The 51087-nt window shown below is 40.6% G+C and overlaps 1 protein-coding gene across 2 annotated transcripts; it reads left to right on the forward strand.

Annotated features, from left to right (window-relative positions):
• The first annotated feature begins 1602 nt into the window (after nucleotides 1-1602).
• Nucleotides 1603-44537, forward strand: tp53i11a (tumor protein p53 inducible protein 11a). 2 transcript variants are annotated; one of them, XM_036587384.1, is made up of 7 exons: nucleotides 1603-1873; nucleotides 25677-25837; nucleotides 38978-39036; nucleotides 39262-39310; nucleotides 40655-40745; nucleotides 43044-43145; nucleotides 43770-44537. In XM_036587384.1, exons 2-7 carry the CDS (start codon nucleotides 25709-25711, stop codon nucleotides 43901-43903), a joined length of 564 nt encoding a protein of 187 aa, XP_036443277.1. In that variant the 5' UTR covers nucleotides 1603-1873; nucleotides 25677-25708; the 3' UTR covers nucleotides 43904-44537. The 2 variants fall into 2 exon arrangements, with proteins under 2 accessions (XP_036443277.1, XP_036443276.1); XM_036587383.1 differs by lacking the exon at nucleotides 1603-1873 and adding an exon at nucleotides 14959-14978.
• The last annotated feature ends 6550 nt before the right edge of the window (nucleotides 44538-51087 follow it).

The following is a 51087-nucleotide window of genomic DNA, read 5'->3' on the forward strand; positions in this document are numbered from 1 at the left end:
TTATAGGAACTAAATAGGCTACATTCAGAACAAGTTGAAGCAATATATCAGGATGACAGTCATATAAAACTGTTTGTTATCATTCATGACTTTCAGATGAACGAAGCCAAACACAGTTGTTGACACTGGTTTGTATTTTGAAATATAATCTCTTAATCAATAGCCGACAGCTCTGCTACAAAATGTAATACTCATTTTTCCAGGGTTTATGTTATAGTCAGAAATCTGACAGCATGACTTTACTTAGAGACAGCTGGGATGATTTGCTTGAGGTCTTTTTCAGCCACATGATCCCAGAGAAAAAAAAAATCAGACTGCTTAAAGCAACTCTCCTCAGGCCTGCCCCTCTGCTGCCCAATGCCTCGGTTCCAACAAACCTCGTCCATCTCAAGATCATCTGGGTGTAAGAGTTAGATGTGTTAGATTAGGGTTGGAGCTAATATGTGCAGAAACCCAACTCTGCTGTACCAGGGTTGGTGCTCCTGCATTAATAGATTGCAGTCTAAACTGGCTTTAACACTGCAATTGTAATAATTAAACATTACAATAAACTTTCCTATTTTACTTCCCAAATAAACACTGCTTTTAACAGGATCATGATGTGTCTCAATGCATACTGTTGTTTGTCATTCATTACGCTTTTTAACTTGCCCAAAATGTTATGTTTCAGGGCATCTCAAGGACAATGGATCCTGCATTGATGAGTCAAGCAGCTATTCTGTTAGTTCCAAGCCATTTACTAACACTGTGCTCACCCAAACTCAGTGACACTGATCAATGGCTTGCCTTGAGCTCCCCAATTAACACCAAATGTCCAACAGACAGCTATAAATTATCATATAGTTCGCAAATAGTAGGCCATTTGCTCCATGTATTCAGGAGGACCACAAATGCTATTAATGTTTGCACCTGCTAAGCAACAGATGCTCAGCATTGATGCATTTGGAAGCAAAGTAACCTCTAATTTGTCTGCCTTTGGTGAGCCCTCATTATTTTCCTATTGGTAATCACTTACTATGAGCTTATTGAAATTTAATGAAGAGCCACAAAGAGGGCATTAGCATGGACCTATCATTTTCTTTGAAGTGATTTTAGTCATTTAATTTTATGAATGAATAAACAAATAATTGATTGGTTCAGTAGGTGTTTGACATGCTAGTTAGGCACTTACAGTGGCCCAAAATGAATATGGACAACTGTGCCATTGGTAGACCTTAATATTTGTTGCAAAGAAAAGTACAGTATTGTCTGTTTGGAGTAAATGCCTCTTGGTTCAATAGACCTAACACAGTTAACTTAATGGGTCATTCTACAGAAACGTCCATTTTTGTGTCCCTATCATTTCACGTATATTTTCTAAAACCCGAATTTGAGTGTGAGCAACAAAAACACAGTCATATAAAATAATACGCCTGAAAACAAAACAGTTTATTATTTCAGACACGTCGGTCGTTGTGTGAACAGCCCGTCGTAGAGATAAGAGATAAGAAGGTGAGGCTGCGACAGGGAGCACTGTTTCCAGAGAGGGCGCGAAACATCTAACCGTTACGGTAGATTTAAATAATGCGCGCGAAATATTCTACTGCATTCATTACGGTAAGCGTCTCGCTCGTGCTGGATTGTCGTTTGCCAAACTGTAGCAGGGCAATGTAAAATATCCCCCCGCAAACAAAGGAGTTCCCCCGAAAAAGTGCGCGGTAAGCAGCTCAGGTGGCTTTACTCTGAGAATAATCACAGTTGGCGGTAGTTTCCCACCGAAACCTCTCGGCGGTCTTCGCTGCTGTCACTGTGACAGTTTTCAAAAGGGGACAAAAAGAGTTCGCGGTATCGCGGCACTTTCATCTGAGGAGGCGGCCGGTCAGCGGTGTCTGAGGTGAGTAGCTGGACAACAGCTGTAAAAACACTGTCCGTCTTTACTGTTTCTGGTGTGACTCGTCCTTACAAGAGTCTTTGTTGCCGAATGGTAACTGAGGAATTCAAACAGAAGACGGTTTGTTTGCGCGAATGGAAAATTCAGAGTGAAAGTATAAAGCTCGTCCTGTCTGTCTGTCTGTCTGTCTGTCTGTCTGTCTGTCACTGCACATTCGTGCAGTTAGTGAGGTATTTAGTGTACAGCTGTACTGGGGATGACTCGAGGATGAAGCCACAGGATGAATAAGCTGGTTTGTTTATGTTGTTTGTGACAGACAGTCATTTTTCTTTGGCTGAAAAAAATTAATTTCAGAGCACATATTTTAAAAAAGATGTTAGAACCATGAGCTCTACATAGAACCATTCATGCTTATAATGCCTAAATGGTTCTTTGCATGGTGCCATATAGAACCATTTTCAAAAAGATTCTATACGGAACCATATACAACACGTTCTCCATCAATGTGAAGAATCATTACACCATTTAAGAACCATTTCATGCTTATAGAACTTGTTGTATATGGTTCTTGGTTTTGGTTTTATGGTTTTTGGTATATGGCACCAAAAAGGGTTCTGCTCTTGTTTCGAGCTTGACATCGTAACAGTAACCCCTTTTGTTGCTGTGTGGAACCATTACAGTTTCCATCAATCTGAAGAACCATTTCACCCTGCTAAGAACTGTTCAAGCTTGAAATGGTTCTACGGAGAACTCATGGATTTAACAGAACCATGAGTTCTACATAGAACCATCTCAAGCTTAAATGGTTCTTCAGAGTGATGGAGACTGTAATGGTTCTGCATAGCAACAAAAGGGGTTACTGTTACGATATCAAGCTTGTAACAACAGCAGAACCCGTTTTTGTGCCGTATCAAAAAGATTCTACATAGAACCGTACACAACACGTTCTCAATCAATGTGAAGAATCATTACACCGTGCAGACACACATCTAAGCATATAAGCACGAAATGGTTCTTAAATGGTTCTTGGCATGGTGTAATGATTCTTCACACTGATGGAGAACATGTTGTATATGGTTCCGTATAGAATCTTTTTGAAAATGGTTCTGTATGGCACCAGAAAGGGTTCTGCTGTTGTTACAAGCTTGACGTCGTAACAGTAACCCATTTTGTTGCTATCCAGAACCATTACACAGTCTCCATCAATCTGAAGAGCGATTTCACTGTACCAAGAACCATTTAGACTTGAAATGGTTCTATATAGAACTTATGGTTCTGCTATATCCGTGAGTTCTACATAGAATCATTCATGCTTATATGCTTAAATGGTTCTTTGCATGGTCTAATGATTCTTCACATTGATGGAGAATGTGTTGTATACGGTTCTATGTAGAATCTTTTTGATATAGCACCAGAAAGGGTTCTGCTGTTGTTTTAAGTTTGACATCGTAACAGTAACCCCTTTTGTTGCTATGTAGAACCATTACAGTCTCCATCAATCTGAAGAACCATTTCACTGTGCCAAGAACCATTACGCTTGAGATGGTTCTATGTAGAACTCATGGTTCTGTTAGATCCATGAGTTCTACAAAGAACCATTTCATGCTTTTATGCTTACATGGTTCTTTGCAAGGTGTAATTATTATTCGCATTGAAGGAGAACGTGTTGTATATGGTTCTATGTAGAATCTTACTGATATGGCACCAGAAAGGGTTCTGCTGTTGTTTCAAACTTGACATTGTAACAGTCACCCCTTTTCTTGCTGTGTAGAACCGTTACAGTCTCCATCAATCTGAAGAAACTTTTAAGCTTGAAAAGGTTCTGTAAAGAACTCATGGTTCTGTTAGATCCATGAGTTCTACATAGAACCATTTCATGCTTTTATGCTTAAATGTTTCTTTGCATGGTGTAATGATTCTTCACATTGATTGAGAACGTGTTGTGTGTGTGGTTCTATGTAGAATCCTTTTGATATGGCACCAAAAAGGGTTCTGCTGTTGTTACAAGCTTGACATAGTAACAGTAACCCCTTTTGTTGCTATGCAGAACCATTACACAGTCTCCATCACTCTGAAGAACCCTTTCAGTGTGCCAAGAAACCTTTAAGCTTGAAATGGTTCTATGTAGAACTCATGGTTCTGCTATATCCATGAGTTCTACATAGAACCATTTCATGCTTTTATGCTTAAATGGTTCTTTGCATGGTCTAATGATTCTTCACATTGACGGAGAACGTGTTGTATATGGTTCTGTATGGCACCAGAAAGGGTTCTGCTGTTCTTACAAGCTTGACATCGTAACAGTAACCCCTTTTGTTCCTATATAGAACCATTACACAGTCTCCATCAATCTGAAGAACCATTTTACTGTGCCAAGAACCACTTAAGCTTAAAATGTTTCTATGTAGAACTCATGGTTCTGTTAAATCCATTGAAGGACCATCCTTTTTAAATGTGTAGGTCACTTTTACCCACTAATAAACTTAAGCCACGTTTCATCACTGACCAGTAGCTGATGCATTTTTTATGTTATGCTTTTGTGATTTATTATGATGTTGTTGTTCTTTTGCAGTCATTATATTTATCCACTGCTAATTAATCACAGCAGGAGGCATAATGTTTTAATCGTTCTCAGCGCGCATGGATGTCAGCGTTATTCTGCAGTCTTTGTTTGCACAGCAGGGCTGTTGTAAGAACACAGCATCCTTGATGATGGTGGGCTGGACTGAAACGGTCCTCACTGGGAGGATTCTTGCGTTCATAGATGTGCCTTGGCTGTTGTGGAGGGAATGTACTTTGTAGTAATTGTAAAATGTGGCACTTGCATTAAGATGAATATTGAATTCTGTCTTAAAATTATTTATCAGTTTAATCCACTTGATTTTTATATGAAATATAGTTATAAACATTTGGAAATCGTTGAAATAGTGACTCACTTTCTTCATAGGGACCATAGCCGCATGGTTTGAGTCTTTTCCAGGATCTCCGTCTCCTGAGATAAGCAGTGAATCGTTCACTCACACTAACTGGCAGCAGTTTTGTGCCAGGACTGGACTCTTTTGGCACTGTTAAGTAGGGCTGTAACGATACATAGTGACACGGTACATCATGATGCAAAAATGTGGCGATGTGCATCGTGGAGATGGACGATAACAAGTATGTTTGTTTTGAACATCAGAAAGCGCAAACGATTTTACCCACACTGGCTCATCATACACCGATCAGACATAACATTATGATTGATCCTTGTTTCTACACTCATTGTCCATTTTATCAGCTCCACTTACTATATAGGTGCACTTTGTAGTTCTACAGTTACAGACTGTAGTCCATCTGTTTCTCTGCATACTTTGTTAGCCCCCTTTCACCCCTGTTCACCCTGTTCAGGACCCCATGGACCCTCACAGAGCAGGTACGATTTGGGTGGTGGATCATTCTCAGCACTGCAGTAACACTGACGTGGTGGTGGTGTGTGAGTGTGTGTTGCGCTGTTCTGAGTGGATCAGACACAGCAGTGCTGCTGGAGTTTTTAAACACCTCAGTGTCACTGCCGGACTGAGAATAGTCCACCAACCAAAAATATCCAGCCAACAGCGTCCTGTGGGCAGCGTCCTGTGACCACTGATGAAGGACTAGAGGATGACCAACACAAACTGTGCAGCAGCAGATGAGCTATCGTCTCTGACTTTACATCTACAAGGTGGACTGACAAGGTAGGAGTGTCTAATAGAGTGGACAGTGAGTGGACATAGTGTTTAAAAACTCCAGCAGCACTGCTATGTCTGATCCACTCGTACCAGCGCAACACACACTAACACACCACCACCACGTCAGTGTTACTGCGGTGCTGAGAATGATCCACCACCCAAATAGTACCTGCTCTGTGAGGGTCCATGGGGGTCCTGACCACTGAAGAACAGGGTAAAAGGGGGCTAACAAAGTATGCAGAGAAACAGATGGACTACAGTCTGTAACTGTAGAACTACAAAGTGCACCTATATAGTAAGTGGAGCTGATAAAATGGACAATGAGTGTAGAAACAAGGAGGTGGTCATAATGTTATGCCTGATCGGTGTATGTACAACTAGAAATATACAAAAATATGCAATAAGGTCTATCCTGAGATAAAAAAGGCAGTGCAACAATGAATGTACAAGGAAGTGCAGGTAACAGCATATAATGACAATACTGAATAATTATGTGCAGATATTGGTACTGAAATAAAGTGTCTAGGTGTGGAGTGTCCAGATGTGCAAGATGTGCGATAAAATTATTATTATTATTATATTAGATATTATCATTTAATGTTTTGACATTGAAAACACAAAACATGCAATCATGAAAACGGCCAGTTTCCAGAAGCCAGCCTTGAAATGTTTTCAATTATTCTTCGGTTAATGTTCTACAGAAATAAACATTGCAGATTTTGAGAATTACTTTCCTGTGCAGTGTCGCTTCGGGTGCTGAGGAGCACAAACCCATTGATTGGCCTCAAGTGTATTTCCTGATTTCTTAGAAGAACAATGGCAGGAAATGGGGCGGTAGTAAGATAGTAATTATGTAGTTATATTTAAAGTGGCCTTGGCTTGATTTGAATTGAAATCCTTCTGCCGTCTGTGCAGAGCAGCCACAGGTAGTAATGCAAGTGGCTTTGTGCTGCACACAATACTGTTGATCACACGTTGCCCATAGAGCGAGGAGGGTGGCACAATAATACGGCAGGTTTCTGCCCTGCTGGTCGTCACTGTGACTTTGAACAGTAAGATAAGTGACCAGGTGAGGATGGCGGAGGAAGCTGTGGTCTCTGCGTGTGTAATTTTAGCATCGTCACTGACTGTGATGCGTTGCAAAAAGAAAAGTTGCTGGTTTTGATGGCTCAGGATGTGTTTGGGGAGAAAAGTGAATGAGTCTGTGTGTGGTGTCTGTGTGAGACATGTTGGAGACATGACAGTTTGCCTTGTATGACACTTGAGTCATTTCTCCCTTGTAAATGTCAAAGACGATGAATCCAACATCAGAGCTTGTTGGAGCCACTGCAGAGTGTCCATGAAGTGTGGGCTCGCTGTAAAATTCAGAGGAGATTTAATCTCTGTTTTTTCCCACTTGTCCCCAGTGAATGTGATGCTCTGATTAGAGAACATAACTGCAGGTAGACAAGCCCTGTCATGTTCCATCTCAAGTTGTTCAGTCTGTCTGGTTTAAGAACAGCAAGCTGTCCAATAACCCATAACAGACTTGAGAGCTTGAAGTAAAGATGTCCCAGTCAGTCGGAGTCGATTAAGCCTTCCACTTTTAATCCATTCTTTGATCCATTGTCTAAGGGTGTTTTCACACTTGCCCCTGAATGCTTGAGTCTGTACCCAGGACTGATTCTGGGCTCGTCTGGGCGGCTCATTATCGGTGGTTTGCTTTCACACACAAGAATTCCATTCAAACCGTGGATTAATTGTGCATTTCCATATGCCAGTTTTCTGTTTGTGGGTTTGTAAAATGATAGGCAGTCACTTCATCCGTTTGATGGTTTTTATTATTTTCTTTGGATCCAAACATTCAGGTGTCAAAGAACATCACTTTCTGTCTACGACAGTCCTTTCCCTTTCATCACAAAACTTGAAAAGGGAAGTCGAAGCCGTCACATTACAAAATGAGGCAATCATGCAATCCTTCGCGCGTCGCCGGGAGCGGATAGCTTTCACACTTGCAGCAGTCCACACCACAGGAAGCGAACCACAAACCACCGATTTTAGGAGGACCAGAGATCGGTTCTTTGGACCACTCCTGGGCTCGAAAACAGCTTTCACACTCATAACGTGAGCGGTCCTGGGTCAGGAAAAAAATCTCTGGTGTGAAAACGCCCCAAATTTCTGCAGTGTGAGAGGAAAATAGAAACAACCCCTGTTTTTCGACTGATCTAGTCAGATATTTGTTGAAACTCTACAAAACTAGCTGCACATTCTGTTTGTTACCTACCTGCTGTGAGCGGCGTCACCAGAAGTACATACAAAGTGTGCTCCTGCCACGTTTTTCCACTTGTGGGTCTTAACTGGTGTAAAAGCAAAACCATCACAAACAAACATTCTGATTAACTGGCCACGCTCAGTTAAAAACCAGTGCAGACATTAAAATTAAATCATTTTACTGGATCATTAATTTGCAGCCTCCCTAGTTGTCCAATTGAGCATGTCTTGGATTAGATTGTCTTGCATTTCTTTTACTAGATTTATTGGATCGCATTTGGTATTGTCTAAGACTCAGTATTAAAAGACTTGGTGGGGGGGGACTAGATCTAGATACCTTGAGGGACTCTCTTAATGATGTTCAGTGAGAATCTTATTAAGTTTTAAGGGGATGAAGGAATGTGTGTGCATGTGTGTAATTTCTCTTTATCAGACAGTCTAACATCACACTCATTTACTCAACAGTGCTAATGTACCATAGAGTTAAATTAAACAAAATACACTGGTGTTTTGTATTTCACTGGAACTTTCCATATACATTTTTCTCATTGTCTACTCCTTGACCATTTTAGGGCCCTATGTAATTGTGCTTTTTCCTAAATTCTATTTTATTTTTCCCCATTTTCTCTAATTTTCTCTGGTTTCTCTGATTTTTTATTTTTGGACTTACATGTTTTTACTGTAAAAAAAAGTCTGTGTAAACTAGTTTCAGATTCGGATTGTGGGTGGGTGAAACCACAGATGCGCTGTGAACACGGGCGTTGGGCATGGGTTTTTTGAATGACTTTCTCAGCCCTCACCCCACAGCGGGGCGAAGTGACTAACATTCGCTGTTGATTACCACCGAAGCTCCGAAGCCCAAAAAAGGGTGTTCAGGTGCCCTGATGTTTTGTTTGAACTAATTTAATTAGACTCTTTTGCATTTCATCCTTGGTTTAAGCAGAAGAATGTGATATCAGCAGATTTATCTGTATTTGATCATTTGCTCCAGTACATATTTTCCCATATTGATTGACTGTGCTGAACGGTCCTAAAGGTGACTTAAGACGTTCAGTCTTTTATAGTGCAAAAGCATTTAGTGTAAAATCGAAAGTTGCGCTTAGGATTAGATGGTCACCTATGTGGTGGATGGAGGAAATGTCTCTCAAAGGCAATGCAATCAAGAGACACTGGACTATATTACATCGAACCCTCTGTGAGGCTTCCTCCATTTGTGGTTTCTTAACTGAAGTCACCAAGGACAGAGCGTGCTGTGCTCCATGATGTGAAGCATTAACAGCTTGGATCAGGGTAATGACTCCTAACACAGGCAGATGACTGAAGCATGAGGGACCGGTGCAGAAATGGGCCAGGAGGCTGAGGCTGCGATCCCCTCACCAGGAGATTTCTCGGGGAGATGAGTTTTTAGGTGCCTGATAAGGAGGATTTTTTTTCCTTCTCTGCCGTCTGATTGTGTAAACACACATAAAATCAGCAAGGAGGCTGGAGGAGCCATCACAGTTTTATTGTTGTTTATACAATTTGGATGATACAGAACAGAAATATCTGCCATGCCTGCAGTGCCCAGCATCGTGAGCAGTGCTGAGGGAGCCGTACGAGGTGGATGTGCCTGAATTTCTGTTTCAGCTACAGAGTTTTTGCAAGTCTCATGGAAACTAGGGAAAAAAAGTTAAATTAATCTCATATATCTTTTTTTTTCAACTGCTTACAATGTGCAATAGCGGAAAGAGGATTACTGTTATCCTTTTAACAAGCAAAAGAAAATGCTAAGGTGGCGAACGAACAAATAAGTAATCATTCCCTTCATAAAATGATAATTAAGGGACTTTATAGCTTTTTGTTGTCATCTTGTCGTGTTACTTTTGTTGAGTATTCATTTAATGAATCCACTCATGAAAATCTGTGGTAAAGCTCAGGATTCTGCAGAAAGCATGCAGTGTGATCCATCAGCTTCCTTTGCACTGAAGTCTTCCTGTTCTGTGCTTTGCTCACATAGTTGGTATGCATCATGAAAGCTGCATTCATCTGCAGGTTTGATAAGCAATGCTTATTATGAACCAGTAATTGAAAATGATGAACCAGTAATTAATGACCATCAAAGCTTGTCTGTAGTTAGCCTAGTTTACTCACTCTCCAAGTAACTGAAGTAGGCATTTTTCAAAGTACAACCCCAATTCCAAAAAAGTTGTGACATGGTGTAAAATGTAAATAAATGTTAATAGAAACTGAATACAATGATTTTCTAAATCTCATAGACCCATATTTTATTCACAATAGAACATAACACATATCAGATCACCATTTTTAATGAAAAACATCAACTCATTTAGAACTTGATGGCAGCAACGCATCTCAAAAAAGTTGCGACAGGGGCAACAAAAGGCTGTAAAAGTAAGTGGTACTAATAAAAACAGTGGGAGGAGCGACTCACGTGGCTGTACATGAAAAGAGCATTTTAGAGAGGCAGAGTCTCTCAGAAGCAAAGATGGGCAGAGGTTCACCAATCTGCGAAAAACTGCCTCTAAAAATTGTGGAACATTTTCAGTCAAAAATGTCCCTGAATGTAAAATTGCAAAGACTTTAGAAATCCCACCATCTACAGTACATAATATCATCAAAAGATTCAGAGAGTCTGGAGAAATCCCTGTACGCAAGGGACAAAGCCGACGGTCAGTATTGGATGCTCGTGATCTTCGGGCCCTCAGGCAGCACTGCACTGAAAACAGGCCTGATTCTGTACTGGAAATCACTGCATGGGCTCAGGATCACTTCCAGAAATCATTGTCTGTGAACACAGTTTGCCGTGCAATCCACAAATGCAAGTTAAAGCTGCAAAGAAGAAGCCGTATGTCAACATGATCCAGAAACGCCGCCAGCTTCTCTGGGCCCAAGCTCATTTAAGATGGACTGAGGTAAAGTGGGAAAGTGTCCTGTGGTCGAATGAATATTTCTTTTTGGAAATAATGGACACTGCATCCTCTGGGCTAAAGACCACTCAGCCTGTTATTAGCACACAGTTCAAAAACCAGCATCCATGATGGTCTGGGGTTGCATTAGTGGACATGGCAAGGTGTCTTGCACATCCGTGAAGATCTGCGTCTTTTTCAGGGAAGGTCTTGCATATTTCAGCAAGATGATGCCAAACCACGCACTGCCTCCATCACAACAGCATGGCTTTGCAGAAGAAGAGCCCAGGTGCTGAACTGACCTGCCTGCAGTCCAGACCTTTCACCAATAGAAAACATTTGGTGCATCACGAAACGAAAACCCAGCAAAGGAGACCCAGGACTGTTGAGCAGCTAGAATCCTACATCAGACAGGAATGGGACAACATTCCTCTCCCAAAACTCCAGCAATTGGTCTCCTCACTTCCCAGACGTTTACACACTGTTGTTAAAGGAAGAGGGGATGCTACACAATGGTAGACACGGCTCTGTCCCAACTTTTTTGAGATACGTTGAGTTCTAAATGAGTAAATGTTTTTCATGAAATGGTAAAATGTTTCACTTTCAACATCTGATCTGTGTTCTATGTTCTACTGTGAATAAAATATGGGTCTATGAGATTTGCATATGATTTGCATTCTGCTTTTATGTACATTTATTTACATTTTACACAGCGTCCCAACTTTTTTTGGAATTGGGGTTGTATAAATTACTATATGGATGCCATAATACTGTTACAGTCAGTAACTGATATTCATAATCAAAGAAAATGCTGGATTCTTAAGAGGAGCTATAGCCTAGTTGTTGCGCAGCTTATTTGTTGTTTATCATATGTACCTGTTCTTGCTGACTGTTTGGTAATATGCTGATAGACGGGTTGATGTTGATATTGCATGTTCTTTTGTCCTATATTCTTGTTTTACTATCAGAGCTGAAAGCCTGTTTAGACTTGAACCTGAACTTAATCATAGCTTTCATCTTTCATCCATCCATTGAATTTCAGTGTTACAGTTGGCTCCACTGGATATACTGGACTGCCTTTTGTGTGGGACGCAGCATGATTAATTTAACAGTGGGGACGGATCCATGTTGCTCAGCCTGGAAATGCTGCTCTCATCTCTAAAACATCCCTTCAGCTCTAGAAGGGAACGGGTCAATATCCCGATCAATAGTGCTGATTAAGGCTGCATCTGCATGACCAGCGGTAGAGTGCATTAGATCCCCACAAATTTCATTTAGTTGAAGAGAGGCGGTAATTACAAAGTGTCCGCTGAACAAGATTTTTGTCAACCAGTCGTCGAGTATAACGTTTCTTGGAAAAGCTAATGAACTCTGCGCATACTGTGAGTTGCTGAATGGATTCCATTATGTTTGGATGGTTGGCCTTCCAGTGGGGATGCACAGCAGTCACATGTGGAATGGAAGCTGCAGAATAGTCAAATCAAGTCAAGTCAAAGTTTATTTATATAGCGCTTTTTACAACAGGTGTTGTCACAAAGCAGCTTTACAGAAAAATCCGGGTCTGAGCCCCCTGTGAGCGTCGGCCATGGCGACAGTGGCAGGGAAAAACTCCCTAAGAACAAGAGGAAGAAACCTTGAGAGGAACCAAGACTCAGAATGGGAACCCGTCCTCCTCTGGTCCACACCGGATAGCAAACAGCATTAGTATAAAATATTAGAATACAAAAATGGGGAAAAACAGGGGGAACGATGGTTAATTAGATAGTTTGAGTTTATGCAGCAGCAGCAGCGTCAGGAGGGTCAGTTCATGCAGGTGAGGTTTGCACAGCGTTGTACAGCCTTGGAATAGTCTGGGAGATGACTAACGAAACTGTTTTCCTCTGACGAGCATTTCTTTACTCAGTCAGACGCAGATGGCTGCACACTGGCAGAGTGAGTTTTTCAGCCTCTAGCCTAATTAGCCCTGGGGGTGCTTGTTGGACACTAACTGTTGAGAAAAGGCAACTCAATAATTTAGGAGCTCCAAAGCCAGAATTATGGCACTGTGTGCTGTGCTGGAGTGACAGTACATTGCACTGTGTCGCACTGAATGCAGTGGGGGGGGGGACCAGTTCTGCACACTGGAAGGCTTTGCTAAACTGCCTTCTTCTTGCATATTAACACAGTGGGGCTGAATCACAGCCAGAGCTTTGATTAATAAAAAGATTTTTTGTCATATTGCACAGAAATGTCTTTGTTACAAATTCAGTAGTCTATGTTCCTATGGTGAACATGCACGCGAGAAAGAGGAAATTCCTCTGAATCGCTTACTTGAACTTCCTTAACTCGTGAATGACAGATCATGTCTATTTTGTTAGATGCTTCATTCCTCTTAATTGAGGAAAGTGGGAGTTCTGCATTTTTCAGCTTGCTTTTGCCAGAGATTTCCCTCAGGCCATCGAGATGCTCACATACAATGTGCAGTAGGTTCTGAAATGTTCGGTCTTACACTGAACCTGCAGTGCACAGTGTCAGATTACAGTAACCCTGACATGAAGACGGATTTTAGTTATAAATTACTTGTTGAAGTTTCTTTTGTTTTGTGCCAAGAGCCGTATTGAAGCCTAAAGTGGTTAAAATTGGGGGAAAAAAGTGGGTAGGAAGGAAAAGTCAGCTTCATGTTGATATTGTTGGACTAGCTGTTTCAAATTAGATCCTGAAACGTCCATTAACCTCTCTTATTTTAAGGCCAGCTGTGGGAAGATGTTCCATATAGATGTGATAGGAAATAATTCAAACATTATGTGGTGGCAATTAGTCCACAGTAGACACAGTAGTGTGAATCGAAGGCTTTGTTCACACAGCAGGTAAAAGAGAGTCATCCAAACCCTCCGTGTTTGAAGAGATTTTTAAAGAAATGCCAAACGCGGCCAAAGGAGAACGAAGCTGCAGTGTCAAAGAACAGTTAAAAGTCTGAAAGCAAAGTTTAAAGAAGAGGACGCGAACCAAAGAAGTGACCACGCCCTTTTTACAGCTCGAACACATTCTGGGTGATGAGCCAAGCTTTCAGTCAGTGAAGCTTCATGATGGCTCCTGTGATGCTGGTGAAGACGAAGCTGAACCTCTGGGAGCGACTGGTGTTCGTTGCCAGTCGTGATTGTTTACCTCTGGATGAGCCGTGAAGCAGCGTGACACTCTGTTCTTTTGCGTATGCGGGTCAGTTTAGGAGCTGATCTGTTCAGACTGATGTCGCATACAGATTACATTTAAAAGAAAATCTGAACATCCAAACTAAAAAATCTGATTTGTTGAGAAAATCAGATTTGGGCCTGCTGTGTAAACATAGCCTTAGTGTACAACGAAGAGTGTATTCTTGTGCTTAAAAAGAAATCTAGTGAATGAGAGAAACTGAATGTTTCATCTTGGCAACTTGATCATGTAGTCTTGCATGATTTTTCTGCAGTATTTATTCGTGTTATTTTCTTGGCTGTATAACGTGTATGATACAGATCACGTTCTTATTTTGCTATTTGAACATTATACACCGATCAGGCATAACATGATGACCACCTCCTTGTTTCTACGCTCATTGTCCATTTTATCAGCTCCACTTACTATATAGGTGCACTTTATAGTTCTACAGTTACAGACTGTAGTCCATCTGTTTCTCTGCATACTTTGTTAGCCCCCTTTTACCCTGTTCTTCAGTGGTCAGGACCCCCATGGACCCTCACAGAGCAGGTACTATTTGGGTGGTGGATCATTCTCAGCACTGCAGTAACACTGATGTGATTGGTTGTGTGTGAGTGTGTGTTGCGCTGGTCTGAGTGGATCAGACACAGCAGTGCTGAGCAGTGCTCCACTGGTAGAAATGAGCTGAACTTCAGATTTGTACATTTAAGCGATGACTGAATTTTCATGCTGCTTTAAGAGGTGGCCTAGCAGTATTGGAGTATATAGTGTTTTTCTTTTTTTTTTCTTCTTTAATGGAAAAGGGAAAGCCATCTAAGTGGTGTGTGGCCCCATGTTGTTATTCGTAGCTTTGCTGCTGTGCCAGTGTGGCATGCTGCTGATGAATCACCTCTGAGGCTGGAATATGGGAATTAAAGTCATCTCTGGTTCCCTTCAGCAGGAGTGCACTCCTCTTGCACATTATTTCCACTGAGACGACTCTGAGCGGACCTCAGTTCAGAGCTCACATACCGTTGATGGGCTTTCACAGAAACCTAAACCATGAGGAGGGATTTTGGAGCATGGAAGGATCGGGTACTTTTTTATACGATGTTCTTTTGCCTAATAACGCATGACATTACATCAAACCATGAATAAGGAAATGTGGAATCAAGCAGTTTGTGAGATTTGAGCGCTAAAAAAGGTTAAATACGATGCAGAATGTACGTCAGAATAATAATTCTGAGCCTGGGGCATGTCCTGTCTCAGTCTGTGGAATTTGAGGTCATTTAAACATCCAAGGAGGAGTTATTTCATGGTAGACAGTTTGCAGCTGGTTGCTGTTTGTCCTGTCAGATCCAGAAGTCGTGAAGCTACACTCAAAACAGCACGACAGGCGTGACGGATCGTCAGCCTTAGAGGTTTTCCAAGATTCTTTCAAAGACTGTTTGAGTTTTCTCTCATGTGATACAGCCTGTTGTGTATTGGAAAACACCACTGTTAACTATGGGAGGCAAATCCGGCCAAAAAAAGAAATTAAAATTAAAACAGTAAAATGTAAATACAAACCTTTTTTTTACCATTTCTTTTTCCAAACATCTGCGCAGATATCCTGCAAAATGGAAAATGAGATGTACCTACATTCACGATTTCATTTTTCACATACACACAAGTCGTTTGTGACAAAAATATAAAAAATAAAAAATAAAAAAAGGCTATTTGTCATTTAATTTCAGTCATTATTCTGGTATTTCATGGCCAAATCTAAAATGAAATAGCTAATAGAGAAAAGAAAATCCAAGCTTACTTTGCCTTTTCTTCATGAAATGCAGAATACGTGTCAAAACTAAAATTAAAATGCAGTGTTTACGTTCTTCTTTCTTTTTCATAGCAACAGGCTGATTTTCTGACAAAATAAAAAATTAAAATGGATAAATCAAACGCAAAGTGACAATTTTTTTCGTTTTCAATTTAACCAACATGTAAATATATTTTAATTAACACTAGGCAGGGCTACACTTGGCAAATCTTACAGTGGCATTTATACCGAGAATACACGATATTTATATGAACCAGTATATGCTTGCAGTATATTGCATTTGATCTAAAACTTTTTTTTTCTGAGGCCGTTTGGTTTGATGTTCAGTTACACCAGATCTGAAACATGACGATGGTTTTTCTCGAGACTCGAAGTGGTTTAGTCCAAGGAAAGATGCCGTTCTGACGCCGTGGTCTGAGTATGTACTAAAACATAACATATATTAACATATATTTACATGTTGGTTAACTTGAAAAACGAAAAAGCAAAGTGGGAAATGAAAAGTAAATCGGCAGTAGGTGGCATCGATGTTCGTTTACGTTTGCCTTTTTATTCTGACACTTAAAGCGCGTCGACGCCGAAAACTGAATCACAAACTGTCACTTTGCTGTTGATTTATACATTTTGCATTTTCATTTTCATTTTGTCAGATATGCAGCCGATTGATATGATAAAGAAATAAGAACGTAAACACTGCATTTTGATTTTAGTTTTGACACGTATTCTGCGTTTCATGAAGAAAAGCCAAAGCCAAAATGAAGCTTGGATTTTCTTTTCTCTATTAGCTTTTCCATTTTAGATACAGCCATGAAATACCAGAATAATCACTAAAATAAAATGACAAATAGTTGTTTTAAATTTATTTTTATTTTTGTCACTAATGACTTGTGCATATGTGAAAAATGAAATTGGAAATGTGGATACTTCATTTCATTTTCAGTTTTAGCAGGATATTTGCGCAGATGTTTGGAAAAAGAAATGGTAAAAAAAGGTTTGCATTTACATTTTACTGTTTTCCATTTTAATTTCTTTTTTGACTGGATTTGCCTCCCATAGTTAACAGCATGTATACAAATGTGTCCCTTTCTTCTTCACATCTTGGTCTTTTAAACTCTTCTGAATGACATGAAACACCGATGCCTTCACCTACGCCTCACACCATCTCAGAACTTCCTGAATGCTCGTCTCAGATGAAAGCAGCCTCAAATATGCACTGTGTGGTGAAATATTTAACCTATCAGATCCCAGTTCATGTAATATGCATGGCCTTAAATCCCATCCAGATCTGCTGTGACCTTTCCCAGTTGGGAAGCATGAGAACATGTTGCCATGGCAAAAGAGTACGAGTGAGAACGCTTGATTAATGTGTGGATGCTAGACGTGTCAGAGATCAGGATGCTCATCTCATCTGCGGCAGTTCTCGCTGGGAGCTTTGTCACATCTTGTCATGCGGAATAGGGCTGTCCACACTCGTGCTTCCCTTTGCTTGCGAAGCCCCGAGCACCTCACTTGACAGCAATGTTTTCCTAAGCAGCAGGAAGTTAATGACTAATTGACTGTAGAGCTGTTTATTTAAGGTCAAGGGGCTTTTGCCACTTACGAGTGACCAAAGTGACGAGCCAAAAAAGGGCATGAACTGTTGTCGTTGCCTGGCGGTATCAGCCTGCCGGCTCTTGGCTGATCTATTTTAAATGTCTGGTTGACGTATGGTTGGTGTGAAGCTCACGTCAGAAGGAAGGCTGTTTATTCTTGGCAGGAAAACGTTGTGTTGAACATTCTGGGTGAGATTTGGGAATGGCTGCTTTTCGGTTTTAAGTCACTTTGACACAAATGCAAGCCATTCTACTCACATAAGCTTGGAGATCAACCAAGTCTTTGGCTTTGCGTAATGCTTGTTCATAAAATCTGCCTGTTTTCATGTGGTTTACATTTTCCTAGCTAAGCTGCTGCAGTGGCATTCTGCCATATTTGGCATTTAATCCTAATATACTGGGCTGGTAATGGACGTATTTGTTTACCTGTCACGTAAGATGATAATTGTTGAGGACAGGGGCCCTTTTTCATGTTAACATGCTCTTAGTAATCTGTTATTCTGCTTACCATGTCCTCTTACAGGGTGATACTTTTAGGCTACGTTCACACAGCAGGTAAAAGTGGCCCAAATCTGATTTTCTCAACAAATCTTTTTTTTTTGTTTGGCTGTTCAGATTATCTTTTAAATGTGATCTGTGTGCGACATCAGTCTGAACAGATCAGCTCCTAAACTGATCCGCATGCACGAAAGAACAACGCGTCACTTGCTTCAGGCGGCTCATCCAGAGGTAAACAATCATAACTGCCAAGAACGCCAGTCGCTCCCAGAGGATTCAGCTTCATCTTCACCAGCATCACAGGAGCCATCATGAAGCTTCACTGACTGACAGCTGGGCTCATCACCCAGAATGTATTCAGCTCGCCGTAAAAAGGGCGCGGTCACTTCTTTGGTTCGCGTCCTCGGATTCTTTAACCTTTGCTTTCAGACTTTTAACTGTTCTTTGACGCTGCAGTTCATTCTCCTACGGCCGCGTTCGGCTGATGAAGCCTTTTCTCATTTTTGTACAGAAACATCAGCCTAAATGTTTTTGAGTCTCAGCAGTGCGAAATTATGACGAATGTCGAGTTGGATTGACGTAAAAGCCGCATGAGTCGCATTGCCGCATGTCGGATACGGTATCAGTTTTCAGTACCACATATGAAAGCCTCTCAAATCAGAATTGGAAATGTCAGATTACATGTGTTTTTGCTGTTCACACAGTGATTTGGGCCACTTTTACCTGCTGTGTGAACACAGCTTTAGTTTTAGCAGATTTATGCTTTGACTTTTGATGTTTGACGTTCTGCTTCCAGTATTATTGTATCTTTCCTGAACATTCAGTGAACATACTGCATACTCATGTCATTAACTGTGTTAAAACTGACACTGTTTGAAAGATTGCACCAGCACACAATACCACATTGTTCAATGCCACATCTGGCCATGATACTGTAATATTTATACCTGCATTTATACCAGGTCAGTGTTTACACTGTAGACATACACCGATCAGGCATAACATTATGACCACCTCCTTGTTTCTACGCTCATTGTCCATTTTATCAGCTCCACTTACTATATAGGTGCACTTTGTAGTTCTACAGTTACAGACTGTAGTCCATCTGTTTCTCTGATACTTTGTTAGGCCCCTTTTACCCTGTTCTTCAGTGGTCAGGACCCCATGGACCCTCACAGAGCAGGTACTGTTTGGGTGGTGGATCATTCTCAGCACTGCAGTAACACTGACGTGGTTGTGGTGTGTTAGTGTGTGTTGTGCTGGTCTGAGTGGATCAGACACAGCAGTGCTGCTGGAGTTTTTAAACACCTCAGTGTCACTGCTGGACTGAGAATAGTCCACCAACCAGAAATATCCAGCCAACAGCGTCCTGTGGGCAGCGTCCTGTGACCACTGATGAAGGACTAGAGGATGACCAACACAAACTGTGTACATCTACAAGGTGGACTGACAAGGTAGGAGTGTCTAATAGAGTGGACAGTGAGTGGACACAGTGTTTAAATACTCCAGCAGCACTGCTGTGTCTGATCCACTCATACCAGCACAACACACACTAACACCACCACCACCACGTCAGTGTTTACACTGTGGACGTGTGTAGGAATGCTGCATTTTAGCGTTATTGTTATTTATCACAGGCATATCATGAAGTAACCATTACAGCATATGCAAGGCTGATTAAAAGTCCATAATAAACCTCATAAAGCTTTAGCCATAAATATTATACTTTTGTTGAGTACAAGTACTTTATTTCCTCTCCTATTCTTTTCATAGGATGTTGGGCAAATATATTAGTTGACTATATCAGAATTAATATCTTTAGACCTTCTTAAAAATATGTTTGCATTTAAAAGGCAGCAGAAAATGGATGCTCAGTTTGCCAATGGGAGAAGTGTATGATTAGCAACAGCCACTGTGATAATTACAGATTTATTACCAGGGAAACATCGTCTCTGAATGGGTTTTTTTGTTTTTGATCATATGAAATGCACAAAGTTCATGCCATTTGAGTTGCCAAGCAACTACAATTTAACATACTGTCGAGATAAAGACAGATTGAAGAACAATAGGATGAGCTGTCATGGATGAAAAACTATAAATAATGACAACAGAACAGATAGTGTAGGTTTGACTTTGCTAGGCAAGCAGAGGAATAATTGCCTTAGTCTGAGAGTGGTTTAGGTGTTGTTCTTGAGGGTTTTCTAATCGAGAAGAGAACCTTAATCTACATGCCTGAAAACTGAAATTAACTTGGATTTACCTTTTGAGACCAGACTTACTTTGCATACTAATATGTTACGTTTGTAGTACCAAAATAAGTGCTTTGTAGGGCTGGGCGGTTAATCGAAATGTAATCGAAACCAACATTTAGAACCTCTAAGCGACATAATCTTGCCCGTGTCGGTTATTTTTATTTTTTTTGGTAAAAGAGGCCCAAATCTGATTTTCTCACCAGATTCAATTTTTTTGTTTGGCTGTTCACATTATCTTGTATGCGACATCAGTCTGAACAGATCAGGTCCTAAACTGACCCACATGTGCAAAAGAGCAATGCGTCACGCTGCTTCACGGCTCATCCAGAGGTAAACAATCATGACTGCCAACGAACGCCAGTTGCTCCCGGAGGATCAGCTTCATCTTCACCAGCATCACAGGAGCCATCATAAAGCTTCACTGACTGACAGCTTGGGCTCATCACCCAGAATGTGTTCGAGCTGTAAAAAGGGCGCGGTCACTTCTTTGGTTCACGTCCTCAGATTCTTTAAACTTTGCTTTCAGACTTTAACCTGTTCTTTGATGCTGCAGCCTCGTTCTCCTACGGCCACGTTCAGACATTTCTTTCAAAATCTCTTCGAACATGAAGGATTTTCGATACGTCTCTTCTAATTTTTGTACAGAAATATCAGCCCAGATGTTGATGAGTCTCAGCAGCACGGAATTATGACGAATGTCGAGTTGGATTGACGTAAAAGCTGCGTGAATTCCAATCTGGCTGTTGAGACGATTTACATTATGATATGCAGAGCATATTTACAGTACAGACCTTGTCAGTGAACTATGAGGGGGAAAAAAACAAAAAACAAAATAATTGTTCATTAATCATAATCGAGGTAAAATATTCAATTAATCGTGATATTGATTTGAGGTCATATCACCCAGCACTAGTGCTTTGTGTTACATAAAGCACGTTTTACCTTACGTGAATCCATTGTATATACTTGGTTTTTAACTGGAGTGAATAACTTTTGCTGCTTTACAATGTTTATGCATCTAAAGCAAACTACCAGGTGGCTGTTTTTAATGTTTTTATTTTATTTTTAGTTGCTGTCCTAAACAGTGGGTCCAAGACCTCTTTAGGGCTGTAGTGATCAGTGCAACACTGCAAATGCGGGGCACATTATCGCCACATATTTCCTGTTTTTTTGCCCAGTACATAGGGCTTGTGTCAAACAGCCTAAAAGCAGGGTATGGAGTATATTGTTATAATATAAAACTACACAACGTGGCCAAAAGTATGCGGACACCTGAACATCACATCTAAATTTTCTTGTTGAACATCTCCGCGACCCATGGGCTTTAATATAGAGTTGGCCCCCCCCTTTGCTGCCAATGACAGCGCATGGCAGCACAACCAAGCGTCTTGGCTTCACTTCACTGCTTTTAATTTGTATGTTTTATCTGTGTCCACATTATAGTATCGGTTTATTATGATACAAATTGTGTACAGGTCAGCCAAAATTAAATTAAGGCCAAAATAGATAGTCGTAAACAAATAAACAGTTGTTGTGGCGTGCCGCAACACGAGTTAACAAGCCACCCTGATTATATAGTTACATAGATTCATTATGTGTTTGCATCGTATGATCATTACTAACATGTTTTTCTCTGTGGCACACTTTGTGTGTTCCAAATTGTAGTGAATTGCTTCCACAAGCAGCCAATAACTGTACAAGTCTGTCCTGCTCAACATTCTCCACCAGTCTGAAGAACCATTTCACCAGGCAAAGGACCATTTAATCACGGTGTAAAAGTCTGCTTTTCTCAGATGATTTAACAGAGAATAAGTTATTATTGTGTGTGAAGCTGCTGGGGAATAGCACCATTTATTCCTGAGTAAATGAGGAATATTTGGTTGCAACAAACAAAATAGCAAAGGAGTGCCAACCAAAAGAAGAGCTGCAACACTTGAGTGCACCAGCAGTTCAATGTGAAGTGTGTGAAATGGTGCTATGTTTTTATTTGGCTGAAGTTTGAAAGTTTTAAATCAATATATTTCATTGGCTTATAATGGTTCCTTGTTCTTGATAGTCAGTGCTGTTCTTACTATGCCATAACATATCCTACTTATCCTCCTCTTTCAGGCAACAGCCCTTTCCTTATACAGAGAGCTGCCTTTATGCATTTAGACTAACAGCTCATACCATTATTCCATAATGCTCTGAACATTACAAAGGGCTCATTTTGTGACCGCAGAAGGAGACGAAAACAAGAGTACTCCGTTTAGATCCTGATATTCATGCAAAAAAGACTATTTAAAAACATTGCACTGCGTTAGGAATTAAGGCTCATTGGGCAGCTAGATGTTTGCATGTTATGCACCAGTAGAGCATTTTTATATCACTGTCATTTTTTTTTCTTGAAGCCAGTTTGTGTGTTTTATTCTAGTTTCAAGATTACCACTCCCCTCTTTCTCCTCATAAACAGCCCTACCACAGACAAGAATGTGCAGTCAACATGGTGTTCCCCCCTTTTGTTGGCCTCCACAGGAAACAGTCATGGCTTTCAGTTGTCTAAGGGGACTAAGTCTGATAATAAACATGGCATAGATCATTAGGTTTTCAGTCACCTTGGACTTTATTTATTTTCTATTTACGTCTGTTTTACAATGAACAGCTAATCTATCAGTACGAGTAGATTGATCTCTCTCAATAAGATGAACAGCCTCTTCTGTGTTCTTTCAGTTTATTAGGCCACATCAGTTAAAGAGCCGAATCCCACATGGGACTTCTGCCTCCCGAATCTCACTCTATTTATTAGCACGAAGTTAATCACTTAGATTGGACAGGCTTCTGGTGCTGTATAGGCTGTCAGTCCGGAGCACCTGAGCAGTGTGTTCTGTCCTCAGCCGATTTCTTGAAATCTTGTTTAGAATCAGGGCTCCATACAGTACAACATGCATATTAATTTATTTGTTCTTCCTTTCACCAAAACCACTATTGCACATATACCCTCAGTGTGTGTTTTACATAAGAGCTTTTGTTTTTAAATAATAGAAAAGCCAATTCCACACTAGTTGGTCTCCTAATGATTTGAATATAGGATTTATCTAAATTGTCTAGTATCAAAACGTTGCTTACTAATACAGGAAGACATACATTGTCCATTTTATTCAGTGGTCAGGACCCCCATGGGCCCTCACAGAGCAGGTGCTATTTGGGTGGTGGATCCTTCTCAGCACTGCAGTAACACTGACGTGGTGGTGGTGTGGTAGTGTGTGTTGTGCTGGTCTGAGTGGATCAGACACAGCAGTGCTGCTGGAGTATTTAAACACTGTGTCCACTCACTGTCCACTCTATTAGACACTCCAACCTTGTCAGCCCACCTTGTAGATGTAAAGTCAGAGACGATAGCTCATCTGCTGCTGCACAGTTTGTGTTGGTCATCCTCTAGTCCTTCATCAGTGGTCACAGAACACTGCCCACAGGACGCTGTTGGCTGGATATTTTTGGTCGGTGGACTATTCTCGGTCCGGCAGTGACACTGAGGTGTTTAAAAACTCCAGCAGCACTGCTGTGTCTGATCCACTCGTACCAGCGCAACACATACTAACACACCACTACCATGTCAGTGTTACTGCAGTGCTGAGAATGATCCACCACCCAAATTGTACCTGCTCTGTGAGGGTCCATGGGGGTCCTGACCACTGAAGAACAGGGTAAAAGGGGGCTAACAAAGTATGCAGAGAAACAGATGGACTACAGTCTGTAACTGTAGAACTACAAAGTGCACCTATATAGTAAGTGGAGCTGATAAAATGGACAATGAGCGTAGAAACAGTCATAATGTTATGCCTGATCGCTGTAGTATAATTCTATAAATAATCATTCATTGTTACAACTTTTTGGAGTAATAAATGCATTGCAAAATGAAATATTTGTAAATGAACACATCAGTTTCCCGTGTTTGGTCTTCTCTGACTTAATTATCTAAATTTTCCTCTTAAGTATGAAGGCTTTTCTTTGAACTCAACCCATTTTCTGCTACCACAGAACACTGTGGCACACATCTGTTGATAGTGGCATGATGTTAATAATTTGATGAATTATTAATACATTTTCAGATTCTGTGTTAAATGCTCGAGTTCACGGTTCCATCTGTGCTCTGCGCATTGTGCAGCAAGTTCTTAGACTGAGATGACTGATTCAGTGCATGAATGTGTCTAGTTGTGTGGTAAGGACAGGAGAGTCATCTGAAAGGTCACATTGTGGAATTTGTGTGTGTTTTCTTTCCCACCTTTGTGTTCGTTGTTACAGGGGTTCTCAACCTTTTCTATCCCAAGGTCCACCTGTTTATAAATACAAAGTGCAGCGGTCCACAGCAGAACTAAAATCAACTTAATATAATTTTCTTTTTCTTTCTTAAGGGCTGAAACTGAAAATCTGAGAATCAGGACCTGAAGATCAGATCGTCCATTTGGCTCAATCACAGGTCCCAAAATTTGCAGAGATGTTAAAAAAAGGGGGGGGAAACAGAAAGAATAGAAATGTACGAGGTGGATGTGGACTGTGATTTATAGCTGCGGTATCACTGAAAATACTCCACTGGCTTTGGTCTCGAGGTTTCTCTTTAGTTTTGAGGGTATTTGAGATGAATTTGAAATAGCCAAACCTCACTCACTCACTGGGCTTTAGGATTAGCGTCATCACAATCAACAACAATATTAAACCTTACTTTATATCTGCTTCTTTGTCACTGGTTTATCAATTTGAGTTTAATCACTCAAGTAGCTGATGCTCAGCCCAAAATACATTCCAATCCATGAGCCAAAATCAAACGTATATCTTCGCTTATCTATTTTATTTTACAGCAGCTTGTGCTGCAGAAACGAGAGCAAACGAGGGTCTGTAAAGAGTGAGATGTTAGAACAGGCAGATTATGCTGACGGTACAAGCGCTAGCGTGCTTCTAGAAGAGGAACGCGAGCTCTGTTGATGAATTCCTTCATTTCATCACAGACTGCTTCCCACCAGCAGCCAGGGTTCGTTTGGAAGCAGCTCAGCTGTCTGTTGCAGATCTAAATACGGGTGGAGTGAGCGAACTAAAGAAAAAGTCCAATAGTTCCACACCAAATGAGGTGCGTGTAAAAGGGCTCTGGGAAACTTTTCCATCTCTGGCTCGCTAACTGCGTTGTCCCAAACTGATGATGTACACTGTTTTTATTTGTACGTGTATCAGGTACAATTTGAAAACGTTCGCCTCTCGATTCTTAATTATTGAGTTTTTTTTTCCACTTATGTTTTCATGACATTAAATGTTACCTGCTCACTAAGAGCTGCTGCCTCCCCAGAGGGCAGGCCCACAGACCACTACAGGGTGCTTCCACAGGTTGAGAAACCCTGCTTTATTACACCCCATTTTATTTGGCCTTCATGGTGACTTTGAGGGACAAATGAATCCCTCAAAGACAGACATGACATTAGCTAAATTCCGCTTTATTCAGATGTCCTGGTTGGTATCACCTGTCAACAGTTAAATCTACGTTTGAGTGTGAGTGTAAATGTATTTGGACCCCCAGTTGTGCCTAAGCTGAGCACTGAGCCCAAACAGGCTTAAGAAAGTAGAACTGTTACTTATGTGATTTGTTTTACTCTCCTGTCCCTCACAGCCAAGTGGAGTTCCTACCTCATCCTCCCTGCCATGGCCTCCAAATCCCACCCCCCCCTTGTGAAGAAGCACAGCCAGACCGACCTAGTGAGCCGCCTCAAGACTCGCAAAGTCCTGGGTGTTGGGGGAGAGGATGATGATGGAGAAGTGCACAGATCAAAGGTGAATACTCACACTTCTTTTTGTGGGGTAGAATTTATTTCCTTTGTTATTTACCAACAAGGATACATGAATCACTTCCAGATGCTTCCAGTTTTGAAGCCCTGATTAGGGCCGGGATAGGTTGGATGGGGGCTTAGGACAATCACAGGGAGCCAGATTTTAAAAACGTTGAAATGTGCCCTGGTATCAGGAACCCTTGCCTTCTGGAAACGTTGGTGGCTGACTACATGAGCTGGACCGCTGGGTAGAGGGCTAGCATATTTGTGCAGCACTAATCAGCCTCGAACAGTCATGCTGGCTCCAGCTCTCGCTCATTAGAGACCGATATCAGTAATGCACAATGAGAATTACAGGCATGGCCCTCCATGCCTCTGTCTGTCTTTTGCTTACTCTGTCTCACTCTCTCTCTCTTATCTGTGAGGTGATTTGTGCGGCAGACAGGCCTGTACGAAACCCGTGTGGCATTCAGACATGGACACTCTCCCAGCCTTGCATTGTGCATCATACTCAGTGACAGAGGCGGCTAAAATCAAAGAGAACATCCATTAAAGGGGCACTTCCACCCCACCTCTGTTTTCAACGCTCAGGCAGTATGATGCTTGGCGTGTACAAACATAATGCTTCAGACAGCTTTCAGTACACAGTGTATTAATAAACAGATGAAAGCGGAGAGTTATTTCCATATGCTGCCTCAAGAATGTGAAGTATTTTTTTTTTCACTACGTATGAGATGTACAGGAAATCAACTGTGGCCACAACAGGAAATGTGCGTAGTACAAGGTGTAATAGAGCTCCCATACAAATCATGCTGTATTTGTGTGTTTCCCCTGAAGCACAGATGTTGGTAAGATTGCTGATATGTTTAGTTTGTAGACTGTGAATTTGTCTTCATGCACCTCTCCATCACCTATTCCTGCCAAGGAGTACATATTTTGTACAGTACCATGAAAAAGTATTTGTTCCCTTTCAGCGTCAGATAGAGGACTGATGACAGGACGTGGGAGATTAAATTCAATTAGAGTATTCGGTAATCATTATCGACGTTGCACAGACCCTGAAGCAGCAAAGCATCCTTACAGTATCACACCATTCTTGATTTTTGATTTGGTATTCTTATTGTGGAATGCTATGTTAGCTTTGCTGCAGATGTGTCAAGATTCCTATTTTCTAAAAAGTCACATTTTTGACTCGTCAGTCAATATGACATTATTCCAGAAAGCTTAGGGGTCATCAGGGTGTTTTTTGGCAAATGTGAGACGAGCCTTTATGTTCCTCTTGGTTAGCAGTGGGTTACTGCTCTTCCATGGACAACATGTTTGCCCATTTTCCCTCAAGGAATTATGAACGCTGACCCCATCTGAGGTGGAGCTGGGCGATATGGCCAAAATGTTATCACGATAAAAAATTCAGTCGATATCGATACATATTGCGATAAATGTGAAATCATTATTTCTCTTAAGTTTGAAGGCTGATTTTGCTCCTGAGTGGTTTATTGCTGTTTTAAACTATCCTTTATGGTCAGAACATGACAAATACTCCAAACAGTGGAACATTTCAGACATCCGTCATGGGAGAGTGGGAGAAAGTTTCTGATTAGCTGATTTTACCAGCTGGAAAAGTACGGACACAATTTTTGTATTATTCAAAATTTAAGAAAGATTATTTTTAGCTGTCTGGTGACGAGTGATAAACTGTTTAGGTTCTCAACAACGTCAGTTTAGTATGAACAGCAAACATTAGCTGCCTCGGTAGGTCAGTGATGGATCACACCGCCTTACTGCCGTCACTCCTACCACATCCGTGTCAGAGCACATCACAGTATTCAGACACCAGACGACTGGATTTCTCTATTCTATTGTAGTAGTTTGAGGGGTGAACTGCAGTATATCTGACGCTCGCTGTGTAAAAGCATTAACTACAGTGTGAGTAGTTAAAAGTAGGAAATCAATGCTATTTTTGTCTTCTTTGATCTACAGTATATCAATTCGGCCATACTGTGCGAGTGACAGAGCGCTGCTTCAAGTTAGCCAGCTGCTAAAAACAGCTAACCTGGGAAGCTAGCGTTCTCCCACTCTCCAGTGCCTCACATACAGCATCTTCAGTTTACTTGCTAAAGTATATTTGGCGATTCATTTCACTGCTTGACCCTCCCTCTCTAACCATGTTGAAAAAAGTGAGCTCTCTCGTGATGACAGCAGAGTCATATCGCTTTCCTTGCAGTAGAAATCACCACCAGGCCTGTCGCTAGAACGTGGAAGTGTGAGAACGGTGTATTATATCGAACATTTATCAAACATTTCTTATATTCCTATAGAGGAACGTTATATCGCGATAATTATCATTATCGTTTTATCACCCAGCCCTAATCTGTGGTGGGGCCTGCAGTTCCTTAGATCAGGCACCAACCCTGGTTCTGGAGATCTACTTTCCTGTCAAATCTAGTTCCAACTACACACCCGTTCCAGCTAATTGACTTTTTCAGAAGTCCTTGATTGGCTGGATAAGATGGATTAGTTTTAGACAGAAGAGGGGTGGAATATCAGATGTAGGTTGGAACTAAATCTGCAGGAAAACTGATCTCCTGAAGAAGGGTTGGTGACAACTACCATAGATGTTTACCTAGGTTTATCCTGACTTTCTGGATGAGTCAGCGCTGTGCTCTTTTTGGTAGGCGAACAAGTTCTGGGAAGATTCACCACTCCTCCAAGTTTCTCCATTTGGGAATAATGGTTACTGTGGTTCGCTGCAATCCCAGAGCCTTAGACATGTCCTTTCCAAACTGATATATTTTATTACCTTTCTTTCTCATCTATTCCAGAATTCATTTTGATGGTGGCATAATTTGCTGCTTCTTGAGACCCTTTTTTTGCCTACTTCACATTCTTGGAATGGTTCTATTCAAGTGATGTTTGGATGTTTAGAACAGGGCTGGCAGTAATCACACCTAGGTATATCTAACTTAACTGGAAGGCAAATACATTTTAGGCAAATACTTACAGCCCTGCACCATCTTCTGCTGAAGTTATTCCGAGGAAAGAAGGTGCCCCTCTTTCTCTTCTCAGAATGTCTGAGCTCTCCTGGAAGTGCTGTAGTGGGGAATAGATTGACCTGAGGCGTCCCACAGCCCTTGACGTGGTCTTGTAGCCTAAGATCGGCTTAGTGGCAGTGATCAATGGAGTTTCTGAGCTGCCACTCTTTGTCCCGTAGAGTAGCATTTGTCTCTTTATCTCTGCTTTACTGTTGAGCAAAACAGTTAGGGTTCTACATCTTTGCTAAACAATAAGAATAATAATTGGGAAATAAATAATCATTGATTATTATAATACAGGGTGATTGCACAAGATTCATCCGATTTCAAAGCGCTATATTTTAACCACTGTGAGGCGCCTAGGAACCAATCACATACCAATTGAAAGAGGGGGTCGTTGAGTTTCTGACTGTCACTGGAGGGTGGCTCCCTTCAGTCTGAGAGGAGATGAGACCCCTGAGCACAAAGCTTTCTGTGTTCTCCACTTCAATAAGAGTGAATCCGTCATAACTGTGCAGTGTGATTTTCATAGGCAGTGAAGCTCCAACAGCTCAGAGCGTTCGTCGTTGGTTCCACAACACTGGATGATCTCCGAAATCACACTGAAAGAGCCGTGAGTGCAGCGACACCCAACATGCTCAGTCGAGTATGGGATGAGTTTGACTATGGTGTTGATGTTGTCCGTACAGCTGGAGGAGGTTCATACTGAGACCTTGTAAAATTACATAATAAACTTTATGCTCACCATTTACAGTTTACTGCATTGTTCTGTAATGATTTACAAGTGAAATAAATCATTTTGAAATCGAATGAACCGTTTTGAATCACACTATATATAAAAGTACTTTTTGTGCAACTGGGCTTAGTGTTGCCTTCGGAAATACATGTTTTTCAGCTGTATAGCATACAGGGCCCTAAGTAAGTATCGACACACTGAAGTCAAAGTTATTATGGATGATTACCCAAGCTAAATAAAAATACAAGAAGAATAAGAGCTTAGAGTGCAGAACGTTATTTTTTATTTAACCTCATATGCTCCAGGGTATATTTTGGTTTGTCCATCTGAATTTACATGCCCAAATCTTAAGGCAAATTATTCAGAAACTTATTATTTATTTATTTATTTTTTTGTAAAAGCTCCCCTCAAATTAACAGAACATGTATTTTATGATCATACACATATTGCTATATGCTTACAATTTACTGCTGAAAGCCAAAAATCTTAGACGCTCTTTGTATTATTTTATAAAAATAATGTTTACAGAGCCGATCACTGAAGAGACGCCATCTGTTTATAGTTTATAGCCCAGATTTGTGGAAAAATTGGTCGACTTTCAGTAGAAAAAAGTTCAGCTTCTTTTATTATAAGGGTTTAAAATTACATCACCCATCTATTTGACTGGAAAGAAGACAGTTACAGCTCTCATACGACCCCCACCTTTTGAATGTAGCTTATGAAATATGAAAGTTATGAAGAATATGACGAAGTGCATTTTGGAACCATTGGTGGTTCCAAGGAGCATAAGAGGTTAATGATTTGCAATGATAGTACTATCATTCCACATTTTCTCTCATATTCATGTATATGTTTTTTAATCACTTTCTCTTTTCTATATAACAATCATAAACATTCTGAGATCATATTGCTTAAGCCTATGTTTTCATTCAGATTGGTTGATTAAATCTTCCTTTAGGGGTTTGAAAAGCTAGTTTCAGAAGAACATAGGATGACTAGCATATATCAGCACTGATGTCGGTTTTGTTGCAAGCCATGTCTATTTTTTGCTTTCCGCCAAAGCTTGAATAGACGCTCACACCCACAAAAAGAGCGTATGGCTACTCTCACCCGTGTAGTCTGCAAATGTACTACCACAATATCCATTCATAGCCGGAGAAAAGAGCTTTTGCTTTTGTTCTTCTGAGGTACACAGAGATCATCCCTGTGGAACTCCAGAGAACTTTAATACTATAGTAAGAAGAGGTTTAAGCATTCATATAAAACATGCAGGGAAACATTGCTGTGTTTTTCAGCTCTCAGTGCTGCAGTTCAGTCATATTCTTCTAATCGCTTTATAATACCCCCTCACCTGCAATCACAGTAACCCCCTTCATTACTTCTCCACTTCTCCAAATATGACCTTTACTTTAGACCATTTCATCTCTGCAGCACCCCATTATAAAGGGATAGTGTTTTCACCTGCACTGAATTACCCGCCATGCAGAAGCTTTTAGCGGAGCTTGATGGAGTGGGAGACAGAATGTTCCTCCTCTCTTATCTAGAGAGAAGTAGAAGTGCAGAGTCTGGCATGTCTAATGGGCTTTTTATAAATGTGCTAACATACTTGTTACTTTATGTGACTGTCCCTGCCTCAGATGGGTAATTTGAGAAGTAACAAATGTGGTCTCTCGTCTCTCGTATTTTATAGAGCACATTAAAGCCATTGATGCATGAAGTTAATTTGAATGATTAAATGATTGAAAAATACAAAATATTTATTTTAGACCATTTATCTAAGAATTGTGTTTTTTTTTCCCCCACCACCGATGCTGAACTTGGCTAGATGCACTTCAAGAAACCAATTTTGACATGCCTGTTTTACTTCACCATGGAAACATAGCCTGTCTTTGCAGTTTCTTGCTGGATTGATCTTGCAGAAAAAGTTTGTATTTTCACTAGTTTTTCATTTTATTTATAAACCGAATTACAAAATTGAGACAGTAGGTAAAATGCCAGTAAAAACAGAAAGCAGTTATTTGTAAACTGTCTTTGACTGGTATTTACTTGAAATCAACACAAAGAAGAGATATTTAGAATTCTTAACTTATCAACTTTAATAATTTTTGCAGTTGTTGATAAATAACTAATTTCAAGTTTGATGCCTGCAACACATTCCAAAAAAGTTAGGACAGGGGCAATGTAAGCCTGGGAGCTTGTGAAATGATCAAAAACAACCATTTAGGAACTTTCCACAGATAAACAGGTAACGTGATGCTATCATGATTGGGTGAAAAAGGAGAATTCATTAAAGGCTCAGTCGCTACTTTGAGGAAAGCTACATGAGCAGATAGTCAAACAGGTAAAAGGAAAAAAACATTTCTTAACGCTTGATCGGAAGAAATTTAGGGATTTCACCATCTACAGTCCAGACTGAGAGAAACCAGAGAAACCTCACAAAGGGCAAGGCTGAAAACCTGTATTGAATGCATGTTACCTTTGATCTGTTAGTCTCCTCTGCAAAAAACCAACATGCTTCTGTAATGAATACGACCACATGGGCTTGGGAATACTTCAGAAAACCTTTGTCAGTAAAAAAGTTCATTGCTGCATCTACTAATGCAATTTAAGACTCTACTTTGCAAAGGGGAAGCCATATATCAGCAATATCCAGAAATGCTGCTCACTTCTCTGGGCTCTGGTCTCATCTGACTGGACTGACACAGGGTGGAGATGTGTGCTGTGTTCTGTCGAGTCCACCTTTCAAATTGATTTTGAAATAATCGGCATCGTGGTCTCTGGGCCAAAGAGAAAAAGGACCATCCCAGTTGTTATCAACGCAAAGGTCGAAAGTCAGCGTCTGTCATAGTATGGGGGCGTGTTAGCGCCGTTGGCATGGGCAACTTGTGTGAAGGCACCTTTAAGCATTTTTAAGCAATATATGCTGCTATCTGGACTATCCATGTGTCCCAATTCAGGAGCTGGATCCTTTGAAGGAGGCGGTCTACGAAGGCGTGTCCTTCGAAGGCTGCGTAGGTCCGCGAAGGCTGAACTGAAATGAGACAGACGATTTCCTGTTTGCGTTTTTATTTATTAGAGCTGGAGATGCTTCTCTCTGCTCTTTGCTCCCTAAAAACTAAACGAAACGTTAGCTTAAGTTTCGCTTCAGACCACATTTATCGGCCACATTATCTGTATCGTTAGCTATTCGACTCAGTTTAAACCCAATACATTCATTTAAAAATGTACTCTTCAGCCGCCGTTCGCTCCTCTGTCGGCGTCGCCATGTTCATGAATCTTCGCCGGCAAGCAGTGAACCTTGGAGTATGTTGGCTGGCGAAGGATCCATCCATCTTTTTCGGAGACGTACCTGATTGTTTTAGCAGGGCACTGCCAAGCCACACTCTGCATGTGTTGAAGTGTGGTGCAGGTACTAGACTGGTATTCCTGCAGTTCAGACCTGCCTCGCAATAAAAACATGCGGCCAAATTTTGAAGTGTACTGTATGACAGTGGAGACTCTGGACCATGGAGCGGCTGACGTGTTATATCAAGTGAGAATGGGAACATATTCTACTTTCACATCTACAATAATTGGTATCCTCAGTTTGCAAATAATCACTGAACATTGTTAAAAGGAAGGATGATGTCATGCCCCTGTCCCAACTTTTTTGGAACATGTTGCAGACATCAAATTTAAGAGTATATACACAAAAAGGATGTTATCTGTATTTACATTTTTCTACTGTCTCAACTTTGGGAATCGGGTTAGGGTGCCTGGTTTGCTGCAAATATTCAGAGGATATGTATTCATAGAGCTGGTCTAGGACAATATTTTGCCCTTCCCCTTACTAAATATTGTGATTTAGACATGTTTTGAACTTATCTTAATGAATACTGTTATTAAGACAAAGAAGGGTAGCAATCCTAGTGTGGGACACTTGTGTATTGGAGCCATTAAGGGCCCAATGATGTCTACAGACTGGTGTCATACTTTCTGTCGCCGTTGTTCTCAAACGGTTTGAAAGGGCAGCCTTTTCCCCTGTCCCACAGCCTAGCTTGGGCACAGAGACACAAAGCAGCCACTGTGAAATCATGCTGCTTATTGTCATAATGGGGCCTTTTAAATGAAAACTCTTTCTGGAACGTCTCCTTTCATTGCCTTCAAATTTTCCATTAAAGTTTCTCATTTCACAAGAACTGGCGCCTCTGTTCTTGGACAGGGTTTCTGGTCCTGGCACCCTCCTGCTATCAGTAAATCTGACTTTGTTTGGGAGCCATAATCCCACCATTGCGTGCCAGGCTTTACAGTGATGCTTTCCTAGTGTTCAGATGTTCTACTGAGCATTGTAGTCTACCAGCCGCTCTTTCTTGAGATTCTTTTGGCTTCTTTTGGAGAATGTCTGTCTTTTTTGGCATGTAGTTAAAATACTGGGAATTTTCCAGTCTTCAGAATGTCTGCTGAAGGCTGACTTCTGAGGTCAGTAACTGCCTTGTATCACTTTGGGCAGAATAAACATGGAGTGATTTTGTATGCCATGCCAGCTAAGCCAGTGTACATCTGGAACATCTGAGAGACATCTGGTACAAATAGTTCTGACATCAGTTAACAGCCCTTGGTTATGTTGTTAAAGAAGTAAAACTAAAATATATATAAAGATATTTTGACCAGTTTTACAATCATATGCGCTACTGCTGCATCTTTTTGTGCTGCTACTCGTGCAGCATCATATGGCAGCGCTGATTGCCCAGACTTTTGTGAATAGATTGCATCTATTGCAATAACCATCAAGTGGCTTGAAGATGCATAAAAGTAAATCATATTTCTCTCATCTGTTTTCTTTTAATGTATTATGGTCAATGTCCTTTATCAGGCCTAATATGTTGTCTGGCTCTGGAACGTTCTATAGGAGTGCAAGGCAGCACTTTTGGGAAGGCTTGGTCAGGAGATAAGGCCGTTCTGTAGCCTTGCCATCCTTGCCAAAACATTATTGAGGTGTTGTGGTTACATCAAAATTGGTAGAAATTTGAAAGGGATTTATAGTGAAAGTTTAATTAATCTAACCTATGTCAAGAACCAAAGGACACTGAGAACTACAGTAGCATACCGAAAACTACCAAACTCCAAGAAGTCTCTGACAGAAACAAAGCATACTTATTTTGTCTGGTTTAAGCAGGATTTCCTGTGGCACCACTTCGGTGTGCTGGTGATGTAGTGCTCCAATTTATCAGTTAAAAAAAATAAACCATCCTTTCCCCAGTGAGGAAAATGGTGAGTCCTCTTGTAGACTCTCAGGGTGGTGACATTGCTGGATATCAACTCCAGTCCCAGCAATGGGATGTAAACAGGCTTGTCATAATTATTATATAATTGCCTGATTGCAATTATTTGTGGCAACTGCAGTTATGTAAGGTGCCTGCAGTTATTTTTTTTTTAGCCATTAGCAGTTTTACAGCTCTCACAATAATATGTTTACATTAACAGAATTGTGTAGGTTTTATTCCATTGGGTTCGGGTGAATTCATATAAATAAAAAGAAAGCAGAAACAAATTTATTGTTATACGTCATAAGTCAAAAGGTTCTAGCTTGTGACTGGTGACACATTTAAAAGGCAGCAGTGAGTGTTTGTTTACTTGAGCTCAAGCTATGTCTGTCTGCTAAGTATTGACATTCAGTTTGGCCACTTACAATGAACAAAGATAATTAAAAAGACAATTGAATAATGAATTACAATTACTTCTAAGGCAATAATTAATTATTCACCACATATTTTCTTAAGCGTGACATTCCTTCATCACAAATGTCACAACTTTCAGAGTAAATGTTATTCTTAACTTTTCAGATGAAAATGACTAATCACTGCATGGGCTCAGGAACACTTCTTTGTGAAAACAGTTTGTCGCTGCATCCACAAATGCTAATTAAAACTCTAAAACGCAAAGAAGAAACCAGGATCCAGAAATGCTGCCGCCTTCTCTGGGCTCAAGCTCATTTAAAATGGACTGAGGGGAAGTGGAAAAGTGTCCTGTGGTCCAACAAATTAACATTTGAAACTCTTTTTGGAAATCATGGACACTGTGTCCTCTGGGCTAAAGACCACTCAGCTTGTTATCAGTGCACAGTTCAAAAGCCAGTATTCATGATGGTATTGGAGAACATTAGTGCACATGGCGTGGGTGACGTGCGCATCATTAATGCTGAACGATATATACATGTGGCAACATATGCTGCCATCCAGATGACGTCTTTTTCAGGGAAGGCCTTGATTATTTCAGCAAGACAATGTCAAACTACATTCTGCATCTATTACAACAGCATTGCTCTGTATTAAAAGAGTCTGGGTGCTAAACTGGCCTGTCTGCAGTCCAGACCTGTCATCACTGAAAACATTTGGAGTGTTATGAAATGAAAAATACGACAAATGAGACCCCGAACTGATGAGCAGCTGAAATCCTGTATCAAACAAGAATGAGAAAACATTTCACTTTCAAAACTACAGCAGTGTCTGCTCAGTTCCCAAACGCTTACAGAGTGTTGTTAAAAGAAGAGGTGATGAAACACAGTGGTGAACATGCCCCCAGTCCCTGCCATTAAATTCAAAACGGGCATATATTTTTCAAAAAACAATAAAATTTCTCAGTTTCAACATTTCATTTGTAGTATTTTTCTTTAAAAATATGGTTTACATGATTTGCATATCCTTGCATTCTTTCTTTATTTACATTGCATTGTACATTTACATGCACAGTGTGCCAACTTTTTTGGAAATGGGGTTGTATTTAAAATTAAAGTTGTGGGGGGAACAAGTATTCAATTTGTTCAAATATTATTGTTCAGAGTACAGTGATTCATAATTGCGACTTAAGCCATTAAAATATGATGGCAGTAGTGATTCTAGGAAATCTCAGAGCCTTAAATACTAACTGATCATTTCTTACATTATGAGGAAATGTTTGCCATATTATCTTGGAGATGAAAATGCTAAGTGATGCTGCTTCTTCTGCATTATCAAGGATAACCCCCTCACTATTCAATTTCTGCAGCATTCTGAGCCCTCGTCTAATATTACCGGCTGTTGTAGCTCTTGCTGGTTTCCATGCACCTAATGTATACTGGAGAGAGCACTATGGCACTCGATGTTTCAGCATGAATTTAATATACCTGCTTTACTGAGACCGAAATGTAATATTCCCAGCAAAGTAGAAAATATCTTCAGAGCCCTAATTGCGAAGCACTAGCCTCTCTGTTCTGTATGCTGCACCTGGATTTATGCCTTGTTCTTTTATAGCATCTGCTTAGGCCTAATTTCTTACATAACCCATAATTGTTTTATTTCCACTTTTGTCTCCTCTAGGTCTCTAGTTTGTAGCTTTTATATATCTTTTTTTTCTTTTTTTGTTGATCATATGTCTTTCTTGTCTATATTGTTCAGCACATTTATTGAGAGTGTGTTTCTGTAGCAGAGCCTTTTTATTCACAGACAAAATTTTGGTCATCTGGACAGAGCAACTTGTTCTGGCCCTCAGCATCTGTAATTATCTTTGTAGTTATTAGATACAATGAACAGAAGCAGTGACAGACTTGTGATAAGCCAGCTGGTAAAGCTTCCCTAAATCCAACCTCTAAGTGAATTGTGGGAGCTGGAAACAGGCTGCCTGGCAGGCAGAGATCCGATTCTGCAACAGGCCAAATAAGCCCAATTATATATATTTCTCCTCTGGTAAATAAGTAGAGAGAAATAATGTGGTAAGATGAAAAGGTGGAATGAACTATAGTTCACCATTGGAAATCTTTGTCTTTGTTTTTGTTTAGGTAACCATGATGTCATATACCAGCAGTATCATTTTCAGAGGTGTACTTTCTGAAGGGGCCAAACTTATTACCCCTCATTGCCTTCTTACACTTATGTCTGATTAATAGACACCTACAAAATGTACATAATTACCACAGTCATATTGCCTGGTATTATTGGCCATGAGGATGGGAGGGTCTGGAATAACGCTTGTATGACTGTTAGGGAGAGAAAACTACAACCCCATTTCTAAAAAAGTTGTGACATTGTGCAAAATGTGCACGACCAAATAGTGCAACAATTCAATAATAACGTTTCTCAACATAAAATAGCAAAGAACTTTTGTTTTTCATCATCTACAATACATAATAAAGATTAAAAGATTCAGAGAATCTGGAGAAATCTCTGTATGTAAGGAAAAAGGCCAAAAACCAGTATTTGCTGGCTGTGATCTTTGGGCCCTCAGGTGGCACTGCATTAAAAACAGACATGATTCTGTAGTGGAAATCACTGCATGGGCTCAGAAACACTTCTGAAAACCACTGTCTGTGAAAACAGTTCATCAATGCATCCACAAATGCAAGTTAAAAATAAATGCAAAGAAGAAACCAAATATAAACAGAACCCAGAAACGCTGCCACCTTCTCTGGGCCTGAGCTTATTTAAAATGGACTGAGGCAAAGTGGAAAAGTGTCCTGTTGTCTGACGAAACAGCATTTGAAATTCTTTTTGGAAATCATGGACACTGTGTCCTCCGGGCTAAAGACCACTCAGCTTATCAGTGCACAGTTCAAAAGCCAGTATTCATGATGGTATAGGGGAGCATTAGTGCACGTGGCATGGGTGATGTGCACATCTGTGAAGGCACCATTAATGCTGAATGATATATACATGTTATGGCAACATATGCTGCATCCAGATGACGTCTTTTTCAGGGAAGGCCTTGCTTATTTCAACAAGACAATGTCAAACCACATTCTGCACGTATTACAACAGCATTGCTGTTGTTACAGGCCCCGTCCCAACTTTTTTGGAATGTGTTGTTGGCATCAAATTCAAAACGGGCATATATTTTTCAAAAAACAATAACATTTCTCAGTTTCAACATTTGATATGTTGTCTTTGTAGTATTTTCAATGAAATATAGGGTTTAAATTATTTGCACATCATTGTATTTTGTTTTTATTTACATTTTGCACAGCGTCCCAACTTTTTCGGAAATGGGGTTGTACTTTTGTTATCTGCTTGGAGTATGGTGGTTAGGCATTAAGCATCATTTTCAATACATACATGCAATTTGAGGCCATTAGGGTTAATGCTGCCAGCAGTGCTCCATTGCTATCGAGTCATCTTGATCCTTTGGTTGTCATGCTTTGATCTGCTTTTGGTACATGGGTGAGTGGATGTTCTTCACACTGGTAGATCAAAAGTTGTTAAAAAAAATGGTGGGAACTTGTTAAATGTAAAGTGTTTTTGGGCCACAGACAACTTGCATCTGCTGGAGCATCTCTTCTTTTACTGAATTTAATAAACAGTTTAAACATTCACTGTTAAAGCATTCTTTGTCATTCTCTTATCATTAATCATATTGCATTTTTTTCCAGATCAGCCAGGTGTTGGGCAATGAAATTAAGTTTTCTGTCCGTGAGCCAATAGGCCTCAGGTAAGACTGACGCATGAACTACTAAAACGAATCGGTCTCCTTAAAATGGCATGAGTGTGCATGTCTGTGTAACTGTGATGCATTTGACAGAGCGCTGATGGGGCTTGGGAATTACTCCACTTATTTCTGCAGTTGGTTACTTCAGAACTCCTCAAACACCTGAATGTGTTCCTCTCTGTCTTATGAAATGGCATTTTGTTTCATGTGAGGCATTTCTCATTACAGACTCTGGATCCTCATCTCTGCCGTCCTGTTCACAGCCACGGCTTTAATGGTGAGCTCATGCAACAACCAGTTATCCATACATAGTGTCTCTGACAATATCCATGTCTATACTGATATGGATGCAACACATTAGCCCTGTTTCATCGAAACTGTGGATGACCAAAACTGATCTGATCTAAAAGGGGTGCATCCAAATTTAACCTCCATTTTTTTTCACTCATAAGTTTCATCTTTGGTGTATTTGTACGATCAAACTTGCGTCTGGTAGGATTATGTGTAAATTTTGAGTGTAATAATTTGAGCCTGGAAAAAAAATGCTCGATTTGCAGTTAACTAACCAAAACTATCATCAATATCTTCTGTAATAATACCAGTAAAAATAGAAAAAAACAGTACTACTAATAATTTGTGCACAGGGCAATCCAGAACAAGAAGTGGATATCGCTGTTGTTGGAAGAAAACCATGCATCTCCAAAATAGTAACTTTACAGGAGAAGGAAAAAAACCTACTTTACTTTTAATTTAAGTCAATGGAACCAGACATTTTTCCAAGCAATTGTTGGCCGTTTATTTTGGTCCATTAATCATAAAATTTACAGACAATGTAAAGGCCCAACAGGCATTTTCAAATTATGTCAAAAACTGAAAAATGCAGCGATATACTTATTTTGCATGCACTTTGGTATAAACACATGCAACTAATTCCATGTCCAGTTTAAAGACATATTACACTGTTTTTTTGTTTTATACTGTTGACACCACCCAAAAAATAAAACATACAAAACATAGCTAGTGCAGAAGCCTCTCATACACTGCAATAATACAGCATTTAAATCTTATCTTAGGTAAATAATTACACTACACAATCACATCATTATACCATCTTAAAAATGACAATGTTTTGTTTATTTCACATTTTATTCTTTCTAGTTGTTGTAATTTTAACACTATAAAATTTGGTCAGTAGCAGCTTCATCTTTTGCGCTTGTTTTTCATGTCCTACGAATGTTTCATGAATTAGACACAGAGTACCTTGTACATCATTAAAGACGGTCTAATCTGCGCTCTTTTTTATGTCACTTCGATGAACAAGGGCCAGTTAGCATAAGCCTAGTTATTTTCCATTTGAGTTAACAAAATGTCTCTGGGTTAATTAACACCTGGCATATCTCCTTTGAGACGTTGCAATTACTGTAATACACACACATTTACAGGACAGATCCCTGCTGTTGAACGGACCTAGCAAGGCATTAGAGCCTGAGGAGCTTAGAGAGTGTGGGAGTGCTGACTTCTCTTAATTGGAATGGGCTGCTATATAAGATCTACCGCACCATACGGCTCAGGAGCTGCTGGAACTTCATACTGTGCTTCACACTGTGTTGTTATTTTCCAGGCCCTGGCCTTCCCCAACCAACTGTACGAGATCATCTTTGAGCTCACCACCACCAGGATCTCCATCCGACTCTATGGAGGAGCTCTTTTGAGTATGTTCACCATTGAATGTTTTGTTTTGCATTTGACATAAATTTGTTCGGGTGTCCATTCGCTGCATCCAGGGAAGCAATTTGGGCTGTTATGACACAAACATGTAGACTTTTCATTTTTCCAGTAGCTTTCTGTTTTGTTTTTTCCTTCCTGATTTATTCCCAATCATAAAGCTGGTATTTGAGTATAACACTCATATAGTTTTATACACCGATCAGGCATAACATTATGACCACCTCCTTGTTTCTACGCTCATTGTCCATTTACTATATAGGTGCACTTTGTAGTTCTACAGTTACAGACTGTAGTCCATCTGTTTCTCTGCGTACTTTGTTAGCCCCCTTTTACCCTGTTCTTCAGTGGTCAGGACCCCCACGGACCCTCACAGAGCAGGTACTATTTGGGTGGTGGATCATTCTCAGCACTGCAGTAACACTGACGTGGTGGTGGTGTGTTAGTGTGTGTTGTGCTGGTACGAGTGGATCAGACATAGCAGTGCTGCTGGAGTTTTTAAACACTGTGTCCACTCACTGTCCACTCCATTAGACACTCCTACCTTGTCAGTCCACCTTGTAGATGTAAAGCCAGAGACGATAGCTCATCTCTTACTGTACAGTATGAGCTAAATCATCCTCTAGTCCTTCATCAGTGGTCACAGGACGCTGCTGGCTGGATATTTTTGGTCGGTGGACCATTCTCAGTCCAGCAGTGACACTGAGGTGTTTAAAAACTCCAGCAGCACTGCTGTGTCTGATCAAATCAGACCAGTGCAACACACACTAACACACCACCACCACGTCAGTGTTACTGCAGTGCTGAGAATGATCCACCACCCAAATAGTACCTGCTCTGTGAGGGTCCGTGGGGGTCCTGACCACTGAAGAACAGGGTAAAAGGGGGCTAACAAAGTACGCAGAGAAACAGATGGACTACAGTCTGTAACTGTAGAACTACAAAGTGCACCTATATAGTAAGTGGAGCTGATAAAATGGACAACGAGTGTAGAAACAAGGAGGCGGTCATAATGTTATGCCTGATCGGGATACATAAAGATGTTTTTTCACATGCATTACATGAACGCATAATACAGTTCACCTCACCTAAATGGTAGGCTTGAGTCTACCATTAGATACTCGTAAAAAGAGCACCAGTCTAATGTATGCATCAGTGTGCACAATTCTCACTCACTGAGGAATGAATTCACCGGAAATGTATTCATGCTTCCATGGATATAGATGCCCCACTTTATTTTCAGCGCCTGACGAAAGTAGGATTGTAAGAGGTATGAATATTTAAAGCCACAGCTTTAAAAATGGATGACTCTGTACCGACCCTCTTGGGCTCATGTAGGGCAGGCTGCTGGGCAGAGCTGCAGAAGCAGAGCCGGTAATGGCCACCACCACCCCGCTAAGCCTGAGTCAGTTACGTGCAGCAACACGCCTTAATCACGCCCCCTGGTCAGGCAGCAGACAGCCACGGGAGGGCCAATAATATAAGATTGTGGGGGTGGACTCATGGGCGTGAGTGAGAGAATATTTCCTGGGAGTAAAATCTTATATCCCTCTCTATGTGCTTATTTGATTGTAAACAGCAGTCCATTTGTCTTCCCTCTGTCTTGGCTGGCGATGCAACACAGTGCATTTTTTCTTCTCTCATCTGTTTAGATTTGAGCATTCCCTAGGGCAGAAAGACAGAATAGCATGGTAATGGGATGATATGCATTATCCATCTCGGATTGTTGCGGAGCCCCACTGGCTCCGAATATAAGCGCCGGTTCATTTGATTCAACCAGCCTCCGCTCTGTTTGGATTTGTGCTGGCTTTATGTAACCATATCCTACATTTTTGAGACTGTATGACTCCTTAGCTAGCTCCAGTAGTCTTTATGTCTCAACTGGCTCTTTGGCAGAGGAACCTTTTTGTAGCAGCAAGGTGTGACTGTTCTTCTGTCACATCAAAGGCCACTGAGGTGGTGCAAACCACTTGAGCGGGGCTGGGATAATCCTTCTGGCAGATGGTACTTAGGAGGGGCGAAGAAGCAGCTGGTCTCCATGTTATCCATATCCTGCATGTGGGAGGAGATCAGAGGGACTCTCCACACGTTTCACAGGCCGTGAGCAAAATCAGGACCCCCATCAGAAAACCCACGCGTCTAGGACCAAGCTTTGAATTCGACCGCTTTAAAGACTCTTCGTACCCCTTGTGTTTGAAGATGCCCCTATAATATTTTGAGCATAGTTTATGTGATGAAATCAGTGCAGTTTGTGTTTGACCCCCACTATGACCTCTTTTCAACAGGCATCTCATTAATCCTCTGGAACGGCCTCTACACTGCAGAGAAGGTCATCATTCAGTGGACGCTGCTCACTGAAGCGTGCTACTTTGGTGTACAGTTTCTAGGTAAGGGGCAGTTTTCTCTGCACATGTCTTTCTCTCTGTACGTCTCTCTCTCGTGCCTTCTGCCTCCACCTCCTCCTCCCTTCTCTCAAAACAGAGGACAGACAGCGCTCAGGGGTCCAAGTGAAACCTGACACTCAAACCATATTTCACCCTTCATTAGGAGAACTTCACACTTCAGGGAAACTGATTTCTTCCACTGCTTTTAGGGTCTGTCCAGAATGAATTGTCAGTGATAGGGATTGTGGTGCCCTCTTCTGGTTGCAAATGGAGCTCACAATAGCTTGCATCTAAAATGTTTAGCTGCTGTTGTGTATTGGGTCACACGAGGGCAGCAGTGGCCTACATTTATAACTCTGGCCTAATAACACATTTTATAATAGTCATTCTCAAACCAGTCCTCAGGGACCGACCCATGGTCCACATTTTTGCTTTCTTTCTGTGTTGCAAGTAAGTTTGGAACAAAAAATCTGGACCGTCAGGGGGTCCTGGAGGACCAGTCTGAGAACCACTAATACTATGCACACACAATTGCAGCCTTCTGACACTGAGTATGCATTTAATTTTCACTTTTCTTTTGTTCACATCAAACCAGTTTATGTTAATCGAGCTGTCGTGTCTTCGCAGTGACATCAGTCTCACTCCTGGAAATGGGCGCCCTGTCCAACGGAGCTGCACTCCTCCTCCTCAGCGAGGTTTTCTTCCTCCTCATCACGCTTTCTTACTACCACCAACTTGGGCGTCGGGCCAAGAAGATCTGAAGCGCGCCGACTGATCTCTGTGTGGGCTTGTGGGCCTCTGAAGCTAAGAGATAATTCATTTGTAAAAACGACTTGACACAACAAAATTCATTGTATACAGTAGCTCTTCTGTCTGGACCAAATGAAAAGCCGTATAGAGTTTGGACTCTGTACAGCCCCCGCCTGCTTGGACTCTTTCAGTTTCGTGATGAGCGTAACATAAAGGATAATGCTGATTTACAGATATGAAATAGGGGTTTGGGGATGTAGGGGGATTTCCGGTCATGAATCCTTCTGATGTGTTATACTTTGATGCTCTTTGGTCACATTTGTGCACTGGTAAGTACCTGAGTTTTAGGGAACTGTTTGAGAATGCATAGTATGCTTCACTAAAAGTGGATAGATGACAGTTTAAATAATGATGTGGTCCTATCTGATGTGTATTCTTCCAAATGTCTGTTACTATGTCTGGATCATATCTGTTCTTAAGGTCAAATGAGGTACAGTTATGGTAGTTTTAAAGCAAGTTAAGGTATTATTATCATTTGTACAACTGTTTGCACCTTTAAAATAAGAATCTTAGTACACCAATCAGTCATAACATTATGACCACCTCCTTGTTTCTACGCTCATTGTCCATTTTATCAGCTCCACTTACTATATAGGTGCACTTTGTAGTTCTACAGTTACAGACTGTAGTCCATCTGTTTCTCTGCATACTTTGTTAGCCCCCTTTTACCCTGTTCTTCAGTGGTCAGGACCCCCATGGACCCTCACAGAGCAGGTACTATTTGGGTGGTGGATCACTCTCAGCACTGCAGTAACACTGACGTGGTGGTGGTGGTGTTAGTGTGTGTTGCGCTGGTACGAGTGGATCAGACACAGCAGTGCTGCTGGAGTTTTTAAACACCTCAGTGTCACTGCTGGACTGAGAATAGTCCACCAACCAAAAATATCCAGCCAGCAGCGTCCTGTGGGCAGCGTCCTGTGACCACTGATGAAGGTCTAGAGGATGACCAACACAAACTGTGCAGCAGCAGATGAGCTATCGTCTCTGACTTTACTTCTACAAGGTGGACTGACAAGGTAGGAGTGTCTAATATAGTGGACAGTGAGTGGACACAGTGTTTAAATACTCCAGCAGCACTGCTGTGTCTAATCCACTCGTACCAGCACAACACACACTAACACACCACCACCACGTCAGTGTTACTGCAGTGCTGAGAATGATCCACCACCCAAATAGTACCTACTCTGTGAGGGTCCATGGGGGTCCTGACCACTGAAGAACAGGGTAAAAGGGGGCTAACAAAGTATCAGAGAAACAGATGGACTACAGTCTGTAACTGTAGAACTACAAAGTGCACCTATATAGTAAGTGGAGCTGATAAAATGGACAATGAGCGTTGAAACAAGGAGGTGGTCATAATGTTAAGCCTGATCGGTGTAAGTACACTGAAAAGTAATGCATTGAATCATTTGCACATGAATACATCAACACAGTTATGTCTTTCAGTTTACTTCCCTTTGGCAATGATTGTGTTGATGTACACATTATTTTATTCATATGGAAATGATGTTCAGACCTGAAACAGAAAAATTCGGTGCATTACTTTTTTCAGGGTATGAACTCGAATACCAGTGTAGTATTGCTAACACACATGCTGTTGACACGTTCTAAAGGTGTTTGCCTGAGGTTTTAAAGCACAGTTTGTGATGAGCTTTTGAATGACTATTGTTATCACATGGTTATTATATATAGATTCTATATTATGTGTAAAAGCATAGCATTATTTTGGAACAGAAGCACTAGACAGCACAGTTTTAAGCCTGTAGGCACCTAGTAAGTATGGATAGTGATGCACACCTCAATCGCTGAGTGTTTTAATTTCAAACCCACCTTACTGACAAGGATCTTTGTGATACACTAAACTGAGAGCATGGATCAGCATTGTGTTTGTAGAAGCTTTGAGCTTTGGCATCGTGCTCATTTTAGGATCTCCAGGTCTGAGCAGATTTCTTTATGAGAAGAATGAGTGGCATTTCTCAAAATTGCCCTGTATTAAACATAAATGTTCCAAACCTGATACATTTTGTCCCACCTACATCCTCACAAACATCACTGGATCCTCTAAACCCCATGTGTCAAACACAAGGCCCACGGGCCTGATCAGGCCTTCGACACAATCCTTTCCGGCCCGTGAAAGTATTTTAATTTTCTATTAATAGTAGCCCATTTCACAATGTGCTGCACTACAGTCCCCAGCATGCACTGCAACGTAATGTTCTATCTATGGGACAGCGGTTACACCTCAGTTCTACACAGTTGCATTTTAGCTGCAGTTCAACCAACATAAACACTTAACATCAGCTCAGCAGCTCAGAAACAGCCGAAGTATTAATGAGCCTGCAGCAAAGAAAGGATGCCAGGAGTCTAGTTCAAGCAAATAAGTTTAAAAGACTGAATTCCTGGGGACATTTAAATTTCGAGCTTTCATGTACTATTTCTTACTGTTGAAGTTTTTGCATATTTTGAATAAACAATGGCCAGTTCGGGTTACAGCATCATTAATTAAAAATGAAATAAAAACATTTGGTCTCACTGTATTTGGATAGTCCACTGTAGTCCCCTACATATTATCTACAGATGTTTAAATTGTAAACAACTATCTGTTGAAACTCATTGATTCTAAACAGTGGCGGTGTTAGGGGTTAGGATTTGGACCAGGGTTAGGGTTAGGACCAGGGTGAGGGTTGGGTTTAGGGTTAGTATCGACAAAGCATCTGAAGTGGACTATCCAAATAAAGTGTTACCGAACATTTTTTTTCCTCTGGCTCACAAATTTGTTGAGATTTTCTAATATGGCCCTTTTACTCGTTGAGTTTGACACCCCCGCTCTAAACCATAAAGTCATTTAGCAAATACGAATGTTGCTACATCCATGCCTTAAGGAGGCCAACATTCCTGCACAAAGTTAAAATAATAAGAGTAAGTATTACTATACTATTACTATAAACTTCAACACTATTATTTACCAACACCAGCTACTCAAAACTCAACCATACAGGATCCTGCTGCCAAAACAACTTGAGCGCCAATTTATCTGAGCAAGTGACAGTCAGGTAAAATGTCTGCAAGGCAAAACATTGGCTTTGGACAACTCAGTTAATTTTCCCATAGAGAAATCTGCCTCTTTGACTTGGAGGTCCTGTTATGGACATGACGACAGAATGACGCTCAACTTCAGAGGTCTATATGCATAGCCACTACACACCGATCAGGCATAACATTATGACCACCTCCTTGTTTCTACGCTCATTGTCCATTTTATCTGCTCCACTTACTATATAGGTGCACTTTGTAGTTCAACAGTTACAGACTGTAGTTCATCTGTTTCTCTGATACTTTGTTAGCCCCCTTTTACCCTGTTCTTCAGTGGTCAGGACCCCCATGGACCCTCACAGAGCAGGTTCTATTTGGGTGGTGGATCATTCTCAGCACTGCAGTAACACTGACGTGGTGGTGGTGTGTTAGTGTGTGTTGCGCTGGTCTGAGTGGATCAGACACAGCAGTGCTGCTGGCGTTTTTAAACACCTCAGTGTCACTGCTGGACTGAGAATAGTCCACCAACCAAAAATATCCAGCCAACAGTGTTCTGTGGGCAGCATCCTGTGACCACTGATGAAGGACTAGAGGATGACCAACACAAACTGTGCAGCAGCAGACAAGCTATCGTCTCTGACTTTACATCTACAAGGTGGACTGACAAGGTAGAGTGTCTAATAGAGTGGACAGCGAGTGGACACAGTGTGTAAAACAAAGTATGGCTAACCAAGTATGCAGAGAAACAGATGGACTACAGTCTGTGCACCTATATAGTAAGTGGAGCTGATAAAATGGACAATGAGCATAGAAACAAGGAGGTGGTCATAATGTTATGCCTGATCGGTGTAAATCAATGGAATGCCATAACATGATTTTTGTCATCGGTGCATGGAGGTCATGCTTCATAGCTGGAGTGTAGCACTACAAATGTAGCATTAACAAAATCCAGGAAAACGAAAGCATTACTATTCAAATCATCTGGATTACAGTAAATAATGTTTGAACTTAGCATGTCAATATATAGCAGTTTAGTCCCAATGACCACGTATTGATCATGAAAACAGCCTTTGTACTCCTCAGCTTTATGTTCTTATTTCTTCTGCCTGCCTGCATTTGTCATTTCTCATGTGACAGTATGTCTTTAACGTTCTCAGTATAAGCTATTGACATTTTGGTGATAAATACACCCTTTTCAATATGCATGGACTGTTTCCAGATATATAATGATGGCATTTCTTTGAAATGGTGATTGTTGCCCAGGTTTAAAAGGCAGTTCATTTGTCCTGTGGCACTGTTGCCAACATATTACATAGTAGAGTTTAAATTACTTCCAGTTGATCTGCAAATTAGCAAATTAATTGACTGTTAACGTGAGCGGCAGGAGGGAGCGTATAAGTCATTTAATGTGTTTTAATCAGGTGGACTGTTGCCACTAAGCTGCTGGCCTGTCAGTGTTTTAACCTGACAGCGGCTGTGGTTTTAGTTCTGTTTCACCGTTTGACGTTTTTTTGTTACAGCATCTTTTTTGTTCCCATATTAAGACGTTAAGTAGACTCAGCTTAATGGGTTACAATGAATGGGACCACGACTTGATTATCAAGTATAGATACGACAGTCCAACTCTTAAGTTATTGCATTTTAAATGTATTTTTGCTTTGTACAGTTTTTATGGTCATAGCAGTGTGACACTGCTTGGACAGTGGAACATTTGCAAAGGTTTTGACTTTGCCTTTTGAGGCCGGTATGCTTTCACAAACAGGTGGTCATAACATCTCTTGAGATCTGCTTTAGTATAAAGTCAAAGGGTGGCATTTTGTATATATACACACAATGTTCTGTGTCTACTTTTGTAGCAAGAATGTTAAGTGCTTGAGAAATAAATATACAGTTTTTCCAAACGCCTTCAATGTGAATGTTCTTGGCTTTATTTTTGGAGTGAAGTCTGAGAAATGCTGCAGGAACATTCATATTTCCAGGGGTTTTCAGTGACTCAGTCAGCTCTAAGCTGTGCTGCATGCTCTGAAGGTAAAATGAAGTCATTCAACCTGTGGAGGCTGCATGGTTTGGAGTGCGTTATTACCAGCCTGTGGCTGAAAATTCAAAACAGGCCTTTTGCCTCCGTGGAACTTTTGACAAGCTATCATTTGTTTGTTCATTTCCCACTTAGTACAGGGAGATTACAGTACCAGCAAAGTGAAACAAAGCCTTTATGGACAGATGAGAAACAGAGACAATATGTGCGTGGTGTACGGTGTGCAGAGGAGAAATGAGAGAAAAGGAATCGTTGATGAAATAAAAATAACAACTCATATCGCTGCTGTTGGAAGAAAACCTTGAATGTCCGTTTTTTTGTTTTTCAGTTTTTGACATAATTTGAAAATGCCTGTTGCTCTTTACATTGTGTGTAAATTTTACAATGAATGGACCAAAAGAAATAGCCAAAATATACTTGGAGCAAAATCTGGTTCCATTGACTTACATTAAAAGTAAAGTATGTTTTTTGCTCCTCCTGTAAAGTTATTATTATGAAGATACAATGCTTTTCTTCCGACAGCAGCGATAAGTAAAACCTATAAAACTACCTGAGTAGGAGTCAAAAATGTTTCAGGTCAAGTGGAACATCATTTGGCATCTATTCGCATAGAGACTGAAGTTTGATGATGTTCCTCTCTTTTTAGATGCTGCAAACAGCAGCAAAGACAGAGCAGGTTCTGATTTAACAACTGAGTGAAATTAAACCCAAAAAAGGGTCAATGAGAAAGACTTCTGTAACTGGGGAGTAAGATTACTTTACTCACAAATACACTTAAATATGAGTTTAGGACTGTCATTTAAAGCTAGTCAGAAACATGCAAATCCATCCAAATTCTACTACGTACATGTAACTGAGTAAACAACTAATCTAACCAGGCCTCGTTGAGGCACCAGCAGTTTCCACCCACTGATGTGTTGGTGTGTCTGACACACTGAGCTCCTCCTACTGCTGGGCAACAGCGCTGACTGTGTTATCAGCACTTTGTGATGTATGAGGTCATTAGCTACAGCATAAGGATCTGACCGCTGTTTTTTTAAGCTTATCCAGTCATAGCTGAAGCTGTGCCAACACCTGTCTGTGCCTGTGCACGACTGAAAGGCCAGCTGTTCTTTCTCATGCTCCTCTCGTTTCAGATATTTAATCGTGTTTTGCATGATCATGACTCACTGCCTGCATGTGTCATCTTTCCTTGCTCAAAAATGAGAATCTAAACGTTTATATACCTATATTTGTTATATCTATCTATATACATATATATACATACATATACGTATATACACATCATATATATACACACACACACACACACACACACACACATATATATAGATAGATAGAAAGAAAACACTTATCTTTCAACGTAAGTTAATGAAAAGAGGTTTTATTCTAACTGATTGTCTGAAATTTTCACACAAAAAATCAATAAAAGTGAAGATACATGGTTTTATTTGGACAGCGACGATACATACATACATGTATATATTTATATATTGAAATATTGAGAAAACTGTAGATTTACAGTAAACTTGTGACAAGAAATGACTAAGTTATTAGTTTATTTGATACCATGTACTATATTTTAACCATTTCATAGAAATGTAGAACATTAAAAAATAAAAACGACTAATAAACCAAGCTTTTGAATGATGTGTACATATATATGTATAGTACAGTACAAAAAGTCAGAGACCACCCGAGAAAAATGATTTATTTTTTAGGAGGTATTTCTGAGGAGATGATAAGATAATCCACTTGGATAAGGAAAGGAAAAGGAAAACAAAAAGGAGATTTCAAAATCTAAAAAATGTAAAAGTTGTGGAGAAAATGTGACGCCTAATAACAGCGCAAGACCTGGTAGACCATCAGAACTGCCCCATCAGATAAACAGCACTTAGACAGAGGAGAAAATCAAGCTGCTTCAGATCTGAAAACATCCACAGGTGTTTCTGTCCATCCTTCCACTGTGAGAAGCCGACTCAGCGCTGTGGGTCTGAAAGGATGTGTAGCTGTCAAGAAGAACCTCACTGAGAAAAGGAGACGGACACAATAAAACAAGAACATTTG

This window comes from Colossoma macropomum, unplaced genomic scaffold, assembly GCF_904425465.1.
Source record: "Colossoma macropomum unplaced genomic scaffold, Colossoma_macropomum, whole genome shotgun sequence".
NCBI lineage: Eukaryota > Metazoa > Chordata > Actinopteri > Characiformes > Serrasalmidae > Colossoma > Colossoma macropomum.

Excerpts from the sequence above, each read along its gene's own strand:
- tp53i11a (XM_036587383.1), top strand. Across the intron at positions 39,037-39,261 it reads CGTGAGCCAATAGGCCTCAG|ACTCTGGATCCTCATCTCTG; the intron begins GTAAGACTGACG and ends TTCTCATTACAG. Across the intron at positions 43,146-43,769 it reads CTTTGGTGTACAGTTTCTAG|TGACATCAGTCTCACTCCTG; the intron begins GTAAGGGGCAGT and ends GTGTCTTCGCAG.